Source organism: Meriones unguiculatus, chromosome 19 (assembly GCF_030254825.1).
Source record: "Meriones unguiculatus strain TT.TT164.6M chromosome 19, Bangor_MerUng_6.1, whole genome shotgun sequence".
NCBI classification, from domain to species: domain Eukaryota; kingdom Metazoa; phylum Chordata; class Mammalia; order Rodentia; family Muridae; genus Meriones; species Meriones unguiculatus.
The window spans coordinates 24901975-24974063 of NC_083366.1; the positions used below are offsets into that span (position 1 = coordinate 24901975).

Genomic DNA, 72089 nt, shown 5'->3' on the forward strand with positions numbered 1-72089 from the left:
CTGATGGAAGGAAGGATCCCTCTCAAATCCAAGTTCTGTAAACCAGGAAGGAGTTTTCCTGCCTGGCCAGAGGAGAAGAAAGTCACTTCCAGTGTCACCTTTTGCAAGAAAGACTAGTATTCAAGCAGGAAGAGGTATGAAAGTTCCAGAAGCTCCAGCCCCAAGGCCCACATGCAGAGATGATTTAAAATCAGATCTAAAGACAGACGTACCCTGGTGCCCCTAGGCACCCGCTCTCTTTTCTGCTTTTCACCCTACCTCCAGTCACAAATGGTATGCAAGAATTGAGCAATGTGAGCTAGATAGTCACTGGAAAAAGAAGCACAAACAAAGCCTGGTACTGGGACTCCTATTAACCAGGCAGCCACAGTTAAGAGTCTCTTGTGGAGTGAGTAGTTTAAATGTTTCATCTTCTTATTGTTTTTGCAAACAGGGCTACTAAAACAAATATTATATATATATATATATATATATATATATACATATACATATATTCACCTACAGACAAGTGGATACCAATACATACCCATGCAGATAGACATGCAGACAGATACACACACATAATCAAATGCACACAAATAGGCCTATATACACATATGCATATCTACATAAACACACACACTAGCCATAATCACATACATTCCACTGCTAGCATTCCAACTGCTGCAAGTACTGTACATAGCACATTCGTATTGAGACAAACTAAGCTGAACAGGTACTGAAAATCCCCAGTACGGGGATTTTCCTTCATTAGCTCTCTCAGTAATCAGCTCACTTATTTTGAAGAGTGAAAGTTTGCATTTCAACAAATGCACCATTTCTGAAATGTTACCTGACACATCACATAGTAAACGAACGTTTGTTTTCCATTTTCAATGGAAAATTCATTATTTATTTATTTATTTATTTATTTTTTGTGAGAGAAATGGGTGAAGAAAGGTCAACTCATGCTTTTGAATAGAAATATCTGCAAATGAGATAGTAAATGCACCTACCATGCAACAGCTTAAAAGTACTTTGTTAAAAAAAGAAAAAAGAAAAAAAGAAAGAAAAAACAATGATACTTTACAGCAACTCAAGGAAACAATCAAATGAAATGTTAATTAGTTCTCTGTGGGAAAGGTGATATATTGTTAAAGATGTCCCAAACAAACAAAACTGGCTTCTTGACCAATAGTGAGAATATTCATTGCCAATATAATTAGCAGGCAGCATTGCAATCACCTCTGACCAGATTTCTGAGACTCCTTTCAAATTTTCTAGAACAAGAAAATCAAAACCAAGTTACCATCTAAGCTCTGTCGAGTTGCAAACCTCACTTTAAACCATTGGTTTCACCACTAAATGCAACAAAGGGAACTTCATGGTGAGAAATGAAGCTTGACAGGAGGCAGAACAAAAGTGGAGGAGGGCCTGGAGGTGGTGGGTGGGTGAGAAAATAGCCCAGGAGGGCCATGGAGGAGGATACTCTTTCAGGAGTATGCCACTGACTTGTGGAAGAGATATGCAGATGAGGGTGGGTGAAAAGAGGATCGCCCGCAAGTAGTCTGCCCCTGAGTAGGATGGTACAATGGTGAGAAGCCCAGGGAGAGCCTGGATCTTCAGCTTGTGTCAGGAGAACGAACTTCCTGGAGTTACTCCAGAGTCCCAGGCCCAAACCGTCTTCTTATTTGCTGTGTGTTCTGCAGGGTCGATTTCACTTTACTTGCCTGTCTGCCATACATATTAAGAGCAAGCTTGGCCCTCAACTTAGTACTTGTGCAGGCCAGGGATTTTCATGCTTTTTTTAAATTTTTGACATGTAGCTCCACTTCCACAGCTCCACCGGGTGCTCCTAAGATGGGGATGCATGGAAGTAGACTGGGAGGACCTCCGCCCACACGGCCAGAACCTTCTCTCAAAAGCAGCAGAGCTGTTGAAAAGCAGGATCCCAGCTTAAACCTAGGTCCTGACACCAGGAATCTGTTTCCATGCCTGCCCAGAAGACCCTCACTTCCAACGACCATTATTCCTTTAGCACGGACAAGAAAGCTCAGCCATTCAGGGAGAAGGGACAGGAAGGCTTAGAATGCCCACAGCCCACACGCACGAAGTTGATCTAAGATCAGATCTGACACAACCCTCCTGCCCCTAGGAGTCTGCTTTCTTTTCTGCTTTCCACCCTGCCTCCTCCCACAATAGGTATGTAGGAAAAGGGAAACCCTCGCACAGAGAGATACACTGGAAAATGACCACAAAACCAGGAGCCCAGAACCTTCTGGTAGACAGTCATCCACAGCCAAGAATCCCTTGTACAATGGCTCAAGGATTGAACTCTGAGCCTTGCGATTGCTGGGTAAGCACCTTACCAACCGCTGCATCCTCAACTGCTTTTTTTTTTTTTTTTTTTTTTCCTTTCCTTAAGTTGTGTAAGATTTCTGAAACAGTCTCATCAAGTTTCTCAGAGTAACCTTGAATTCAGTCATTAGCCCAGGCTTGTGCTGGCAAACCTCTTGCCTCAGCTTCTCAAATAGCTGAGATTCTAGGGACATTTTCATCAGGCCAGATTAAACTTTTCTCCCTTAAGATACAGTGACCAACGTCAAATCTATAGCGCGGATATAAAGAGTTTAAAGTTCAAATGTTTCTTCCGTTCCATAGTTCCCCATCTGAAAGTCTCTGACCTTTGTGATCCTGTTAGTCTTTTAAAAAAAATCAAACATTGCCTGTATTACTCATATCTCATGAATAGTCTTTCTAATACGCAAAGCCAAGGATATTTTCCCTTTAACAGTTAATGCTCATGAGTGCAAGTGCCTTTCATTCAAAACACGTTTGGAGCCCTGCCCCTTTCCCCAGCTATGACATGGACTTTTGCCTGCTTTGTAAATTTGTGTGTACCTGGCTCCTCACAGGATGTGAATAATATGTGCTGAACGCCTAATGGGTGCAGCAGGAAGTCATAGAGTTTATTCTACTTATAATTCAGCCTATGAATGTACTCTTTTACACTAATTAATTTTTCTGAAAGTCACAGTTTTGATTGTATCTCTATTATGTCCAATTAAATTCACTCTTGTAAAAATAAACTATGCAAATCTTCTATTTAACTGGCAGCGCTTGTAAGAGACAGGGAAAAATTTGCATTCTATAGAAATGTAAGGGAATGTGTTAAAATGATGACTAATTCTCTATCCAACAAGGAAACTTTCAATATCTTCATTATGACACCCCTAAGGAATTACAGCTTCCTCCAGGCTTTATTAAGGCCTTTACTTACTCAGTCAGTGTCTTGTACTTTCACCTAATCCTTTACCATGTGTTCTATGTTGCTGGCTTTCAGTCATAGATTTGATCTAATTCTTGCTTCCTTTGTTAATTCCAAAGACACACGCTTGCTGCTAATTATAAAGTTCTTGCCCCTAAAAGGGCTTCTCTGCAAAGATAGTTCAACCTATGAATACGTGTGTCCTAAAGCCATTTCCATTCCCTGCAGGGAAGCGGAACCTAAGCCCATAACCCAGTAAGGGACAGCCCTGCCTTTCTGTCACTGGGGAAAACGCCATGAATGAAGGCCAGTGGTCATCTTCATAGATTCCATACTATAGACATTGTAAGGTAACTCTTCCCAAGGTTGCGCTCATAAATTTGCTTGCCTGAGAACCTGACTAGCTTATAGTTCTGGAACATGCATCTCTTCTAGACTTCTAAAATTAAATAAGAAAAGTCTTCTAATATTCTTTAAATATTGTTTTTGAAGTTGTTATAATTGGTTTTTTATTTTAAAAATTTAGTTGCTCGGTCTTCCCTTTTTTTTTTTACTGTACATAATGGTTTGCTTTAGGAGACAATTTATATGAAAAAAATCAATGTCAACTTCAACCTAATTTAAATTGTTTACACATCCAAGGGAAAGCCTGTTAACCTTGGCGAGGCATCTTGAAGACTGCCTTTTTTCTACAAGATAAACAGATTTCTACCCCATCAGCAGCAGAATCTGCATCTTAGTTGTGTATCATGTAAAGGGAATTTTTAAGCTGTAAATGTCCAGCTCTCCAAATAGGGGTGGCGGTGGTGCCAGGTCGTGTACGTGGTTTTGCTAAAACAGAATTGGGTTGTTTGCGATGCCCTCTTAAAAGCTGCGCTTGCAACTTGAACAGGGAAAATTCATTCCTGAGCATCTGAGTGTACCTGAATACAGGTCAGGTAGGGCGCTTTCGGGGTGCTCTGGCGTTTCTCCTTCTGCCTGAGTAGAAAGTTAGGGTGTCTTGGAGAAAGTGTGTGTCTCAGGCTCCTGTCATCCTCCGTTCCAGGGATCCAGACAGAATCTCCCGTACGGTGACTCTGGGACACCGAGTCCCCCCACTTTTAGGTCCTATGGTCCCATTGCCACACGGGGGTCGGCGGGACTGGCAGTGCCCACTCCTGCCCACTTCAGCCTCTCTGAATATGGAAGGGACTCAGGATAAAGAGTGAAATCAGGGGACCGAGGAGAATGGAGGGTCAGGGAAGGATCGGGGAAACGGGCACCTAGCAGAGGGAGCGAGGTGGTGGAAGGAGGGGACCGGGCAGATGTCTGCTTCTGTGATTTGCTGGGTCCCGGTCCGGGTGACGGGATCAGAAGGTGGAACCAGGCGGCCGGGCAGCGGGGACAGGTGCCGGGTTGCCCGGGCCAGGCTCCCCCAGCTCCGGCCGCGCTTCTGCAGCGTTCGGCCGTACACCTCCCAGAGCCGACTCCTTCGGCGCGCCGTAGCTCTCGCCTTATATACCCTGCTAAAAATAGCCTGCGAAACGTCTTTCCAATCAGCACAGGCCGAGTTCGAATTGCACCAATAGGGAGGCCTTTAATGGAGAGGCTCGGTCACGCCAGGCGGGGCCGCTCTGTGTCCGCGCCGGCGATTGGCGAGAGCTGACATCATCGTCGCGCAGCCCCCGGGACAGCGGCGGCGGGATTGGGTATCGTGGAGGGCGGAGCTCCTGGCTGGTCACGTGGGGGGAGGAGGAGTGGGGGGAGCCAAGCGGGGGAGGAGGGGGGAGGCTGGCAGCGGAGCTTTGAATAGGGAAGTTTTGCAGGGGTTACGCTTGCAGTCAGTCCGCTGTTTGCAAATATTGCGTGGGCTCGGCGCGCTGCGGGCTGCGGGAGGGTCCGGACCTGGCGTCCGATTGCAGCGCCATCCAGTTTGCATGAAACTTTCACCTGCGCTCCCGGGGACAGTTTCGGCTCCGACTCCTGATCGCTCACCTCCCTGTTTTCCCGACAGCGGGGACTGTCTTTTCCAACCCGACATGGATGTGCTCCCAATGTGTAGCATCTTCCAGGAACTACAGATTGTGCACGAAACGGGCTACTTCTCGGCTCTGCCGTCCCTGGAGGAATATTGGCAACAGGTAAATACGGATTTTTTTTTTTTCACGTGCCCGGTGCGCCGAGGAGGGAGTCGCGCGGAAGAGCAAGCAAGATGGTTGTTTGCTTGGAAGTGCATCTTTTTTTTTTTAATGATGATTAGCATTTGCCTAATTTTTAAAAATGATGATCTTAAGATGCCCTCCTGCTGCCTGGAATGATGAAGGCACTGTAGAGCGAGCCTTCGGCAGCGGGGAATAGAGTTGTCATTTGTGCGAAGGCGAGCTCTTGTTCCCAGTACGTTTTTCTGTATTTCTTTATTTTCCTAATTCCGAGCTTCCGAGCAGCATCCACCTGAGAGGGGAACCCCACATTCCTTTGGCCGATCCGGACCTGAACCGTTGGCACAAGTTTGGGGCTTGTACCAGCTCCAAACTCTACAGCTGGACTTTGTCATATGAACTGGCTTGCCTTGACTGCCAGAAGATTTGATTTAAGGATTTTGTTTTTGTTTTGATGTTTGTACAGCCATTTTTTTTAAGTCTCCTATTTTGCCTGCGGAACGCAGCAGCTTTTTTTTTTTTTTTTTTCCTCCAACTCAAGGCCATTTGCGGTTTCTTTTCCTTATGGATAATTTCTTAGCATTTGCCTATGTCTGCCTTGTTTTTCTTACCTGCTTTCCTTGTTGACTGCGCGGCGGTGTGTGTGTGGGGGGGCAGTGCTGTTTGCACACAAGTGACTTGTCAGTCATATGACAATGAGTCCATTCCTAGTTGCTTTGGGTCTTACTTCGGGGAAGAAAAATCTCGATTTCCGGCATTTTAGTGGAACTAGAATTTGGGGCAACGGAAGAAACATCCTCTTCCCCCCTTCCCCCCATTCTAAGTCTTAGGATTTTGTGAGTGGCAAGACAGTATCGAACACTTTTACCATTGTCTTTTTAAAACCACAGTTTGGTGGCTGTCTCTACCATTATGGGCTGGCTTTTTTATTTTTTCCTCCAAGTGAATTAGCAGATGATATATATTCTGTGGGTTTCACAACCTCCCAGGTTTTAAAACGCACGAAAAGAGAAGTGTTGGCTGAAACCTCCACAAGCCGGCTTAATTGTTCACAATCCTCTCTGCCTTCCTCTCCCCCTCCCCATTTTTCCTCCTCAAAGAAGCTGCTCCCTGGGACGTGATTGAAATTGATCTTAGTAGTTTCCTTTAGGCATTTGGGATTTGGGCAACAAGCCAGACTTGGCTCCTGGTCCCCTTCAGAGCCTTTTAAACTCCCAGAGAGCTGCGGTCAGGTCTCCACTGCTCATCAGCATAATGGAGATTTTAAATTAGCCAGTTGATTAAAGTTTAACAAGATCTTCATAAATGTGCTCGCCTTTTCTTAGGAATGTCAAGAATATGTGTGGCAGCCTCGAATCTGAATACCGTATGCACTGTAACAGACATTGAATTTGTGTGTGTGTATGTGGGGGGGGGAGACAAGCACACACACCCCCATCCTTGGCTTGTTCGTGCTTGCTGTGTGAAGCCTGTACAGGGAGGGGTTAGGATGTGTGTATACTGTGATAGAAGGCACATTGTTAAAGTCAGCATTAGCCCTTTTGCTGGTAGCCTGTGCTCAAGATGGTCTGTACCCTGATAACAATTTGTTGCAGTTTGGTGTCGAAATTTCTATCTGTAGAATAGAATTCATGGTGGCACAGACAGCCTTATATGGGCATGCAGGCAGACCTAGTGAAAAATCAGGGCCGACATAATTTAATCCTAAAATGTTTCCTACCGTTTTTCTTTTCCAGTGGCTAGAAAGTTTGAAATGGTGGGGAGAGGGGCTGCTGATCTCTGCAGTTGTGTAGCTCCTTGAAAGGTTGGTTGCGGGGCTGGGGAAGGGGCACCGTGTCCATGGCACACTGCATGTATATTTGAGCCGGGTCCTTATTTGGCTGCTGGTCAGAATTTCAAAAGGAAGTCTCCTTTGGCATTGTGTGAAAGAAATAGGAGTGATGACTCATACTGTTGTACTCTTGGCCAGGAGATAAAGTCCTTGTTCATTGTGGGACTCCCAGAAGGGCCAGGGAGTAATTTCCCCTTTCCATCCTTTACAATAGCAGATGGCCATTCTGGAAGAATTCACTTCTGTTGTTGAGGTTTCTTGTTTTTCTCTGGCCACTGTGAAGAAATCATTAAAGTTTGGTGGTATCCACAGTGCTGTACTTGGGAAATGACATTGAAAAATATACATATATACATACACACACACACACACACACACACACACACACACACACACACACATCCTAGTTGTCAGCTACACAGGAAATGGGAGGTTTCTCTTCAAATCTATTGATGTCCCTGAATACAGACAGATATCTGCTGTCTGTTCTCTGACTACAGCCAGCCCTCTATTGTAAGCTGTGTCCCCCAAGGGGGTCTTCAGACCACACCACACTGTGCTGTGCAATCTCTCCGTCCTGTTGCGTGAATAGTTGTGGATGGCTGGGGCTCTCTCATTGATGCGCATGGTTCTAGAGAATGTCAAAAGATCTGGTTAAACCTGTTAGGCTGGTGGGAGGGGGTGTGAAATGTGTAATGCTGATTTTCTTTGTGTGGTTTACCAAGATCCTCATTAGAAATGTCAACACTTGTAACTATAACAACAAAACAGGCCTAGTGATCATCACTCATTGTGGCCATTGGTCCAAGGCTGGAGAAACCAAGAGCGGTTTTGTCTCTGCTTTTCCTTCGTATTCCTAGAAACAGCTTTCCTCCAGCATTCATGAGGAAATAGACTCCCATTACAGAAGGTTTTGTGACCCGTATTACATGACACAGAAATAATTTATTTGTCCTTTGTTGCATGTTTTCTTTCTTTCTTTCTTTTATGTGCTTTCAGTTCCACTTTCAGTAGTCGTAACAATCACGTGCCTTCTTGTGGTTCCTTTTGCACAGACCTGCCTGGAGTTGGAACGCTATCTTCAGAGTGAGCCCTGCTACGTGTCAGCCTCTGAGATAAAATTTGACAGCCAAGAAGATCTGTGGACCAAAATCATTTTGGCTCGAGAGAAGAAGGAAGAATCAGAACTGAAGATTTCTTCTAGTCCCTCAGAAGACTCTCTGATCAGCCCAAGCTTTAATTATAACTTAGAGACCAACAGCCTGAACTCTGATGTCAGCAGCGAGTCTTCAGATAGCTCTGAGGAACTTTCGCCCACGACCAAATTTACCTCTGATCCCATCAGTGAAGTCTTAGTCAATTCAGGAAATATGAGCTCCTCTGTCATTTCCACACCTCCTTCTTCTCCAGAAGTGAACAGGGAATCTTCTCAGCTATGGGGCTGTGGGCCAGGAGACCTGCCCTCGCCACGGAAGGTTCACAGCGGGACTTCAGGGAAGTCTGGTGATAAGGGTAGCGGCGATGCCTCCCCAGATGGCAGAAGGAGGGTACATCGATGCCACTTTAACGGCTGCAGGAAAGTTTACACTAAAAGCTCCCACTTGAAAGCACATCAACGTACTCACACAGGTCAGTCCCCTCATGGGACCTGGGCAGTTGGTCAGCTGCTGGTGGGCGCCATTGAATTGTACCAGCCCTGGGAGGGAACCAGGGCTCCCCAGGCTGTGGTCACATGCAAGGAAATCCTCACTTCCTAAATTCTTGTCACTAAGGAATTGGGTCTTTTTGGAGTTCAGAGTAGAATCTAAAAAGACTGGACATTTGGATCAGATGACTGGTTCATGCTTTCAGATTACACAAGAGGCGAGATCACATTCTCCATCAACACCCAAAACGTTCACCCACTTGGTGTTCATTTCCCTATTGTACATGAATTGTGCTATGTTGGGTTGCTCCTCATGCTTTGTCATGTAAGTCCAGGATCAGGACAGAGTGTCCTTGGGCAGCATGGAGTTTGCTAGTGTTGACACTGGTATTTTGAGCCTGAGTGTGAGTAATAGTTTTGGCCAGTGCTCACTTACTGTGAATACTCTGTGTCACACAGCCATTTAAAACAAGGGCTTTCTTAATGCAATGCCACTACTTAGACTGGAAGTTCTGTTTGTTTGAAACCACCAGAACAGCATACAGGATAGGAGGGGAAGGGCCACAGGAAAGACACACGCTGTGAGTTCTTATCTTCCCAAGAAGATAGTCAGATTCTTGAAAGATGAAGTCAGGGCCCTGAAAAAGCACAAAGCTAGGAGAGGACGTGAGTGTTCCCCAAAACAAGACAGCTTTTGACTGGGGTTGATTTTAGCATCATATTTTTACTCACGTAGAATTTTATTCAATTCACACGTATAATTTAGCTAGGGAGTGATGTCAGTCTGCTTGTTTGATTGCCATTTAGAGACTGATCTGAAAGCCTCTGAATGAGGGTTCTCAGAAACTCATGATTTCAGTTTTGTAGAAATGTAGAAGGTCCCAGACGACTCATTCCACAGGGAAATGAGTAAGGAACCAGATAGTGCTGGAGGGGAATGTCTCCATGGAGAAAGCAATAAATCTCATCCCTCAGCAAGGCTGTGGGTTCTGCGGGCCGACACCTCACCCTGCAAGTATGTCAGCAGTCTGAGTAATTGTCATTGTTATGAGTTAACTTTGCTTTTGGTAGCATGGATCCATGGGACAGACAGACATCCTGCGTGATGTTAGTCACCTTTAGCTTGCCAAAGGTACTGTTTCTAAAGCATAGGGCTAGATCTTCAGGCTTCAGGGACCCCGCATTTGACTCTTCTCCTTTCCCTCATCACGTCAGTGAAATCACGGTGCCCTTGTCATGTGCTTTTCTTTCCTCAGGAGAAAAGCCTTACAGATGCTCATGGGAAGGTTGCGAGTGGCGTTTTGCAAGAAGTGATGAGTTAACCAGACACTTCCGAAAGCATACCGGTGCCAAGCCTTTTAAATGCTCTCACTGTGACAGGTACGTCAGTGAGAGCTTTGCAGGAAAAAAAAAAAAAAAAAAAGTATGGGATCATGGGAATGAGATAGGGCTAGAGCAGAGTAGGTGTGTGCAATAGACCTTGAAAAGAAGGCCAACAGTTTCCTGTTATTTGTTGGCATTTCTTTTAACTCTGGGGCTTCTTCAGAAATCTCTGACACATTGACTGTCAGTGTGCCAGATTTCTGCAATAAAAATGTCCAGGGGACTGTCTTTAAAATAGGCTCCCAACACAGTTTTCAAAATCAAAAACTCGAAGATGGGTTCAGTTTGGACTCTTCCATGGGACTTCTGAGATTTCCTGGCTGCTGTTTGATGACTTCTTAAACTTGTATTCCTCTGCCTTGGGGTTCCCTGTCCCTGAAGGAGCGTCAAAGAGTTGTACAGGGAAGAGTGGTAACTGTTCCACCTCACAATCCAGGAGGCAAAACCTAACAGTCTTTGTTTCTGATTTGCCTTTGTAGGTGTTTCTCCAGGTCCGACCACCTGGCCCTGCACATGAAGAGGCACCTCTGAGGGAGCAGAGGGAGCAGTCCTGTAGGCTAAAAGAGGCTTCCAGGCTGAGAGGCGGCCATGGAAGGAGGGATGCCTGTACCAGCCAAAGCATGCCATTTTGCTTCCTACCCAGTTACCTCCAGGGGCCTCTCTTTGGAAGGTCTTTTGAGGGCTACAAAAGTCATGTCAGAAGCGGCATAGCACCCACGGTGCATGGTGTTTGGGTGACCCCGGACTCACCACTGGTTCCTAACCTTCTGAGAGGCTCCTGAGCCTTTTGCCGTGAGCATGCGCACTGAGAATGTTAATGGGTGGGAGGACTGTATGTTGAGGATCTATTACTGACTGTATGGTGAGGCAGACTTTTTTTTTCCCCCTTGTGGTAGCAAATAACTGCAAGAGACAAAAAAAAGCAGTTTGAATGTTTTGTGTGTGAGGAGTATACGGAGGGATGAATTGACCACCAATCATTTCCTGAAGGGTGTCTGCACCTTAAAAAAAAAAAAAAAAAAAAATTAAAAAAAAAATTTAAAAAATTAAAAAAAAAAAAACAAAAAACAAAAAGATGAAAAAACTTGGAGGGTGGGAGTGGGAACTCAGGACCCCGTAGTGGTGAGTGTTACGGCCAGGGGGAACCCCTGTCCCCCTTTCCTGTATGAAAGGACTTTCTGGTGTCTGGTGCAGCTATAGAATGTGCAGTGTGTCAAGTAGCTTGTCTTACTGGCTACACGGAGCTCATTTGTAACCCATTGTATAAGCTGTATTTACAAATAACAGTGGTCATTTTCCCTTATAATACAAAAAAAAAAAAAAAAAAAAAAAGTCGTGCATGGTCTGGGGGAGCTATAAACTTTAACAATTTTTAAATAGGGTCTCCAATCTTGATTCCAATTAATAAGCAGCTATAAGACTGAATTTGTTTAGAATAATGATTCCTTAAGCCATTTAGGCCTGGCAAGACAAGACCCCCCGCCCCCCAGATCCTTCTATTTCGTAACACTCCCCGTGCAAAATGATATTGTGCAGTGTAGGCTTGTGTTTTCAATGACTCGGAATTTGAATTTGCTTTTTGGAGAATCTTAAGGTGCCCTTTTAAAGAAATTGGACACATGTCAAATGTCTAAGTGCTGGGGCCTGGAAATTACTGGTCTAATGTCACATTAGGCTAAGAACATAAACTTTTTTTCTCAGTCAGGTGGATCAAACCACTAAGCTTAGAAACCGTTTTTCTCATGCAGCTACGTCTCTCTTATTTATGCCTTGAGGACTATTTCTGGTTTTCTAGCTGTTAATGCACTGTTGACCTTCATAATGGTGCCTTATGCAACTGGCCCTTCTGTGGGGTCAAATACAGGGGTATGGGTGATGCATGCTTAATTAAGGCTCTTTTTTCACCTGGCATTGTACTGTATCAGTGTATAATACGGAAAACAAAACAAAACAAAAACAACAACAACAAAAACCACCTCTTTAAGATCCTCCACTATGACAAATAGGTGACAACTCCTTTGACATGTCAACATGTGTTCATTTCCAACAAACTTGACTGTCAGTGTTAAAATGGGGAAAAATAGACATGTTAATTGAAAACTAATTCTGTGACCATGAGACTCTTTTAAGAGACCTTGCACAATTGTACAGATCACACACACCGGCTGTATTTATTATGTAACATTTTCACACATATTAAAGATACAGAATTATTAAAAAAAATGTCAATATCTTGCTCAAAAGGCACAAGTTTTGGGTACCTGTCTAGCTATCTGTTGGTAATACTGAAAGTATACTGCTTTTTTTTTTAAAAGTGGATGAAATTTCTTGTGTATGTATATTTGTGTGTATAGTATGTGTATGTATGTGTGTATATATATATTATATATAGATAATATATAAATATTTTTTTAAGAAGAAACTAGAATGTTTAGCTAGAAAATTCTGCAGCCTGTGAAGAAGTATTTCAAAATGGCCATAAAGGAGGTTAAAAGAAATTTAAAACTATAACCTAACTTTTATAGAGGCTTTATCTTTAATTTAATAATTTGCTGAAGACATTTTCGGCGTTGAGTCTATTCCACCCTGCTGATTTTGCTAGTCATTATTGGCAAGTCTGGAATAGGGTACCTTTGGCCATTCAAAAGGGGCATGAACAAAATACTGGCCAACCAGCTGGACTCAGACACACAAAGGTTTTGATTTTACTTTCAGCCTTACTAGAAGATCTAACCTAAGAGTAAGCTGATCACAGGGATTGTTTTTTAGAATACTTTTTATGCAGATGAAACTATTTTTTCCAGCATGTAGATTCTCCCAGCTTTTTCAAGGAGTACTTTCCCGGAATTTGGCATACCACAGCATAGACAGCTGATATTTCTGATATTTCATCCAGCTGCTGGCTTTTTGGGTGTGGATCTTTACATATATATATATATATATATATATATATATATGAGAATGAGTCTTGCTGGGCTGGTATTTTGTTTGATCTTCCTGGAAATGAGCAATGATTAAAGCTCATGTAACTGTTATTTTTTGTTTTTGTTTTGTTTTTGTATCTGGGCTGATGAATACATTTCTCTACAGTACTGATTTCATTTTGCTTAAGGGGAAAATGCACTTTTGTTTGGCAATTCGAAATCCAAGCACTTGATTTGCTGGGTTTTGGAAAACTCCTTTTTTGGCCCTGCTGTGTGCTTATCCATAACAATTCCATTAAGTAAGAAGGTAAACAGAAGAGAAAAAACTTGTGCTGGCTCGTCTCACTTATGAAACACCGTAGCTGTTGTTTGACTGGGTGGGGCCGGCTGCCGTATGTGTCAATGCCTGTAATTTTCATAATACGCAAGTACATTCTGTTCAGGTGATAACTGAGCCTCAATCAAGCAGAAACTTTTGCTTGAAATTAAAAAAAAAAATTTCTATTAGTGAAATTTCTTTATTTCTTTTTTTTTGAAGCACCCTGTTATCTAAAGAATCTTTGTAAGATTTTTGTAAACTTTTGTTTTACAAGATTTTATTTGAAATTGTTTTTTGCGAGATTGTTATATTTCTGTATGAATGTATTTTTTATTCAAATAACATAAAAAGAATTCTTATCAGCATCTGGAGCCTGGTTGTTTTTCTGGGGTGCAGTTGGGGGAAGGGGGTTGTTAACAAATTCCTGCTGTGTTACTCAGCCTGGCTTCCTCTCCGGGAAATCACCATTGTGCAATTCTAAGGGCCATTTGCCTAGCTTGGTCTCAGCCTTCCTTGTCTTCCCACTTACCACAGCTGTCCCTGGAGCTAGAGGGAGGCTTTTGACATTGTTCCCCTCACCCCTCAAATGTACTGAATATGTTCCAAAGCCTGGCAATAACAGCCCCAGGCTTTTGGGGGCACAATAGGAAGAAACTTGTTTCATTTTTTTTTCTTCTTGTCGCTCAAGTCAGGGAGACTATTACAGTGCTGAGGCCTCTGCGAGTCCCTTTCACTTCGGAATCCAGCAATTCTTGTTCACTTAGCTCTTAGAGTTGGGCCAGTCTTTCTAGGTAGAGCCGGCCTCACACCTGGATGGCTTCTGTCTGGGAAGGCTAGAAGCGATCAGCTGATGACAAAGGGAAGTCAGGCCAAAAAGTCATCCCCACACACTCACTGAAGCCACTTTTTCCTGCACCCAGAGTTCCCAGGTTAGTTCAGTGAAGTAGGGCAGAAAGTCAAGATTGCCTTCTTATGTGATTTTATGACGTAGGAAAAAAAGGCATCTAAAATGCATTACCTATAGAGAGATTTAAGAAAAAAAAAAGAAAAGAAAAGAAATAGGCAGCTTATTGTATTCAAGCAATGCTTCAGTAGCTTGAGATGCTGGCTCCAGTTTTACTGTGTAGATCAGTGAGAGATGCATCTTGGAATCTTTTTGTATTCTGTAAGCCAATCAGTAGCCACAGGGCAAAATCAGTGCGTTCCTGTGGGGCCAGCTTCAATGCATTGTCCATTGTTCCACAGAAAGGGTGGTCTCCATTTTAGGTGCGGTATAATAATTTACTTCACAGTAGGTCATCATTTTGCTAAATGTGTATGGTTTATAATTATATATTTTGTAATTGGGGAGGAAAAATTTAAATGTGTACCCAGATTAGGAGTTGTTTTTTTTAATAACAGCAACTTGGAAGGGGTGTGTGATGGTGGGTCAGGGCATAAAGAGCTAGTGACATTTTTTGCCAGAATTCATGGGTGTGTGGCATTCCGAAGCACATGTCAGGCTGACTAACAGTTGGATTGCTTTGACCGTACAGTCTAAATAAAGTCTCGATAATATGTTCTCTCTCAGCTACTATTAAGACTAGACCGCGTTGTCATGCAAAGTCTGCTGAGCAGCTAAGTTATGTTCAAATAAGGCTGTTAGGAGAATCGCTGTGCGAGGCGTCAGCCACAGGGCTCAGCGTATTTGTGGAAGTATAAAGCATTTTCAGTATGCTTAACAAGTTTTTTGAAACCTAGCTAAAAGGAAGGGAGCATTTTTGCTCTAACGAGCTGTGTACTTTGGGGACAATTTGCTCAGCAACAATGGGCCTCCATTTGCTCCTTGCTAAAGCAGTTCAGGCTAGGTCACATGAATCTAGCATTTTCTATAGCACTACCATTCTGCGGTTCGTGAGTGCAGGGTGGACTTCAAATTACATGTTCACTATCCTCAGAGTTCTTGGCCCGGACCTAGGAAAGTTTCTCTCCTGTTACAGGAGAAAGTATTGTTGAAGAAAATTGCTCTGAAAATGGAAAACAGAATGTTCTCAAACTGCCCATTACTCCTTTAATTAAAGTTAAGTTGTTCATGCATTTGATGCTTGACAATATATAATTTTATTTAATTAAAATAAAAACTTTTTTGAAAAGTGCTATTGTACCCATTAAGGGACAATATTCTCCAGTTTCCCTCAATCCCTCAATTCTATTCCTTATCTAATAGGGCTTTTGTCCTGAGGGCAATGGAAGTGATTAAAGTCTCTTACTCTTATATTTTAATTGCCATAAAGAACACAGCTTCCATATGCAACTTTTTTATGTATGTATTATATCACCAGGAACTATTTCTTAATATTTGCTTATTTTAGGTGTTTATTTATATACTTATGTGTTTGTGTGATATATATATATATACTTATGCATATATACTTATGCGATATATATATACTTATGCATATATACTTATGTGATATATATATACTTATGCATATATACTTATGTGATATATATATACTTATGCATATATACTTATGTGATATATATATATACTTATGCATATATATATGCTTATGCATTTGTAGGTGTGAGTGTGTGTTTGCATGTACGCCTGTGTTCTTTAGAAAGGCTATCAGATGCCCTCTCCCATCAGAGTCCCCTTATTCCTCTGAAGAGGGTCTCTCCTGAAACTGAGGTTGTTGTCATCTTGGTTAGACTGGAAGTCATCTTATCCTGGGGTTCCTCCTGTCTCCACCCCTCTCAGAGCTGGGGATAGAGATATTTCCATGGGCACTGTGATCTGAACTTCTGTCTTCCTGTCTGCAGAACTACTGCTCTTAATGCCTGAGCTCTCTCTTCAGCTTTAAGGCTTGTAACAGAAGTCACAATTTTAAAATTCTATCCAGATCTGAGACAGATGGCAAGTGTTTTTGTTTGTTTGTTTGTTTGTTTTTAATACTTAAGAACACAGAGCACCATCAGAGATGTGACATCGTGCATTCATTGGCAGGAATCACCTAATGCACATAGTGGAGATACAATGAGAAGAAAGTGAGATGGGTGCATCCCACAAACGAGGCAATCCAGCAAAGTATTTAACTAGATTTATTTTATGGCAGGGTCTTTCCATTTCACTCTAATTTTAATTGGATTCGCCAAACTACTGTGAATGGAAAGAGACAAAGAATAGAACAAATCTGGGTCTCACGTGTCTATTCAGGAACCACTTTGGGCTGAACAGGCACGGAGGAATCCTCATTGAAAGACAGATTGAACTAAAATCCATAATGCCAATGGGAGACCTTTGCAGACTCTGGTTCAAACTCTACATCCCCTATGTAATCTATGCAAGGGAGCAAACTGTCATGTAAAGTCTAGAATTGTTCCTTAAATGGAGACCTCCTGAGTCAAACATTCCATGTACAATTAACCTGAAAAAAAACCTCTGATATCCACAAATAATAAATAGGAACCCATTACACTTTAAAGGATTGTTTCTCAAAAATGTGTCCTTTCTCACGACAATGTACCTTTGTAAGAGCGACCCATGGATCAACTAAGCTGAGCTCTGTTCCTTGGATTTCTTAAGTTTCACATTACCACACTTTTTTTCTGGTTGTGCAAGACTTGTTTCCAGTTGTGTAGGATAGTTAACACCACGTGTTGGCATGATCAATTACCTCCCTCAAACCAGGCACTTTACCCAAATGTCATTTTTCTGTTTGTGCTGGTGAGAAGAGAAAACAGGGTAGGTATGTCAAGAAAGAGATTCTGCGTGGCAAGTCTCTTGCAACAAGGAATTTGAAAACTCCAGTCCGCCCTACCTTTGCATGTATAGTGCCATCCACTGTCAAATAGCTTATGTATTTACAAGGCCAAAAACCCTAGCACACTGTCACGTGATGAGACATACAAGAGTTTGTAAACCTTTCCATTTAGCAAGTCAAATTCTTTACAGTAAGATTGCCACTGGACAAATTCTTTCCTTTAATAAAAATGGTGTGTTTTTTACTAATTCTTGGAGAATTAATGTTTTGAGCATAGGCCCTCTTCCCTTAACTCCCTTCAGATCCTCCCACTCAATTTTCTATTCTCTCGCGCTAGCTCTGTCTTTCATAACTAATTTACTTAATGTAAGTCAAGGAGAATAAATTATGGAGGATATTATTGATGGCTAATTGAAAACATTGTTCTATAATGGTTCTGATTTAAATATTTGTAACCATGCCTAGACATAAGGTGAAGAATAGAGAAGCTGTGAAGTGGCTTGTTAAATAACAGACTACTGGGAAGTCCTGCTTTCTAAAGTCACTCCTGATAATATCCCTTAGATATGAGAAGAGGTGAACTAACAGTTGAATGTAAACTTTCTCCATGAAGCTTTGAGGAGTACACATGTTCTCAAAGGACATGCCCCCACCTTCGGGGCTTCCCCAACATGTAAGGAGCTTCCTATTCCCACCAGGTTCAAGTGTGATAGAAATGAAGAACTATGGAACCAGAGAGTTACTTTCTTTACCTTTCAAGGAGATCAACAGAGCTTAAGGAGGTAGACCTGCCCATAGCTTCTCATGATTCACTATTAATTATCATGACCCGGACACTGAGCTTCCAGCAGTTAGGTAATGAGGGACATTGCTCTTCAGGACTTGAGTGTTTTCATTGTCAGAACCTGATAGTCAGACAAGTGTACTAGGAAGTATGAAAGGTGTTACCTAAGGCTTCTCACAGTCCTGCCTTTAGTTGTGAATTTTCTTGGAGACTTGTAACAGTAATACGATGCAGGAGCCACTGTCCTTGAAGGAATCTGTAGCTATGTATCTGCAAAGAGTAGGCACTTGTCTCTTGGCTGCTGTGAACAGTGGTGACTATTTTTGTATGGAACCTATAAGAAAACATTTCACTCACTTCTCAACTTGTGTTTTTCTTAACCCATTTTTAGATCTCTAAAACAGATACAGTGAAAGGCCACCAGAACTGTTGGAATATTAAAAATAAGTTGAATAGAGAACTGGATTCAGAATATAACCAATAGTTGATAATTGAACACCACTATTGTTATGGTATAGTAGGTAACTATTTCTTAATCAGAAGAACAAGTTTCATTCTTTCTGTTAAATTTAATTATATATGGATCTCTCCCCCTACCACCTGAAGATCAGCAATAGACGTCATTTACTCCCACTTACTTTGACAGCATAATTTCCTTGTACTTTCAGGGAATACACATAAACTATTATGCTATTTCTTAATGATCCACAAAGTAGTTTCCTCTGGAAATTCTTACTACACTGCTGAAATCTTTCAGGAAGGAAGTGCTGCAAGTTTTTGAGTAAAATGCTTTCAGGTCAAAAGCCAGGAACATACAGTCCAATTGCAGAAGGGAATTGGCCAATAGACCTTAAAAAGGGGCTAAATTCACTTTTTTTTTTTGAACAAAGGACAAAGCGCCCAGAAGTTCCAATTGTTACCACCATTTTCATAAGAACCTTTGAACTCTGAGATTGGAGCAATTCTAACTCTGGTGACTCAAGTCACCATTAAACAGATAGCGTGTCAAGGCCATTCAGCATCATTGCGTTCTTTATCACATTCTTTCCAGTGAAATGAGTGGTCAGTACCAGCTTCTCATATATTGCCTTGTATATTATGTGAGATGCCGACTTCATTTGGAGTGGTAAATTATAACTGGCATGCTTGCACTTCTATATTATTGGTTCATTTCCTTTATTCTACTCTATATTAATGAATTAGCTTTTGTTTACTTGCTTGTTGGTTATTTTTACTAGACTTCTTCTTATGTGCATCACTCCCAAGGTTGCACTACCTGAGCCTTGTGTCTTTATGATCCTTTATTAACATTAAAATATCACAAATTGGCTTTTGTACGATTGTATGATTCCTTTCTTATTTGTAGGATAGTCTCATCAACATTTCTGTTTCCAGCAATATGAAGAATAGTGGGCTGATGTTCACCTAGCTATTCATCTAGTGACTAGTGAGGGCTCCATTAGCATTTTACAGGGACAAGCTTGAGACAATGACCCCGTGTAGGTGAGTGTGAACAGTAACAGAGATATAGAGCAACCCATCACTTTGTACTATATCCCTACACTATTTTTAACTCTTTTTTTTTAAGTTTTCAAATTAGATACTGTAGAAGAGCCAGGAGTCCAAAAACAAAATCGGTTACAGACCTGTGTCTGTGTTCCGTTGTCTTCTGGTTGGGCTCTGCAGCGTCTTTTCACTACCTGCCAATGAACTTCATGCAAGCCAGCAATAGATAATCAAGAAACCAATATACTTACTCAGCAAGGAGTGATTATCTATTAAATTTTTATTTAAACTTGGTATGTATATGTACTGGGGGTCTCATGTTTTCCATGCCATGTGGCTAACAGAGCATCCATGAGTAAACTGTGGGTCACAATATATGACAAAGAAAATCATGTTACTGAATGTGAGGGTTTTAAAAGATTTGGCAATATTAAAATGTTTCTGGACATGCCATGACCAAAACCTAATTCAAAACCAAACATATAATGTCTCTGAGATGTTTCTGCAGCCTTCATCCATGTTGCAGCCTGAGAGTTTACTGGCGTCTTGATGCTGTGCTCACGCAGTGTGCACTGGTGTTCTGAGTGCCACCACACCACAGCGACATAATGCCAGTGACCACTGCCCGGAGTATCTCAGTTCAGAATCAAGACTACAGTGTGCTATGAATGGCAGAGACTTCACTGCATGCAGAGAGCTTTCTGCTGTAACAGAAACACAATGGTTTAATTACAAAGATCAGCAGCTTTTAATAACTTCATACGGTCATTCCTTAGCACGTAGAGATGAAATTAACATATCATTGGACTCCATTGTGTTAGAATGCTTAGTTTTGAATATTATTATTTGAATCACTGACCTGAGTTTCATGAAAAATTTCCATCTAATTTTGGCTTGAGATTAGGACTGAATTTCCAATAATTGCTGAAATGACCCTAAATATACTTCTCCTCTGTGAGACACACTTACGCAAAGCAACATTATCAACATTGATAGTTATAAAAATCAAAATATTGATCATCTTAGGAAAACATCAAAAGTACTCTGTGCACAATATTAAGTATTTAAGATTTAACTATGTTAAAAAATAGAAGATAATTAATGCATTAGTTTGCTTTCATCTTTGATAAATAATAAAATAACATATGTTGTTATATATGTATTTTATGTTGTTATATATGTTGTTTTTATGTTATTATATATTATGTATCCAAATAATTGTTTCTAATTATTTATTATCAATAATTGTTTGATTTGTATTCTAAATTTATAAGCCTGTATATCTAGTGTAGCATACAAATTTCTTAGGTAAAATGGGATCATGAGGGGGAAAAGTTCAAGAAGCCATGCACTACAGAAACAGAGCTTGTGGGCTGATTGGGATATTCTCTCTTTTCCTCAGATTTCATTTATATTTGGAGCTCTATTGTTAGGCTTTAGACCCTATCACTGTATGTCAGCCCTTTGCTTCTTATTTGCATCTTATTTGTTACTTAGCATGAGATAACCTGATTTCCTTTATCCTTTGCAATGCATGGGTACAAAGCTTGTCCTGTTCCACCTAAGGGAAGGAAGTGTGTGTGGCAAGAGCCCACATGCTACAGTGTTCGTGAGACTCAGTGTTCAGTAAATGTTCTCTGCTTTTGACGATGATGACAATAATGCTAGACGAAATACCGATGGCATCCTCACCATTATACCTACAGTTCCTTTTGACTGATATGACTTCATTGGATAACATCACTGAGACTATTCATTCTGGGACACAACACACTCTGTGGCTCAGAAGTTATGCCTGTAAGAATAAGTGACCTACGAATGCTCCTACTTTTAGACAAATGTTGAAATTTTTGCCAACTAATACTCAGTATAGAACCATAGAAGATATAAACAGAATTATTTTAATTTATTTTAGGTAGAGTTGAATCACAGTGATTTTTCTGACACATCGTTGCATAAATACCATAGTTTTCCAGGAATGGACACAAAACTCCGATCCATTATGGGATCCCTTCTTTGAGCTTCTCTCTAGGCTCTGGAGTCCTTCATTTTTCTTTCTTTTAACTTAGAACCTGCATATCTTTGATCAAAGAACTATGTGTATATAGCCTGACATCGCAGACTCCTCAACTTCTAGAAGTATTTTTCATTGCATGCATGCATGAATGAATCTGCTTCTGTCACTCCTTACTCTTGATACAACAGAATGAACATATCCAGCTTAAGAGAGACCTCCAGTGAGAACACAACTCATTTGATCCAAAGAATTAGATCCATATCTGGTAGGTATTTACCTAGAGGGTCTCTGCATTGGTTATTTGTCTTGCTGTTGTGACAAAAGGCCTGACAAAAGCAATTTAAGGAGAGAAGAGTTTTATTTGGCTTATAGTTCATAAAGTCAGGGAAGCTGTGTTAGCAGCAGTCAGAGGCAGCTGGTCATACTGCATGTGTAGTTAAAAAGCAGAGGCTGAGGAGTACTGAGGCTCAGCTCACTTTCTCCTTCTTATTCAGTCCAGAACCCCAGACCGTGGTATAGATTCACTCATATTTAAGGTGGGGACCCCAACCTTAGTCAACACAATATAAACAACCCTCCACAAAGCATACCCAGCATGCCTTTTCAGTGATTCTAGATCATGTTAAGTTGACAATCAGTATTTAATCATCACAAGCTCCAGGAGATCAAACCCTCTTCGAGGGTTTTTATATTCTTCTTTCTTCCATTTCAACTTTGATGGGAAGGCAATGGGGGGATAAAATAGCTAAAGGTCAGAGGAAAATGATGAAGGAGATCCACAAAGCTATCACATTGGCTCTGAGTAATACGGTATTAACAATAATAACAGCAACAATAATAATAACAATAATAGCAGTAATACAGTTGTCTCCATCAGGCAATGTTGCTCACATGAGCTCTCTCTGCTTCTCTCTGCTTCAGCTGTGTATTAATTAGAAAGACTTATCCTCCAGACCAGGAACTCACTCCGGGATGTGGGATGAGCACCATGCTTATGGAAGTAGCTACTCAGGGAATCACAGTCTAAACCTTATTAAAGCAGATTCTGCGCTTGTCATTAAAATTTAAACCACCAAGTGTTTTGATGGCATCTCTTCTCCACCTAGTGCAACCCCTTTTTAATCCCAGATACGATTCTTCTGCACATGAGGAATAAATTGGCTGTTCCCAGATGACTAGTCAAATGTCGACAAATCACAAACCTATCATTTCACAAACTGGTGCCTTTTCCTGCTTTTCATCTGTAAGTCACTTGATGTTAATGTTACTATGTTAAAACAAAAAAAAAGTTGCCTTTTTTCTTCCTTTCCTTCTACTTTTTTAAACCGAGGGTCACCTGGATGATTAAGCTGTCATTCCTTATCGTGTATTCTTTTAAATCAAAGCATTGTAAAGCTCATGTAGTCTTTTTCCAATAATGATCACATGACATAGTGTGTGGTTTAAGGTGGAAGAACAGAGCTCATTTTTGTTCTTAGACAAAAGGGTATCCCTGCTCAGGTTTGAAATCTCTGCATCTGCTTCTATGTGATGAAATCTGTACAGGGGTATTTTTGTGTATGGATTAAGTGGAAACACCTGTGTGCCAGCACCTGCTACAGCTCCCGATGTCCACGACACCCCGAGAACATGTCCACCCTCCAGCTTCACTTGAGCAGCTAATAAGAGCTATGTTCCTTCCGTAAGGACCTTCACATATGCTTCATTACCCTCGGTGACTCTTTTCGAACTCCGTCAACTTTTGTGACCACTCATAGGGAAATATCTATTGAAGGAGATCTCAGCTTATGTGCTAGAGCCTAGGGGCCGGAGCAGACACAGCATCATAATTTAACAGGCTTCAGATTATTGTAATTTCACTTTTTTGGTGAAACAGGAAACCTTTCAAAAATAACCTTTTAGACTTGGTACACAAATCCAGAGGAGCTCTGCTGGTTAAGTTACAAGCAATACCACTGGCATTCTCAGTATGACTGGAGCCCTTCACTCTTCTTAGACAGCAAATACTTTCCATTCTTGTACCAGCCTCCTCAGCCCAGCTAGCTACCCTGAAAATGGTGGAAAAAATTAGTGTTGCTGCAATTCGCTTTGAAAATATCTGCCTGTTTTCATTCTCCTAGGATATAGTTTCTTCTGTTCATAGAGAAGATTTTCTTAGTCACATGTGATCAGTCATAGTTTTATAATCAGCCTGCTAAGGAGGTTCTTTTCTTAAAGGGGAAGTAGGTATTTCTGGCAGAAGAGGACTCGGCTATGATACTTATGTCACTAAATACTAGCTGATTTTAGTGGCAAACTCTCTGTTTTGAATACGTACTTGTCCTTGTTCCTATAACCCAGGAGGACAATACGTGTTAATTGTTTTGTTTACTTTGCTATTGCTATGATAAAATGCCATGGCCAAAAAAAAAAAAAAAAAAAAAGATATAAATGAAAGAGTTTACTTTGGCTTATGTTTCCATGGGGATAAGAGGCCATCATGCAAGGGAAGCATGGCCATAAGCAGCAAGCACTGTAGCCAGAGCAGGAAGTTGAGAGCTCATGTCCCCAACTGCAATCATGAAGCAGAGTTAGTGAGCTGGAGGAAGGGTGAGGCTTTAAACTCCCAAAGCCTCCAGTGACATACTCCCTTAAGCATGGCTGTACCTCCTAAATGTTGCAAAGAGCATGTAACCAACTGGGCACCAAGTATTCAAATGCCTGAGCCTATGAAGTATATTTCTAATTTAAGCCATTGCCAGAACTATTATATCCCGAGAGGCCATTCTGAAGGAAAGACAGATCTGGGGTTGAGGGATGGAACAAAGTTCAGATGACAGTTGGTCTTCGGGACCTTTAACAAAGGAAAAGCCACCTGGAGGGCACCATCTCTTGCTACTGCCTAAATATAACACTGAAAGTGGCAGCCACAGAATAATTGCAGGAATGGCCCTTGCCAAGCTTAGTTCAGATCTGCACTTGCACACTAGCAGGATGGGTGTTGTCTTGGTGAAACACCCCCTTTGCCTCTAAACTTTTCTTTCTCTGTCCACTCCCAGCATGGGGTCGCAGCAGCACCTGCCTTCTCCTTACTGTTTTTATGACTTCAGCGACATTTATAGCAACAAAGACTCACATGCAGGGGCTTCAGGGGCGGTGAAGTGCGTGTCTTTTGCAGGTGTTGAGAGGAAAGATGAATGTGTCTCAGAAGCAAACAGTTCTGTATTCCAATGGCAGTTCCAAAAGCTATTAACCATAAGAACATAATTAGCTTTTTGTAAAATACATTTTCCATGTGGATGTGTGTGTATGTGTCTATGGGTGTATGTGGGAACATGTCTGACACAGCATGTGTGGAGTTCAGAACACAACTTTAAGGAATCAATTCTTACCCCCCGGCTTGTTAAGCCAGGGTCCCTTGTTTCTGAGTTTGCGTTGTGCTTTCCAGCCTGGTTGCCCCTCCATTCCCAAGCTTCTATGGCATTCTCCTGTCTCTGCTTACAGGCTCATCTTAGGAGTGCTGGGATTAAAGATGTCCTCCTTCATATCTGGTTTTTAACAGGGCTTGAGATCAAACAAACCGGTGTCACATAGCTTGCAAGTGCTTTTCTCTGCTGAATCATCTTCTCTGTCCCACCCCACCCCTCATTCCTATTTGTTTATTGAGACAAAGTCTCCATGTAGTTCAGGCTGGAGCTGAACCCAGGATTCTCTGCCTCAACCTTCCAAGTGCTGGGGATGCAGGCATGAACCTCCATACTCAGTTCTGTGAGTACTTTTGAAGTAACTTCTACTGAGGAAGCTTGAGCCTCCTTCTCCCTAAACTGGAGGTTATGATACCCACCTCTTAGGTTTATATGATGAGGTTATATGAGATGCCATACTGATGCTCAAAGCCATGAGGCCACTGCATTGGATTTTAAAGCTCAGCTTGGTATAAAAGAATACCCATTGTCAAGAGCCCAACACCCAGTGGACAAAGAATCCTACTTCATTTTCTATTTCAATCCTAAGTATTGGTAACACATAGACTCTTCAGCTATAATATGTAACTCCTATAGAACTGTGGCCCACGAAAAGAGTCAAGTGAATAGATGGCTTTCTGCTGCTGCACCTGTTTTAGTGCCAGTACTCGCATCTCTATTATTTCCCATGCACTTGAACTATGAATATTATCTCATCTTACGCAATAAGAGTCATGTTAGTGTCAGAGCTGAGATGGGAATGTCAGCCTTCTCGCTCATTTTCCTGTTTGCTTCCTATGGAATCCTCTCTGTCACAGCTTCTGTGGCCTTGGAAACATCAGGTGAGTCATACTTAGGAAACAAAGAATCAGTACTGATTGTATTGTACTATACAATCAATCAATATTGATTGATTGTGATGAATGATTGTACTACAAATTGACAGTATTAACTCTCACCCTACCTTGCAGTGTTTGCAAACTCCATGGTTACTTCCTGTTTTTTACATGTTTATTTCTACATATCCCTAGGAATCAAGGGCCATTACCTTGTATACTCCTTGTTTTTTTATACACACACTTCACACATATCCCTAGGAACCAATGACCCTTACCTTGTATTCTGTGTAATCCCAACGATCAGTTGCCACGGCCACTACATTACTGATGAGGTATGGGAGTGAGCACCATCTGTGAGCACCAAAGAATCCTTTGCTCCACTAACACACTTTTACCTTTATTGTCCAACACTAGTGATCATCAATAAAAGAATGGAAATGTTACAATTCACTTGACTCTTACAGCTAGATGGTAATTTCGAACAGGGATTTTTCTATACTAAAAAAAACTACCACTATAAAACATATTCTGTTGCTTGCTGAGCATCTTCAGTGCTGGAGCATCCATGAGAAGAATAAGGGAACATGTTGTTACTTTTCAGGTTGTGTCTTTTCTATTTTAGGGTGCTCTTGTGCATACGTATACACAGAGGCTAGAACTCAGGGCTTCACATATGCCAAGTGCTTGACTACTGCCCTTTATGTTAGGGCTTTGGAGTCTGCTGTAGAGCCTATTCAGGGCCTTTCTGTTATCAAAGTTGTCTTCTGAGCTATTGGTGGCTGTCAGAAACACTGATGAGGAGCCTGACCAAGCCCACACTGCTTGTGATAGCACTGGGAATAATCACTACATGCCTGTAATTCCAAAACTTAGTAGGTAAAGATCAGAAGGTCAGAAATTCAGGATCATCCTCATTTACCAAGGAAGTGCAAAGCCAGCCTGGGCAACACCAGACCCTGCCTCAAAACTACAGCAGCAGCAATAGCAAACAACAGCAACCAGGACCAGAAACAAAGAACAAGTAGATGGTATAGGAGCGGACTAATTATATATTCTTGTCTATCTAAAGTCTGTAAAACACAAGTGAAGACCCCTCGTGTCTGTTCAGCAAATGTGAAGAATTATCACTAATTTCCACATGTTTTTATAAACTTGGCTAATGTTTATTGAACTTGTGCCATTAGTTTCCATCAGAGATTACTAAAAGTCAGTACAGAAGATGCTAGCAAGATTTTGTATAGTTGGTGATAATAAATCCTTTTGCAACATTTCAACAATAAAAAGAGAAATCAAACTTAAATAATGTAAGATGATAATATACAAACTATTTTTTTTCCTATTCATCAAGCTGTGAGAACCCCCTCCCCCACAGAAGCTCGAGATCTTGGTCATTTTATCACAGTGACCTCATAGTCTGCCTACTGAATGCAGTCCTAATTTACTCTTTAACATCACCTCGAAGATAAGGATTATTGATCACATCTTAGGCTCAATTCCTTCACACTCAAATATCCCAATTCTCATGAATTAAATGTCAGACTATGATTCTGCCATTGAGATCTTTCCACAGCTGCTGTGTCCATGACCTTGCTGGACTGACTGTAGAATGCCATTGTCTTAATGTATCTCTGCAAGGGTAGATGCTATTCATAGACCGGCTTCTCAAGCCAAGGAGACCAGTCTGTGTAGGATGACTGAAGAAGAATGTGGTGATTCACCTCACCCCACACCCCACAATGGTCCATGAGTCAGAAGAAGGCTACCTGGGTGTGATCGTCTAGTGAGCATGTGTACTTTCAATGCTCATCATCCCTGTTCTGGGAAAATCTGTGAAGCTCTAGCAAAGACAGCCTGACAGGATTCCCAAGGCTTTAACTTCCTAGGTATGTGTACAAGAAGACACCACACCCTCCTTACTGGAAAAGGAAAAACTCTGCTGACAAGGGTAATAGAAATGCAAGGAGTGTCCTTCTGAATATATATTTCTGAGTAATGTCTTACCTCATAGGAGGCAGTTTGGATGGACAGAGAGATGTGGAGCTGGAGACCTGTGTTCTAGTTGGTGTGCAACCAGCTGCACTTGACCTATCTGTGTTCTTAGTATAGGAAAATTCTTTTATCCCCAAAATGCACATGTGCTCGGCAAATACCAATTCCCTTCCCTTTGATGTTTACAGAAGATAGTTGTTCTAGAGGCAAAGAAAGACTTACTCAGGGAAAATAATGCTATGGATGGCAATAACTAGACAGGGGGAAACATTACTAGAAAAGTGACACTCACTGTCTTTCTGTTACAGGTTCTGTTTAGTGTGTTAGATCTTGAGCCCAGTGAGTTACAATCACAGAAGTGACAACTCTTTTGCACTAGGTATGCAGATTAGCATCACAGAAATTAATTTTTTTCAGCAATAATTTGTTTGGGAGGTAGTTTCATTAATCGCTTTTACAAAGTTACTTTATGTTCTAGTCAGTTCAACTAAGGAGCCGTTAGTGTTTCATTTTCCAGAGAATTTGTGACTTGCTCAAACATTCTTGGGCCTCAATCCATTGGATTGTCCTGCCTGCTTCTGCTAAGACAAGTGTAAGTTTGCCTTCCAATGACCTCCAATCAAAACCAATCAAATCTGCAAAGTTAATTGTAGTATTGCCTAAGCACTCAGAGTCCCAATAAATAATGAATGCTTATTAAAACATATTGACATGATAAATATTTTACATGCCATGTTTATAGCCTGCAAGCTGGGGCTTGGAGCTTTCTCCTCATTTGCAGTGTCCCAACTTGCTGTGTTCTCAATGAAGAGAAAAATAAATGAACAAACAAAATATTAATACAAGGAAGAGCAGGTCGGTGGGAGGATCATATGCAAATTACAAGCTTAAACTCTGCTGGACAGGCTGGAGGGCGGTGCCAGGCTCCAAGGTTTCCACAATAACTCTTAGCTTTCCAGGCAGGGACGATAGAAAGCTAGGAGTGATCAGTCTCGTCTTTGGCAAAATGCAGTGTTTTGCAGAAAGGCTAAAAAGGCAAAGATGAATTTTCAGAGATTTGCAAAAAAGTGGCCTGCACATATCATTTCTGATGATGTCAACTTGACAGATTAAAGGTAAGAGTACCTCAAGTAGAAGACTCAATCACAAGAGATAGGGAATTCACATGGATGAGCCGGCTTGTCTTGAATTGTCGATAACTTCGGTGGTTCTTTAACTTTTATTTTGTGTGTGTGTGTGTGTGAGATGAATGGAATATGGGCACACATATGCCACAGTGCACATGTGAAGGTCAGAAGATTTCTTTGGGGAATGGATTCTCAGGAGCTTCAGGATGATTCTTCTTCTTCTTCTTCTTCTTCTTCTTCTTCTTCTTCTTCTTCTTCTGCTGCTGCTGCTGCTGCTGCTGCTGCTGCTGCTGCTGCTTCTTCTTCTTTGTCTGTCTTTCATCTCTCTGTATGAGTACTGAGACTGCAAATATATTCCTCTTCTCCTAGCTATTTTGTGGAGTCCAGAGATCTAAATGAAGTTGTTAGGCCACTTCCCCGGCCCTCAAATGTATTTATTTATTGTCTAAAATTCCTTCCAACAGACACTGTTAATATATGCCCACCTACTTCTGAGGAAAGTCCTAAGATATTTCATCTAACAGTGACACACAATGTTGGATTCAAAGTTCTCTTTTCTCAAAACACACATGAAGAAGCCATGTGTGGTGTTTTGCACCTGCAATCCCAGCACTAGGGAGCATGAGGTAAGAGAATTGTCATGAGTTCAACTTTAGCCTGAACTGCACATTGATTTGAGGCCAGTTTGGGCTATATAGCAAGGCTCTGTGTGAAACAGCCAACTGCCATGTATTCGTGTATAAGTGAGTGCCAGCAAAGAATCTTGAACAAAATAGAAACAGGTTATATAAGGTAAACAGTCTCCCAATTGAGACTTTTAGTGGATAAAAATCTTCACAGTTGGTGCATTCCATGCAAAGTAGGGGAACGTGGTGCAGTTACCATTTTATTGCTCTTGGAGTCAATTCTAAATCAAGAAGCAGAAACCAAGATGACTCAAGAGCTCTTGAAAAAAAAAAAAAACAGTCTCTTAGAGAACTGTGTGTTTCTTTAGCTTGAGTGGAGGGAAAGCTGTGATTAAGGATCTGTGAATTTTATTTGCAGACTTTCAGTTCTGCCCTAATTTGGTTGAAACCATGGGTTCCGTCTTTCATTTCCTGTTACAAAATTATTGCTGAGACCAGCTTCTGGGCATTTTTATGCAGCTCTAATGACTGACAACTGCATCATGACCAACAAGGTTCTCCGTGTGTCTTCCAGCAGGGGAATTCGGAGACAACCATGCCTTGATAGAGGTTTCCAGTTTATTGGGGGGGGGGCTCCAAAAGGGAGAAGAGAATGCTTTAAGGGGAGACTTTATGTTAATGGTATGTGCAATCTCTCCCACAACCTCATGCATAACCAGAGGTCTGAGACCAAATGCAGAAGTCATATATGGAAGAAGTTCTCACTTCAACTGCTCATGGAGCTGTGGTTGGAACACAAATTGACAAAGGAAGATTCGGGAAAGCTGAAAGTCCTCAGATATTTCTAAATCAGACAAAAAGTTGAAGGAAATGAAAATAAAAAGGAAAGAAAAAAAAAGAATGAAAGAAAGAACATATGGAAAGAAGAAGTAAGGAAAAGAGGAAGAGAAGAAGGAGGGATGAAGGAAAGAGGACAGAGGAAATGAGAAAGGAAGGAGGAAGTAACAAAAGGTAGAAGGAAAAGAGAAAAGGGAGTATACTTCTTTGCTCTTGAGAAAGAAGAGACTGGCCATCACTAGTCGTTGATGTTCTATTTAATACTTAGGGTCAAATAATTGGTTTGAAATAGTACTTGTTTGAGTCCCAAACTGTGTTTGGTGAAGTGAGATGCTCTCTCAGGATGGAAATGGTGAAAGATACCACACTTCTTTCTTCTCTGAAGCTTTTGTCACCAATCTCCCAGGATCTTTAACAGGACTAAGGAACATCTGATTTTATTCACCTGTACCCTCAAAATTCTCCAGATGATATTTAGAAATCAAAGAGTAGTGGCGAAGAACCTTGTACATATTGGCACAGGGGATAACTTCCTGAACAGAATACCAGCAGCTTAGAAACTAAGATCAACAATTAATAAATGATACCTCATGAAATTGAAAAGCTTCTGTAAGGCAAAGGACACCATCAAAAAGACCAAACAGCAGCCAACAGAATAGAAAAATATCTTTCCCCACCTTACATGCAACTGAGGGCTAATATCCAAAATATATAAGACCTCAAGAAACTAGACATCAACAAATCAAGTAACAAATTAAAAATGGGGTGCAAATCTAAACAGAGAATTTTCTACAGAGAAATCTCTAATGGCTGAGAAGCAGTTAAAGAAATGTTCAACATCCTTAGTCATCAAGAAAATGCAAATCAAAATGACTCTGAGATTCCATCTTACACCCATCAGAATGGCTAAGATCAAAAACTCAAGTGACAGCACAAACTGGCAAGGATGTGGAGAAAGAGGAAGACTCCTCCATTGCTGGTGGGACTACAAACTTGAACTACCATTCTGAAATCAATTTGGAAGTCTCTTAAAAAATTGGGAATATTTCTACCTCAAGACCGAGCTGCACCACTCATGGGCATATACCCAAAAGGTACTCCTTCATACCACGAGGATGCTCAACTATGTTAATAGCAGTTTTATTTGTAATTGCTAGAAACTGGAAACAACATTAAATGTTCCTCATCTGAAGAATGGATAAAGAAAATGTGGTACATTTATACAATGGAATACTACTCAACTATTAAAAATAATGAAACGAGAAATTTGCAGCAAATGAATGGAACTAGAAAGATTATCCTGAATGACATAACCCAGACCCAGAAAGACACACATATACTTATTTATAAGGGTATATTAGCTATAAAGTAAAAGATAACCATGCTGCAATCCATAAACCCAAAGAAGCTAAGTATCAAGGAAGGCTCAAAGGGAGTAGGCATGAATCTCACTGAGAAGGGGAAATAGAATAGACATTATGAGTAGACAAGGTGTCATGCTGGACATGGGTTAGGGTGGGGATGGAACAGGAGGGATCAGGTGGGGATAGGACAGAGGAAGTGAGTACTGGGAGAGACAACAGGAATGAGGAGTTATCTCTGGAATGAGCTAGACATCTAGGATAATAGCAACTCCCAGGAAACTACGAGGATGACTCTAGCTAAACTCCTAGCAATGGAGAATCTGTAACATGGAGCAGCCATCTCCAGTAACCAGAGAAGACTTCCAATAGAGGGACTGGGACACCAACCCAGCCACAAAACCTTAGACTCACAATTTGTCCTGCCTACAAGATGTACAGAGGTAAAGTTGGAGCAGAAATTGCGGAATGTCCAACCAATGACTGGTCCAGCTTGAGAGTCATTCAAAGAGAGAGATAGCGAGCTGACCCCTGACAATATCAATGACATTCTTCTATACTTGGAGACAGGAACCTAGCATAACCATTATCAGAGAAGCTTCACCCAACAACTTTTGGAAAAAGATACAGAGACCCACAGTAAAACATTAAGTGGAGCTTAATGTTCCACATCCTGTGGAAGAGGCAGAAAAAGAATTAAAAGAGCCAGAGGTGTCAAGACATCACAAGAAAACCTACAGAATCAACTAATCTAGGCCCATAGGTGCTCACAGACATGGAACTGTCAACCAGGGAGCATGCATGGGATAGACCAAAGCTCTCTGCACGTATGTAACAGTTGTATAATTTGGTCTTCATATAGGACTCCTAACAGCAGGAGCACAGGCTGTCTCTGACTCTGTTGCCTGCCTTTGGATCCCTTTTCCCTAGCTGGGATGCCTTGTCTAGCCTCAATAGGAGAACTTATTGCAATTTGATATACCAAGAGAGTTTGCTATCTATTGAAAGCTTCCTCTTTTTTCGAAGTGAAAGGAAAAAGTGAGAGGGAGAGACTGGAGGGAGAGAAGCGTGAGGAATCTTCTATAGAAATGCAAAAAGAAGGACATTGTAGCCAGTCCTGAAGAGACCTGGTAAGCTAGGATCAGATGGAAGGGGAGGAGGACCTCCCTTATCAGTGGACTTAGAGAAGGGCAGGGAGGAGATAAGGGAAGGAGGAAATGAGGGAGGGGGCTACAGCTGGTATACAAAGTAAATAAACTGTAAGTAATATAAAAAAATAAAATTTAATTAAAAAAGAAATACAAATTAAATAAATTAATAAAAATATCAAAACCTCTCATCTTTTAAAAATTGCTGTTATCTTAATTAAGTCAACCTTGAAAGCAACCAAGAATGCAATATCTCTGACCCTTAGCCATATCTTGCTTGAGGTCAGCACCCGAAGAATCTGGTCTGTGGCTCTGTCCTGAATTTTAGCTCTCTTCCCAAGGAAAGTAACTGAGTAACTGAGAGGAAAGGGAAGGGGCAGGAAGTTTCTGGGAGGATGTTGGCTCTGGCTCTCAGTGGGCTTTAGAGAAGTGTTACACACAACCTTGCATATTTTCAAATGAGTAGAATGTGATGTATACAAACTTCTCAGCTCCAGAAACACTGGAGAGCTTGGGACAACATGGGGGCAGGAAGAACATATACATACATGCATACATGCTAACATATATATGTATACATACATATGCACACACACACATATACACATACATACATATACACAAATATGTATACACACACACATACACACAATATGTATGTGTTCCCTTTTCCTCCTAAATCATACCTGTACCTAAAATTTCTGTCAAATAGGAGCCAGCTCAGGGACCATCACAATCACATATCATTTCATCTTCTGTTGTTTTCTTTTAACAGCAGACTTCACACCTTTAGGACTTTCTCTTTATTCTCTAGCATCTCTTAGTCCTACAATTTCCTGTTGAGATTCTCTCCTGCATTTTTTCCATATTCAGGCTTGAAAGTCAGCCTATGGATTCAGATACTCTTTAGGCGACTTGGCCACACTACTGAAAATATACTTCTAACTATGTCATCAGAGGGTTATGAGAGAAAGCTTTGGGGGTACGATTTACTCCTGTGCAATTGATACCCAAAAGTTGTTTTGTACTGGGCAGGTGTCTTAGCAGGTAGAGTGCTGATATAGCATACCACAGGCCCAGGAATTTAATCCCTAGTGCTTACTTGAAACCAAGGTCATGGTGCACAAGCCTGTAGACTCAGTACTCCAAGGATGAAAGCAAGAAGATAAGGAGTTCCAGGTCACCATAATCCTCAGCTTCATCCAGTTCTTGGGCAACCTGTGCTACATGAGACCTTGTCTCTAAACAACAAAACTGACTTTGCACTTTTCCACATTCCCTTTCTTCTTTTTGTTTTCTTTCCTACATCTCTCAGTCTTTTATGTCTTTCCAGCTCATCTTGTTTCCCTCTCTCTGGTCCTTCTCATTCCTTCCTTTCTTGTCTTCCCTCCAAATTAGGGTCTGAAGATTGCTGGAACTTGACACCCCATTTTGCACTGCCAATTGAGCAGGAATGAGGGAGGTCACCTGCAATGAGAGGTCTGCTGAGTCATTTTGTTCTCTGGGGTTCTGAGAAGCGTAAGCATGGTGAGAGGGTTGTTAGCTCAATGCTTCTCAGAATCACCCTTTTCTACTAATGATGACAAACGACAGTTTTGTGAATAATGCTGAAGTAGTCCCTTTTATTTCAAAAGCTAATTTGCTGTTGCCATGGCAAAAACAACCAACCAAACCAAACCAAACAAACAAAAACAAAACAAAACAAAATGATTTCTTGTTGGTGCTGCTTGGAAATACTGATCCATCACTAATAATACTTTGTGCGTCTGGGAGAGAGCTCATTTGGTAAAGTTCTTGTCTTATGAATGTGAGGAATAGGTTTGATTCCCAGAAATACATAAAAAGCCAGACATGTTAAATGCACCCTTGAATTCCAGTGTTAGAAAGGCAGAGAAAGATGCCCTGGAGCTTGCTGGTCAGCCACCTTAATGTATGTGGCAAAATCCAGGCCAGTACTAGGCTCTGTTACAAAACAAAACAATAACAAAAATGCATTTGAAAATTAAAACAGAGAATTGTTCTCTGACCTCTGTATGTGTGTCAAAAAAACATGCATGCACATCCTCATCCCAACCACACACTCTTTAAGATTGTATTTCTGCTGCCTTAAAGCTGAAGGTGGGGTTTTTGTTTGATCTGGTTGTCCCTGACATGAAAGACACACAGAGGCCCACTAGGACCCCTCCATTGTGCAGCAGCATCCTTTCCACTGTGAAGGGCAATCGTTCATGTAGAATACAGATGCAGATGCATGGGTAGCTCGCAGAAGGAACATCTAGGATACTGCTGTTTTGTTGCAAAGCTGCATGCAAATGGCCAAATGCAGCCACCACAGGGTGACATTTAATACCTGAAGAAATCACATGGCTGTGCAGAGACTCATGATGACCTTGTACTCTAAAACAAAGCCAACTGACCAACTACCTCTGCAAAACCAGTACAAGGAAGCAGGAGACGAGAAACACTCACAAATGCTGCTGTTCTTGGTTTCAGTTTTGGGTTTGTTTTGTTTTGGTTTGGTTTTTTTTTTTTTTTTTGGTTAAGAAAACACAGTGTTCTCCGTTTTTCATTTCCCTTCACATGTTTATTGGATTTTTCACATTATTCCATTTGCTTAAAGTTCCAGAGAATAAATATAATAACTCCATTGATTGAAATAATTAAAATAGATAGTTTCAATAACAGCAGAACCAAACAGTGATGAAGCGGCTGACTTTTTCTTTATCATTCTCTTGGGAGGTTGGCTTTTAAAAGCAAGTATGTTGGAAATGGTAATCCCGCAATACAGAAAGCTCTGTGGGCAGTCAGGACCTTCAGAGGTCCAAGCACCTGTGCAGGACTTCACGGAGGTCCTTCATTTGTGACAGGAAATCGAGAAGCTCATTCTGTGAGTTTAATTACGACCTAAAGGTGATGTGCACACCGTCATGCTACAAACAGTCTTGGTGTTTGCTTTTTGGTAAATGAATTAGCTTCAGACATTCATGCAAGATGAATAATAGAGAATTCTATTTTTCTTTTAGAAGAAATTACACTTATTGGGAAAAAAATCACTTGATCAACCAATTAAAGACATTAACATAATAATGGGAAAAATAAATAGAAAAATGTATCCTGCCTCCTCTGGAAAGGGCTTCTCTCTAGACAAAACGTTAAGACCCTGACCAGACTGGACCGCTGGATCCCTGACCAGACTATGAACTTCAAAGTCAGGTCCTCCTTAGGGAAATGGTGACCTCTGCAAATATGCAGCAATTCCAGAAAAGGCCATTCCTTTGTCCTTGGTTAATTTGAGTTTTCCTCTCATGTGTCTGAATGTGTCTCTGTATGTACCTCTGTATATGCAGTTGCATTTGTGTGTGTGTGTGTGTTTGTGTGTGTAAGCCAGATGACACTTGGACACCATTCTTCAGAGGCCATTCTTCAGACACCGTTGAGAAAAGTTTCTTACTGAGCTAGGACTTCCCAAGTAGGTTAGGCAGGCTGGCCAGAGAGCCCAAGGTAGAGCTCTCTGTCTGTACTTTTCCAGCTCTGGGATTACAAGTGTGCACTACCACACACACATTTGTTTGTTTTATATGGATTCTAGGGAGCAAACTCAAGGGCCTCACATTTGTAAGGCAAGCTCTTCACAGCCTGAGCCACCTGCCCAATTCCTGTGTTTTGTTTTGTTTTGTTTTGTTTTCTCTCCTGTAAGGATTTCTCTTCTACTATCACTGGGCCCCATTGTGTTGTATGAGTTAAAATTTTAATCCAGATGCTCTTTCATCCACTAAATAGTTAGAGGTTTCTAACTATCACTGACCCTGTGGAATCCACTTTTGAGCCAGTAAGAAACCTTTTTCTCTTTCATACCTTTTCCCCTCAAAGATAGTCCTGGTGGGTTAGGATTCCAGCAGCTTAAGAATCGTGACAATGGGAAGGAATGTGGTTGTTTAGGAGCCCAGATGCTCTGCCAGACCCAGAGAGAGAGTTGCTGATAACAGCCTTAAGTGAAGGCTCAAACCGGAGCCAAATCAGCTAATCTCATCTCTGGCTGTCTTAAGATCAGGAACCCCCGGATAAGCCAGGCAAACAACCTGAAGGACTTTGGTAGCTAGACTGCAAATGCTCCTCAGCACTTCTTTGAAGTTCGGGACCTGATAAGCCAGCCAAGTCACCAGGTTTGTTGCTTAATGTGTCTTTCAGCTTAGCCTGGAGACAGGTTATTTCTACCCCAAATTAATAATAACCTGAGCACGTAGGGTAAGGACGCCGCTGAAGACATGAAACATGAGAGTATCTACTGGGTTATGGAGATAAGTGAAGAAAAGTGTGTATGGTATGGGTGAAGCCCCCCTCCCCCATGGTTTATAAACTGTCTTCTATTTGAACAGCCTGACAACGCTGCCAGCTGCACCTCTGAGTCGTCTCCTGGTGGCTGGGTATCTCTATGCATTCAGCAGCGCTCAGCCGCATGAGTCACGGTGGTCGCAGCTCAGACAGACAGCGATTAGCAGACCTATGACTCAAGGAGCAGCATGCATTCCTTTTTGTCTACACAGGCTTGTACTACCTGATACCATGAATAATAGCTCAACCTACAGAGGCAATCAGTTTGACTTTTGTAGAGTTCTTTGTGTGAATCACAGCAGAGAATGGCAAGCAATCTTTTTTATTTTGATTTTTTTTTTTTTTTTTAGTATTCAATGCTGCTAGAACTGCTGAGCAAAGAATTCATGTCTATGTAAAGTTGTCTATGACTCTCCTTGAGGGCATTCTAGAAGTGATGAAGTTTGAAGGATGATGTCGTAATAGAAGAGCTCCTGCAGTAGATAGTAAATAGGAATGTGGCAGTGACTCAGCAGGAACCAGACAATTTGTCCCCCCAGAGAGTTCAAAGTCTCCTTTTCTACCAAGTGAGCCCTTCTCCTGGTGATAACTTGTGCTCTACACTCCCAGTCTCTTCAGGTCAGGGTTCTCTCACCGAATGCCAGCTTGGCCCATTTTACCATCTGATAAGGAGGCACAGAAAGAACTCAAAAATTTTCGCTTAACTTTTATTCAACCCCAAAGCCTTCATGTTAATACATGATTTTTGTCGGAAGGAGTTTGGGCTTTCATTCACCGCCAATCATTTTTTGGGTATGAAGCTCAAATATTCAGAAACCTTTGCAAAGACCCAATCAAGCTTGATTACAAGTAAGACAACGACTTGTGTTCAAGTTATTTTATGCTCTTGGTGGGACTGACACAGATGTGATTAATGCTCTCTTAGATGTGGAAACTGAGGCTGAGGCAGTGTCTGAGATTACAGAGGGTCACACATTATTAGATTCTACTTGCAAACCAACAGGCTAATGTTTATCATTGGGTGCACTGTTTTCTACTCTCAAAGAAAACAGATCCAACAGCAAGGTAACAATGCTGACTTCAGAGCATTGACTAGAAACATTTAAAGGCCCAAGATAATAAACATAGAAACATTTCCTACATACATGATTTACTTTTTGTATAGTTATGTTAATCATATTCCTTCTTTGCCTCGTTCCCTTCTCCTTTCCTCTGTCTCTCTTTCTCTCTTTCTTCTCTTAGCCCGCCATTCCTTCTTCCCCTTTTTCCTTCCTCCTCTTTATTCCTTCCTTACTTCTTTCTTTCTGAAAAGATCTCATGTGTCCCAGCCAGCTTTTGCAATTTGCTATTTATCCTATTCTTAAACTCCATGTCCTTCTTTTACCTCTTCAATGTTGAGATTATAGGTAATGAGTCTCAGCATCTGCCTCTGCCAATATTCCCAGTTTCTTTGTGCTCTGGATAGCATAAGACTGTATACAGTAGAACTGTGCTCTTACACAAGATCTGATATGATCACATGACATTTTGGACCACACCAAAAGACCCCTTTCTAGTTAAATTTGTTTTCCCTCTCTAAGGTTTAAAAAAAAAATCTGGACATTACTCTTTATCTAGGGTCACTCCCAGGTTGAATTCATGCTTCTTCTTTTGAAATATCTAGAAAAATATTCTCATAGGACATTGTCTTCAATAGAGTGTGTTTTTCTCTAGTTCTCAAAATGGCTTTATTAAAAGAAACACATGGTGATGAGATCTATTGAATTCATAATGTAGTCAGTACAATATAAAAAGCACATGTTGGAACATTTAACCATGGAGCTTGTGATTCATTGCAAAGTGCCTTGAGCATGGTGACTGACCTGACAATGTGGGCATAGCATGATGCACCACCCCCCTTGCCACCATCTTTCCAAAGGCCTTGGAAGTTGGATAAGAGTACCTTCAAGCATCTGCTTTCCTTGTACTACAGTATGCCTTTCACCTCCTGCTGTCATCTTTATACAATGCAGATCCACTTTGCAGGAACTTCTCCAAGGATTCTGTCTTTCAGTGTATGATTTCCTGGGATGATTTCTTACTCTTTTCATTTGGAAGTTCATCTGGGTCATGAGGATCAATCTTTGAGACACTTGACATGAATGGAACAATCACGCATTGGATATCTGAACTTAGTCTACATTAAGTTTTTGTGTTGAAGTTGAATTTTTGTTAGAATTAGTTTACTCTATGTAGGCTTATAAGATGAGTTTGACTTAAGTAGAATTCTAGCCATTATTCTGAAATCTTTTAAAAGGAAGACTAATCTGAAGTGAGATGTTCTGTGTTGTTTTCAGTCAAGGAAAGAAAATGTTACTATTGGGTAATATAATGTCTTACGATGAAGAACATTTCTTTCTGTGAAAAAGACTATGAGTAAATTTAATAGAAATATAGTTTAAAATAAAATACATTCCTAGCATTCTGTATCAAAACTATTATTGATAAAAACAATGGAATAACACCAATGAGAATATACAGCAAAGGAAAAAGCAACATTAAGTAAAACCTTTGCATACAATGAAAATAAGCTACTATAATATTTTTCAAGCTATAACACTCAAAATACTTTAAACATCATATAAATCTGCTTATGTTTTTTAGCCAATTATGTTATTTTTTTTTGCATTGGTAAAATAGGATGTAAGTCATAGTCTTTGTAATTGACTTAGACTCAATGTTAAACTCTTGTAGAGCAGCCTTATAAAATCAAACAACTTGGTAGCATTTTCTTAGCTCTGATACACTTTGATAGCACAAGCTTGATTTGCTTTCTCATATTTCTACATTTGAATGAAAGTAAACGGAAATATTTGGAACAGCACCAGAACTCATAAATTTCCCATCTGAAATCTCTTACAGCAATACTCGTACAACCTGTCCCAGAGAGAACCCTAGTTGCAGGAATTAGACTTCACTGGACCCAGGAAAACATAAAGCACAAGCCAATGTCTTCAATCATCCTTGAAAGGATGCTATACAGAAGGGAGCCAGGCAGTCTGGGGTCCCAGTAGGGTTCAGGAACCTTTATTTCTGAACTATGAATGAACAGATAGACAGACAGACACACAAAGACAAAGAGAATATATTTTCTTACTCATAAATCATTTTTAATGTTTAAATGTGCTCCATATTTATCTACAGTCTCCATGCAGGGAAATGATATAAGCACAGAAAGCATTGTCACTTATGCTTATTACTGAAGGCATGCACTTTTGTCAATTGTATCAACCATGCTCACTCTCTCACCCCACCACCTTCTCTCTACCTCTTAGTGTATTTCTAAAAGCATCAAATATTTGCTATACAGTGTACCTAGACTAAATACTCACTTTTATATGACATAAACTACTATTTTAGAAACATAAATGGGGATATGAAGTAAGCAATATAATAGAAAATTTGGTACTTCACCCTATCACAAGATAAATGCAAAATAGATAAACAGATGACTGAAAGGTAGATGATGAATAAATAAACAAATAGGTAGATGGTAAATTGAGTTTCATATAGATATGTGAAAAATGTTAAGTATATAAATATACAATAAATAGACAAGTAGCTAGATGACATATGCATAGATGATAGATAACAGATAACATAAAGACATGATAGCCAGCTGATAAATAGATGATATTTGATTTAATATATGACAGATAAGTAACTGATAGACCCAAATTAGTGATAAATATGTAGATAGATAAATAATAGATTATATAAAAAAAACAGATAGAATAGCATAATATTGTAGGTGGAAATGCTCAGAGGGAAGCCATACAAAGAAGCAGCAAAGTAAAAAAAAAAAAAAAAAAAAAAAAAAGGTGAATTTTCCTAGTTCAATGAGCTTTTTGGTATTTAAGAAATCCTAGGATGGGAATTTCATACATATATTAATCCAATGTTCCTTAAGAAGTCAACTTTCAGCACACAAGACATTTCAATGCTTTTGATAAATAAAGATCAGCTATCAAAAAATTCCTTGAACACAGAACTGTTTCCATTCCTAGAAGAGGGCTAAATGATGGATGACTTGCTCTGGGGAGGGAGAAAGGAGGCCTCTTTGTCTCCTTTAGAGTTAACTTGATTTGTGAAAAGTGCTTAGTGTCAGAGCCTTGAGAGAAGCCTTATGTGAAGACTGCTTATGGCTAAGCTTCTCCTTTCCCTGGTGGCCAGGGGCCTTGACCCCACCTAGGTGCCCACCAGCTGAGCAGAGGGTCAGCTGTCAGGCCTGAGTGAGCCATTTGTTTGGATGTTTCCCTGATGCTGTGACATAGGCTCTGAAGAAGCCTGGATCACAATTTTAGACTCGGCCTTAAACCCTAAGGATTATGCCAGGTTCCCTATCACTTTATTTCTTTCTTTAAAACATCTCTATGAACTTAATTAATAGGGAATCAGCTGTCAAATTTGTCTTATCAGAATCAAATCTTGAGTAGCCAGATTCAATTTTATGCTAAATTTCTTGATGTTACTGATGTTATTAGATGAAGCTTCCCACTGTCCCAGTCCTGTTCCCTAACCACCATCCGAAAGCTCAGAACAGCTATTTTTAGATCCAGGCAAGCCCCAGAACGTCAGTCAGTAAATTATTAGCTGGGATTTTAAAAATAGTCCTGGAGACACATTGGGAACATCTGATTTCTCTGTAGCATATGGACTTAAATTTATATCCCACCTTTACCATGCAGATCTCCAAAAATAGAATGCCATGCAGCTCGGAATGCTGTCCACACCTGATGCTTCTGGGTTGAGCAGAAGCCCGGAATGTTCCTGTTGGATAACACTAGTGCTCCACAGTGCCTGGGTAGAGAAATAGTCACATTCAAGAAACATTAACATGCTTCTCTCTCCCAGATGGCAAAGGTAGATTCATATCCAGGAAGGAGGGAGGAAGAGAGGGAGAGAGATAGAGAGAGACAAAGAGCAGAGGGAGTCAGAGATATAGATAGAGAGGGACACACACACACACACACACACACACACACAGAGAGAGAGAAAGAGAGAGAGAGAGAAAGAAACTCATTTACCAGATCAGAAGCATTCTTGTTCTGTTTGGAGCTCTCTCGCTCTCTGTGTATGTGTATGTGTGTATGAGCACATGTACACATGTGTGGCTGACCATGCTTGTGTGGTTGTGCACTCCTGTGCATATGACATATCCAGATAGGTGTGTAAAGGCCAGAGATCAAATTTTTGAGCCAGGGTCTCTCACGGAGCCCAAAGCTCACTGGGTACACTGGCTGATGATCTCAAGGTATACCCCTGTCAATATACTCACTGAACACTTGCTGTTCAAATGGGCACCATGGCATCTAACATTTGACTTCAGTGCTGGGTATAAGACTTAGTTCCTCAGCTTGTATGACAAGTGCTTTCCTGATAAAGCCACTTTTCCACCTCTGCTTTATGTTTTTCCATATTGGAGACAAAATAATGATGTTACATGGTGACATTTAGCCTGTTAATCTCAGACATTACCTGGTTATTGTACATGATCAAGGTATACAAAAGCAAACTCCCCCAAAATGGTTGCTACATACCGATGCTTCATAACCTAGAGGATGTCAGGCATGAGCCATTATAAACTCCCCTAATATACAATAAAGAAGCTGAGGCTCTGAGGATGTAAAGACCCTCAGCAAGCTGATGTCAAAACTATGAAAATGTCTTTGGTTTCTAGTCTCTCCAAGTAATTCTGTTGGGAGACAATGTGTCATTGTGCTAACCTGTAGCAGAGAGCCATTAAATATCATTTAGAATAACTCAAAAATGAGTGGAGAAAATAAAAGAGATGGTGAAGAAAATGTTGGAAATTCCAACATTTGTGAGTTTGTTTCTTTGTATGTATGTGTATACAGTGCATATACCCCTAAATGCATGGATGGGGCCAAAGGTTGACATTGAGTGTCTTCATCTATTGTTTTCCATCTTATGTTTCGAGGCAAGGTCTCCCATTGAACATGGGGTTCCCTAGTTTGGATAGATTTATTAGCTAGCAAGCCCCAGGGATCTATCTGTCCCCACCACCTCAATGCCAGACTTACAGGGTATGTGCTGCCCTGATCAGTTTTGTATGTGAATGTTTAGGATCCAGAGTCAGGCCTTCATATGACAAACACTTCCCTGACTGAGTTGGCTCCCGGCTCCTAAATGTCAGGTCTTTCGTGATGGCCCTTGCATAGTTGCGTCCAGCATGAGCCTCAGTCTCCAGCTTTGCCAGAGGAGGCAAACCCTGTTCTGGTCTTGCAGACAGGAGCTAGCTCTCAACTGGCCTTAAGAGTTTGTTATGAAGGAAAGGAACAATAGAAACCATCAGCGGCTTTAGGTTTGGCACAACTGGGACTAAGTTAGAGGAAACAGTCATCCATGCCAGATTTAAAAAGGAAGGTGTTTCGGAAGGGACAGATGCAAATGCCACCACCATTGTTTGTTCAGCTTCAGGCAAGTGAGAGGTCAGCCTGCAGTTGTTGACAGGGAGAGGTTTAGTGAACAAAATACCTCTATCACTCAGTATTATCTTATAAAAATATTTACTGGGGTGTAAGTGTAGAACATTGTGCTACTAACAAGGCAAATTCATTTTGAAACTCTAGTCCTGTTCCAGAAAACAATACTCAGGAAAAGAACTTACTGTTATCACACCACAGTGAGCATGTTTTGTTTTGTTTTTCTAAGTGTTTGCTGATTGGCTCTCTACCCTGTTTTGAACTTCTGATTCTACGAATTACTGAAGTATTGGGTCAAACATTTTATTATTCGGTTAACTTCTCAGATTTAAGTGTAAATGATAACATAAAATAAATACCACTTCTGAAAATCCAGCTTCACTAAAATCCTATCTTTCACTTAGGAGCAAGGACTTCCCTCTGTCTCCTCTGTTCTGCCACATTATTTATTATGTAAGTTTCAGGGAGAAATAGGAGGCTCAGTCATCCAAGAGGGTTTGTTAGGAAGCAATTCTAATTTTCATTTTTTGAAAGTGTGATTATCCAGAGTTTCTCCCAGTAAGAAGCTCCCACTTAAAGAGATGTGTGGAGTTCACGGGAAAAAGAAGCCATGCTTTGTGTCCTGTAAGTTATAGACCCTTGCTATTTGAGAGTCCTACATCTCATGCCTTCTGTTGGGTCACCCAGCATTAAGCTTAGAAGCTAGGGCACACAAATGTACATGGTCTGATTCTGAAGACCATGCTAGACCCGCAGAGGGCTAGCCATATAACTTAGGTAGCAATGCCCTCCCTGATTTACTCGAGTCCAGAAGCAAAAATAGAAGTGGAAATGAAATCCGTTTCCACCTAGCCTAGCACATGGTTCCTCCTGTTATTATGGACTCATTCATACCGGATTACTGCACCAGCCTCTTGGCTGAATTCTCAGCCAATACTCTCTGCATTTGGATCCCATCCTGTACACCAAAGCCAGGCAGAGCTTCCCCAGATGCCATTTGTATCCTGCCATCCTTCAGATTGACTACCAAAGACATCTCTCTGGCCGGCTTCATTATACCGTAATCCATCTACTTTTAAGGCACAGGCGTGGATTGCTGGTCTGCACAGGTGCAGGCTGGTCTCCCAGGCCACTCTGCTCCCACCCCACTGAATCTGGTGTCCTTGTCTTTGTGTATCTCAGTGGTTTTGTCTATATATTTCAAAGCCTCGGTAAAGAGTTCCTTTTGGATTTTGAACAGAGTGTCTTCATCTTTCTGCCTATATAGATGTGCTGTGTATCAACACTTCTGCTCTACATGCTTTCACAGACAAGCAAAGAGAAAACTAGCTCATTTCTTTTTTCCTGAAAATACTGTCACTATTGTTGATAAACACCAGAAGTTCTTTACCAGGTTTCTCAAACCATCTTGCCTATCCACATACAAATTAACAGGCATTTGAATTGAGGTTCATTGAAGACTAGGGGTCTCCATACCAACAGCATCTTAAAGTTAGTGATTGAGTCTCTGGGCTGTAGGGTGTGTATCTTGTGTGAAATTTTGCCCATGAAAGGTGAGATATGAAGCTCATGGGTTGATTGACAGATACTGTCACTGCAGCTCTGCTACTTAAAGAGCAGGTTACAGTATTGACAGTAAACTCAGTGTATATGGTATAATTGTAATAGGGCTTTAAAAACCCACTAATATATAAGAACACTTACAGTACTGATGTGTGATAATGCCATAATGAAGACTATTCGTTTGTATGCTAACCTAAAAATTCAATTTTAACTATTTCTTCAATCAGTTTTATAGTTCCAGATCTGAGGAAATATGCAATTGGTGAAGTGCTCTCCTTGCATGCATGCATGAGAACTTAATTTCCATCCCAAGAATCCACATAAAAATGCCTGGCATGCTAGTACACAGTTGTAATCCCAGAATTGGGGTGGGGTGAAAACAAGTGGATTCCTGGGGTTTCCTAGTCACTAAGCCAACTTGGCAAGTACCAGGCCAGTGTGAGTCACCATTCAAAAATAAAAAAGACAAAAACAAAAACAAAACAAAAGTGAACTACATCTGAGCAAAGATATCTGAGGCTGTTCTCTGGCCAATCATGTAAGCACATATGTACACACATGCAATTCTTCTCATACCTGTATAGTCTCCTCAGTTTTTTAAATTAATTTTTTTATTAATTACACTTTATTCAGTTTGTATACCAGCTGTAGCCCCTCCTTCACTTCCTCCCAATCCCACCCTCCCTCCCTTAACTTCCCCCTTCCCCTCTCCAAGTCCACTCCCCTTCTATCTGACCCTTTCTTATCAGGTCTCATCAGGACTGGCTGCATTGTCCTCCTCTGTGGCCTGGCAAGGCTGTACCACCCTCAGGGAGAGATGATCAAAGAGCCAGCCACTGAATTCATGTCAGAATCTCCTCATTTTTAAGGTGGGAGAAACTGACCCAGATGGTGAAAGGAATTTTTTCAAGTTTCCTCTTTATAGGACTGTAATTTATAGATCATCCACACAGGGTTTGTCCTGCCAAACTGATGATTGCAATATCCAATAGAAGCAATATATTATAAAAAATACTTTAATCTAATTATGAGATGTACATTATCTATAACTACTAGAATCGCAGAATAAAGGAAAAACCAAAAGACAATTCAATGTCATCATTAACTCAATTGTTAATCCTGCTGAGTTCTATTCCTTTCCTGTTTTGCTTAAGGTTTATGATAGGACCTTCTGTCTACTACTTTGAGCCCTGCTCTTCCTTCTAAATTTAATGACTATTCTCTCAAATAGATCAATACTGCTCTACATGACCACTTTTCAGGTTGACATGATATTTGACTGATGGATATAATCTAATTTACTTGATCCTTCCCATGTTGATGGCATTAGGCTGGTTCCCAATGCCATTAGGCTTTTAGGGAGGCCATTTCTCACATCAATTTTAGATTTGTATTTCCTTCACATGAGAATGATTTCCGGAGACTTTTTATTGTGTTCCTGCTGAGAGTTGTCTTGGTATTGTAGTATGTGTGATGCTTGCTTCTGGTTCCAACGCTCTTCTGAGAAAAATGCTGCTTCCTAAGGGGTACAGTAATCTGTGAGTTTGATGTTAAAGTCTTGCTCTGTGGTGGTTTCTGCTCGTTGAGTGTTAATCTTTAGTTCGCATTTCTGTAGTGTATTGTAGAAATTGGAAAAAGATACTGTGATCTTAAAAAGTGGCTTTTTTACTCTCTCTTTCATACTCATCACCTGTTCCAGTATGAAATTAGATGCAAAATATAGGCAGTAAAATAGACAAATTTGCTAGGAGAAAATAAGGTTATTCTTTGGTGAAAAAGTTTATAGATCCTGAACTCATAATTGAGAACATTGACTTAATTTTACTTGTGTGTGTTTATACACATGTGTACATGATTTCACAGGCATGCACGCACACATGTGTATGTGCTTATAGAGGCCAGATGCTGAAAGCAGGCGCCTTCCTCGATCACAACCCAGCTTGTTTTCTGAGACACTATCTCTCACTGAACCTGGAGGTTGCTAATTTGATTGGTCTGGGTGGTCAGCAAACCCCAGCAATCCTCATGCCTATACCTCTCCTGCACAAGGATTATAAGTTCAATTTGCCCCCTGCCATGGATGCTGAGATCTTCATGCTTGTGCACAAAGCACTTTAAAAACTGCATGATCTCCAGATCCCATGAATAGTGATTTCAGTGAGTGGATACCTATTGGGAAATGATAAAATACAAGTATGCCATTTTGAATGAAGGTGGAAGAAGACAGAACACAAATTCCTATCTGGATTGGTAATATTCAGGTGAATAAGGATGTGAATGGTACTATATTTAGAATCAAGTCCTGATATGTTTATTTCATGGTTAATAAGGAGCCTCATTCAATGCCTATGGTGTCTTGAAAATGGCAAAGAATGCTGGGGTAAGATAAATGCTAAGTTTCTAAGTTTTGAGGTCAGGGACAAAGACTTGTTCATCCATCAACAGTACGCAGCAGAGAGCTGATGAGGTCCCAGTAAAGGCTGCCTGATGCACTCTGAATGGCATAGCAATCTTTTCTTTATTCATGGAATCTGTAGCTCTACTTACTACTTACTTAATTCAATCAGCATTATTGACAAAGATATTATGCATGGCATTGTCTTTATTCTAACCTTGTTTCTTCTCCCATACATTATACTTTTGATATTGATAGTCAGACTTCAAAATGTCAGACACTCACATGTATTTATCTGGAAGTTAATTAAGAAAAATAAAAAGACAGAAAATAATAGGGGAAAGCAAAATATGTAGATAACCATTCCAGAAAGGCCTAAAAGGAAAACAACAACAACACACCCACAACCATACTCACAAAAATTCAAACTAAACCAAAACAAAGAAAAAAAAAACATGGAAAACAGGATCTAAGTAAACAGAAGCTGAGAAAACAGACAGTTATATAAAAATACAAATATAATTCTCAAAGCCAAAAGAACATAAGCTCTTCAAAACAGTAAGAAGACTCAAAATTTAAAAGGTCTATATCTATGTATTTGCTTGTATGTTTCACCTAAGCAAGGATTAAAAAAGAGGTAATAAATTGTTTGTCTGAAAAAAATATTTGTAAAGAATATTTCATTAGCAACATTTAATGGAAAAATAAAGTGTTCTTCAAATGCGTATTAGAAAATTGTATCTTTCTGTTTGCTGGACTTTATTAATCTATTGGTTTACATTATGGAGGACATTATTTTATATATTTTGCATTTGATGACTTAGATATGTTTTATTAGATGAGAAGGGAGGTAGCGTAGCAGTTTGGGCTGCAAGTACATTTATCACTTTTCTTTGTGATGTGGGAACAGCTTCTGACACCGAAACCATTTAAATCAGGACAGTGAGTGACCTTCATGCTGCCTATTTCCAGACTTTTCTCCTCAAGGGAGGTGAAGAAGCTTTTCCATATCCATTATTTGTTTAATTTTCCTGACCTCATCTTATTAGACAAAATCTCTTTAAAGGTATGCTGAGATGGGGGATGGCACTTCAACCCCCATTCTGCCATCCCCATGTTAGAGAACATCCCGGTACATCTGTTTAAATATGTCTTATTAGTTCTTTGACAATTTCAGACATGTATTTGATCATATTCACCCCTCTTTGTGACTCTTCCCTGATCTGTCAGTTTGGCATCTTTTCTTTTTTTTTTTCTTTTTCTTCGTTTTAAAATTGTTTGTGCCTCCATATATTCCTGGGTATGGGGTATGGCACCATCCATTAAAGCATGGTTGACCTAACAGGGGCTCAGATCCTTGCAGAAACTACCTCTCTCTCCAGGAAGCCATAGACGGTCCTCAGTTAGGAGTGGAAGATTGTCAACCCCTACTTACTAGAACTTTGACTGGTTTGGTATTATGCAAGTTTTGCCTAGGCAATCACAGCTGAGTGTCTGTGAGTAATGAGTTCATGGCATATCCAGAAATGTCTATTTAGTTCTGGTTGTTCCTGACACCTGCCCTTGAAATCTTTCTGCTGTCTCTTCTAGGTGTAGGGTATCTCCTCTTGAATTATTGTCAGAGATATCCCAGAGACTCCTAAAATAATAGATGCTATTGTTATTGTTCTTGGTTGCCCAATTCAATGGTAAGACTCTTGCTGAAGGCATCATATACATTAGTCATAGGACATGGAAAAATCAAATTGGTACTGACATGTAGTTTTCCTCTCTGTTGGTTAGTTTTCATAATACAAGGAGGTACTAGGTAGGCTGTCTGGGGAAAAACATCAGCAGCAGTATTACCCAACCGTGAACCTTGTAAATTATATCAGTGACTAGAAAAGCAAGAAATGGCAATGGATGCAATGCTAGCACAACCATTATAAAGGTGAAAAAATCCTTTTTGATTAGATTTAAGGAGGAAACACATGTCTTCTATCTTAAATCTGTGAAAGAACCCATGATAGGGAAGCACACAGGGATAAGGGATACAACAACTATTATTCTGGACATTGTTACAAACTGCTCTCTGAATTTATATACCTGTATCCATAGATTAGTGAAGCTCTCAGATCTCATTAGAGAGGTTTCTTGGTGCAATGGGTGAGTTTAACTCAAAAATGCACCAATGACCATAGTGCAGAGAGTGACAGTGGAGTGCCCAGATGTGTATGGGACATCTATATCAACATTCCTCCAGCCAAGGCTTAGTGGCCATCATGGAAGAAGTAATGGAATGCTGTAATAGTCTAAGTCCTCCACACAACCTATCTTCCTTCCATGGTTTATTGCCAAACTGGTCTTTATGCCACCCTCCTTTCTCTCTCTCCTTTCATCCTCTCCCCTCCCCTCCCTCTTTCTTCCCCTCCTGATATTTAAATTCAGTGCAGAGGTCCCAACCCACTTTACTGAACTCATATTCTAATGGTTGATTAATTTTATGGACTTTTCAATCTTGCTGTTCCAGTCTGTTTGGTTTGTCAAGTGTTTCTGGAGTTCTTTTCCATCCTGCTGAAGTTACATAAAAGAAGAGTTAGAACATTTCACCATGAGGGAAGGAGATACTTTCTGAGACAAGTACTTTCTGTATGTTATTTCCCTCTATGGTATTCCTGAGCATAATTGGGGAAGATACATCCTTTTGTGCTCATTGAAGAGTCATCTTACTCATGCTCAGTAGTAAGGTAGAGTCTCAAGAAAAGACAACCTTTGGGCAGAGTGCAGGGAATCTTAGGAAAGAAGTGGGAAACAGTAAGATCTGAAGAGGACAGGAACTCCACAAGGAGAGCAACAGAACCAAAAAAATCTGAGCACAGGGGTCTTTCCTGAGACTGATACTCCAACCAAGGACCATGCATGGAGATTACCTAAGATCCTGCACAGATGTAGCCCATGGCAGCTCAGTGTCCAAGTGGGTTCCATTGTAGTAGGAACAAGGGACTGTCTCTGACATGAACTTATTGGCCTGCTCTTTAATTACCTCCCCCTGAGGGGGAAGCAGCATTACCAGGCCACAGAAGAAGACAATGTAGCCACTCCTGTTGAGACCTAATTGACTAGAATCAGAAGGAAGGAAAAGACCTCTCATATCAGTGGACTTGGAGAGGGGCATGCAGAGGGTGGAGGAAGGGAAGGGTTGGGAGGGGAGGAGGGAGGGAACCATGGGGGGGATACAAAGTGAATAAAGTGCAATTAATAAAGAATTAAAAAAAGAAAAGAAAAGACAAGACAAGCTGTTTCCACAGACTGCCAGTGGTTGGTTGCATGGCTACATTCCTAAATTGTACATTTGACATAACACAGGAAGCAGCCTACTCAGCTAACCATGTGTATCTTGTTTTAGATTTGAAAGGCCAGGCCAGGGTCTCCTATTTCTGTTGGATATCATTGGACATTGTTCCTATGCCCAGACATGAACATCTTTTCCTGTTGGGGATATGTGGTCATAAGTTACCTGCTATTACTCCCTCATACATTTCTAAGCAGCCTGCCTTCTCTTTTTACATTTCATGCAGATTATGTATATTTTACCTTCAGGAGTTATAGTTGCATTTGATAGGCAAGAAGTGTATCTAAACTTCCTTTTCTGAACTAGAAGTGAGATTTATCAATATTTTTTTTCCTCCAACAATGGCTGAAATGATAATTTGAAGTCATATTTATGATTTTGTCTTAGTTAAAGGAAAACCAAGTAATTTTGCATGTGTGCTGGCTTTGTACACATCTGGGATAGAAGTTTCAGATACTACCCCCTTTCTCTTTTATTTCAAGGAAAAAGAAAATAGAAATTTGAAGAGCTGTAGGGAAATGTTCCTATCTCATTAGGAGAGTTTTCACTTTATCCTTCATGTACCACTCTGTTCTCTGTGTTCCTTTTTGCTATTTTCCACATTAATTTGCAAGCTTCTGCATGCCTAGGTATCTGTTGAATAGATTCAGGGTAAAAACCTATGGTTGACTTAACATACTTGGTCTTGGCCTAAGACAGGATATAAAGAAAGTTTGTGTCATGCAAGTATTGCAGTTCTGTTTACAGACATGCCAGTTAATTCAAAGGCACATTGGACTGTGGCCTGTATTATCCACTCAATAATTAATTAATGATGTGAATGTTGACAGCAAAGACACAGAATCCAGGATACTACAACCAAGAAACTCTAGGGAGTGATACAATCCACTTGCTTTTGTTTGTTAGCCACTCATATATTATTATTACATTGTTACAGGTTGTATGCAGCATTGTTGGGCAAAAAGACTAGAGGAATGCCTTAGGGAGAGCTTGAAGTGTCAGAGCTTAAACTGATGATGTTTAAGCAAGATGAGAACCTAAGGATGGTGACCTTACTGCACTTGAAGGAATGTTAAAGCATCACTTTCTCCATATAATCTGTCTATATAAATTTATATCTATATATGCAAATAAAGCCATATATATAAGCCATATATTATACACATATGTTTAAATTTTATACATATATATATGTATAAATTATAGATCCTATATGTATAAATTATACATCCTATCTTCAAAACACCTTCAAAGACACATAAAAAAGTGTTACTTTACCAACTGAGCATCTCTCAAACCAGTCAGCACATGAAATTAACCTTTTCATAAAAATTTAATTAGAAAGTGTTGTGTTATCAATCAAGTAAAATAACACTGCATCACAAAGCATCCTACTGCGAAGTATGGTATAGCATGCCTATAATTCCAATGCTTGGAAGGTTATGGTAAAAACCTTAACAGTTTAATGACAATCTTGACTATATAATGATACTCTGTTGTAGTGAATAAATATTAAAAATATGCTAGTATGGATATTTTTCTGAAAAGCTTTAGATGGTTCAATGAATTTTTAATCTGTTTCTATTTATTTTTATTCATATTTTTCCTTTTTTAAATTAAATTTTAATTTTCTTATATTAATTACAGTTTATTCACTTTGTATCCCAGCTGTAGCCCACTCCCTGATACCTTTCCAATCCCACCTTTCAGGTCCCCTTTCTTCTGACCCTAGCCTATCAGATCTCATCAGGACTGGATGCATTGTCTTCCTCTGTGGCCTGGCAAGGCAGCTCCCCGCTCAGAGGGAGGTGATCAGTGAACATATTTGTGATGTATATAAAGAGTATATATGTGTGAGTTATGTATGTTTGTATGTATGTGTATGTGTGGTGTGTGAGTCTATAAGAGAGACAGAGAGGCAGTAAGAGAGAGAGAGAGAGAATTGGGAGGAGGGAAGCCTAAGCCCATATATGTGTGCAGAGGCCAGAGAAGGACATCAGAAATACTTTCTTATTGCTTTCCTTCTTTTTCCTTTGAGACCAAGTCTCCAACTATATTTGGAATAAGACTGACTTCAGGAAAACTCCAGAGATGCTTCTGTCTCTGCCCCTTATGTTATGCGGGTTACGGGCCAGCCAGCAGTTGACCACAAGTGACATTTACTGTGGGTTCTGATGATGTGAATTTGGAGCCTCATGGTGGCACAGTAAGAACTCTTACGTACTGAACACTTGCCGCAGCCAGTTGTCTAAACTTTTAGTAACTATGATGGGTTTTTCTATGCATTAGTAATATAACAAGAATTATCTAATAAGGATAACTAAAGTTCAAGCTTATGAAAGGCAGGAGTTTACCTACTCTTTACAGCTGCATCTGAAGCACCAGTGAAACAACCTTGCTTTAGTCTACATAGTGGCTGGTTGTCCATAAGTGGGGAGGTTGAGTGCTTGGTTAAGCTATGGCTATTCCACAAAATCTTCATAACTTCCCTCTGAAATAAAAAGACTTCCTGTGTTTAGGTTGATGGGGATGAAGAAGCATCAAGGGGCCACGTAGTTAGTCTGAGGTTGTCTAGTTAGTGAGTGATAAAGACAGGATGTGAACCTTACTCTAATGTCTCACTTTATGAGCAACCTTGACACAGCTGCAGCCACTCACACCTACTGAGCATGAGTATATTGGTTCCTTGTACAAGTCTCATTTCCTGTGGGTTCTTAATATTGGTATGATTCAGCTTTTATGAACTCTTTTCCATTTGGCCTCTTTTGAAGTGTTTCGCAATAGAGCCTTCTCTTTTACAAAGGTGTGTAATGTCAGTATCATTTCAAATATTTCAAAAGGAAATACCTGGATGATTTGATGAGCATGATTATATATATATATATATATGTATATATATATATATATATATATATATATATATATATATATATATATACTTTTGAGAAACATCATGATTTAGCTTCCAGTTCATCATTTGGGGTCCCTCTCTTACCAATTGTGTTGTTATGGGTGGAACAAAAATTTTGTTTTAATACCCCACCTTTGTAGATGGCAAATAAACCCTGATCTTTATTTTATTTCAGATATGACTGTTCATATTTATACAGGGAGTAACCCTTAGAAATGTTTGTCAAATATGTCACTGGGACAATATATGTTGACATTCATGATCCAAGTTCAGTATCAATTTCTACAGAATTTTCAGGGTACAATAATTTACTGATTATTCTAGTACCACAGAGCCTCTTAGGGAGCATATCAGTCATAAACATAACCTGTTATGTTTACTGATTATGAAATAACATAGGTTCATTGTAAAATAGCTGAGAATTACAGAAAGGTACAACATAAAAACAATAACAACAAAACACCTATGACAACTTCCCATCTATCAATAGTTTTGACAAATTCTTTCCCTGTGTCAATTGCTGTTGGAAACATTTTAGGGGGTGAGTGCAATTTTATTCTATCATTTTTAGAAATCTATTTACTGTAGTTGCAAAATGTTAAGAATTATGTATGAATCATTCTCAGTTCAGACATTGTTACTTGATCCAGTAATATTCTTTATTTTGTGCTTGAGTTCCTTTATGTGATCATCATCATTATCATCACCACCACTACCACAATTATCATCCTCATCAGCACAACTACAGCAATAACTCATAGGTTTGTTAAGAAGGTCAGATGAACTCTTGCATGTTAAAACATATGACAAATGGATGGCTTAAACTAACTACTTAAGTGTAGCTTTCTAAAACACCTAAAATAATTTTAATGATTACATATAGCCTACCATATAGAGAATACCTTTGTATAGCCATTTTTTTTTAAACCTTCTTCAACATTTTCCCTCTAATCCATCGTCTCTAGAAGAATAGGAACAGCCTGGATTAAGCTGGTTATATTCTTAGGATAGTTCAACAGCAAAGGAAACACTGTGGAAAATAGAGACATCATATAGAGATATTCTTTTGAAAGTTACTTTCCAGAAACACTCTAGCCAATTATAGTTGCCTCAGGATGTCGCCTGGTTCACTGCAACCACAAGGTGCCAATTAAAATATGTTTTCATAGAATGCAATCAGCATCCTTATCAGGAAATTAGATAGCGAAGATAAGACCCAGAAGAAAATAAGTATCTCCCATGATCCATAATTGCACAGGAGGAATATTATGTCTTGTTTTTGTGTGACTTAATTCTTTACATGCACATATGAGCATTTTCTCTTTAACGGAATCATTTCATTAAAAGTCAACATATCATGAATACCTTTCTATGCTAAATGCTTATATTGCATAGTATGCTCAAAGAATTCTCTTAAAGTACTCATTTTAATAATTTACATGTATTTAGTGAGTGAGTGAGTGTGTGTGTGTGTGTGTGTGTGTGTGTGTGTGTGTGTGTGTATTGGAGTTCATGCATGCCACAGTGTTTGTGGAGATCAGAGGATACTATGGGAGAGCTGGTTCTTTCCTTGCACTATGTGACTTCTGGGGCTCCAGCTCAAGTGATCAGGCTTGGTGGCAAGGGTCTTTATCAACTGAGGCATCTTTCTGCCTCGTTATGTTTTTTTTAAATAACAAAGGAATAATTACTACATTTTGCACTCAATAAAATTTCTAATAGCAGCACCATGCAACAATTAATGAAAATACAATTTAGGTTACATGAAGGGAAAAATTCAAGTAATGGAACGCTTTACCACACAGAAGTAACCTCTTTGCTGTCTGTACCATCAGAAATTATTTTCAGTCTATTATTATAGCCATAAAAATTCTTTTCTTATAAAATGGTATTAAATATGAACTATTGTGTCACATAATTATGCAAATATTGTGTCTGATATTAACAATGTTCAAGGGCATTTTGGGTCGTCACTGGTACTGTCAACCTGGTGTAGATCATAGTATCATAAACAGCCCATGTTAACCATGAACTGTCTGTGCAGAGTTATCCTCTTTTGGTCATCAACTCTAAGTCACAAAGGAAAATGTGACATCTTGTCCAGACTGGAGCACTATGTCGTCATTGTTTAGCTCCTGTGTGCATCCCAGCTGGTTGGGTGCTTCTACTTATTTGTCTTGCGTGTGAATTAGCATCCATGGTGGCTCCTTCATACTCCTTGGTACTAGCAGGTGCACATAAACTGGAGGTGAAAATTGAGCTCCAAAATGGTTTGGGAAAGGTGACTGGTAAACTAAGATCCTCTCAGGATAGGGACCAAATCCAACAGAGATGCTATTAAAACGGGAAGTAGTAACTCCCATTTCTTAAAGCCCTCACCTTGCCATAAACTGAGGGTCTAGTTTCCCATGCTTCCTGTTCAAGCAGCTCAAGAATTCAAGAGCAATAGGAAGAGAGAGAGAGAGACTTGCCTTATGATAGAATAAGTGGCAATGAATTTCTTTTTAAGATGTTGTGTTAGTTAGGGTTACTGTTTCTGTGATGAAACACCATTACCACAAGCAAGTTGGTGAAGAACGTGTTTATTTGGCTTATACTTTCACATCTTAGCCCATCACTGAGGGAACTCAGGACTGGAACTCAAACAGGTAAGGAAGCTGGAGGGATGCTGCTTACTGGCTTTCTCCTCATGTCTTGCTCAGCCTGCTTTTCATAGAACCCAAGACCATCAACCCAGGGATAGTACCACCCACAATGGGCTGGGACATCACCCATTAATCACTAATAATGAAAATGCCCTATAGGTTAGCCTACAGCCTGATTTTACAGAGGCATTTTCTCAACTGAAGCTCCCTTCTCTCTGGTAACTTTAGCTTGTGTCAAGTTGACATAAAACTATCCAGCACAGCTATGAACTATAGATCAGCGTTGTAGCAGAGTCCCACTGACTAGTGCAGCCACTGACTTTGCAACCATAGCTAATAACCTGCTCTGCTTAGCAGCTAACCCCAAGAAGCCATGCTTGCTTCGTCTGAAAACTGCCAACAACACCAGCTATGAATGCTTATGAAAACTGGGTGAGATTATCCAACAAATGTTCTTAGTATGGTGGAGGCACATGAGAGATAGTCAATAAACCTTAGATATTCTGATTTTCATATCAAAACAAGTAATTTGGTAGCTTATTTAATTAATATTTAAAATAAGGATGAGGTACTTTTGTTAATTCTTCATTCTTGCTCACTGGTCCTCATGCAAGCTCCGTGAGTAGGGACTAGGGGAGGAACGCTGAAGTTTGCAATTACTCTGCCTCAGAGAGAGGTAACAAGTTTTGTGATGTGTTTGCCATTTTGACAAATTCCCACTAGAGTACAATGAGTTAGCACTGGAATCCATACCCTCCAACTCTGACATCTTAACTGCTTCATAAAATCCTAATATTGTAGGCTGGGATGATTTGTCTAGGAGGCTGAACAATGATAGGTAATTTTTCACTTCAGAGAATTTAAAATTGCTGTGTGTCTTACAGATTCTCTTTATTTGAACTTAGTGGCATACTTTAGGAAAACAAAAGGCATTTTAATGGAAAATGAAGATTTTTTTTTTTCTTTAAGGAAATCTTAGTCAGCAAAGTCCTTTGCCTTTTAAACATGAGGGTTTAAGTTTGATTTCTAGAATCTACAGATTTGTTTTTTGTTTGTTTGTTTTTTTTTTTTTTTTAGGTCTGTAGGCAGTGTGGTCATTCACACTTTTAATACCAGCCCTCAGAAGCAGAGAGAAGCAAATCTGTGAGTTCAAGGCCAGCCTGGACTACATAGAAAGATTCAGACCAGCTGGGCTACATAGTTATCTTAAAACAAAAACAAATACAAAATGTCACCAAAGGCTTAATGTCATGACACCACTGGGGAAGCGAAGAAAGGCCAATTCATGGGGCTGACTGTCCGGTCTACTGTACTTGGTGAGTTCTGCTTTCAAAATAACATGGTAGATGGCTTCTGAAGAATGACAGCCAAAGTTGTCTCCTGGTCGCCACACACATGTGCACATTCACACACATACACTGAGAGATAGATAGAGGCAGAGACTGAGACAGAGAGACAGAGAGATATCTAAATGACAAAGTAAAGTAAACCTCTAGGTACTTACTCTTCTTGATTGTCTAATTGAGTGGGCTCTGATTCTAATAGATAGAATGAGGACTTAGATGGTAGAACTTCCTGTTTTCTATATGTTTCTGCATATTTTTAGAGGAAATATCTAGTTAACTTCTAGATGCTCAGTTTCCTGAAAGACTCATTCCCTCATTCAGGTGCAACAGGAAAATATCCAATGGTCTTTAATTTTCGAAAATTAAGATAAATTAAAGCTATACTGATTTTGAGAGGATGTTCTCTCTGTTCTTTCATTTTCTGTTAAGAAGATTCTCTACAGTCAATTTTCTGTAGTTATTCTCTCTGAAGGAATATAAGACAGAAAATGTCCCTAGGAAATTCTTGTTCATTTTACTATTGAATTTTAGTTTCAAATAAAAAGTTTACTAGGCAGTTATCTTATCTCATCTAGTAGTTATCATGTTTTGTTTATTGATTGTGTTATGATAATATCTGATCTGTGAAATTTATGAGACCTTCTGCTATAACGTCTGCTGGATAATGGGATAATCCTGCATGCATGGAATATTCTTCTGGTAATGATTCCAGCATTTGGAAAAATAATCTATAAGGAACAATCATATTGCCTCATAATGTGGAAGTGGTACAGAATACAAAATGCCTGTTCTGCACTCCAAGTATGTAGTACTTCTATGATTATTTATAATTTAACAAATGCAAGTGAACTACATGGAAGAAATGCAGATCCAGAGGGGAACTTCCAGAAAGTGAGATGGCAAAGACACAATTTTCTTTTGTATTAGTTGCAAGTATGATACAATTACTCAAAATTGAAGAGAATTTCTCCTGAAATTTTCATAAACACATTTTAAAATATGCATTAAAAAGAAATGGGTGACTTTAGCTAAAGAAATCTGTAAAATTTGGAAAAGAAGATTCCCGAAGGGGAATGTAAACCTTTGGAGTGTGCGCATGTACATGTGACTTGCACACACATGGTGCAATGGGTAGGGCACACACATGGGTGAATGCATTCTTACAAGACTATTTAAGCAAAAGGATAAAATGAATCCATACAATCATTGTAGCCTATATTAACAAGGCACATAGATTTCAATTAGGCATGTCCTATTTTTCAGAAGTAGGCCTCATATTGATCAAGTCTATGCTATACTAACTCCTGAAAATCGAATTGTACAGGAGAATTTGGTGTAAGAGCTCATGGTTTTCATTTGTTTGAGTAATTAGCGTTGTCTAAAAGTCATCTTGAGGACCTGAGCTTAGCAATGCGCTTTAAAAATCACCACTAACCTTCCCCTTATTAAAATGAATCAGTGAACAAAAATGTTCTTTCTACTACGTTAGATAAATAAGGTTACTAATTTTGTAAGAGATAGCAAGGCATCTTTGTAATCTTCTTGACCTTTAAACTCTGGTTTCCTTAGAATTCTTCGAGTGTATACAAACATAGCAATCATAATATGCAGATATAATAACATTATTACTCACATGTATGTACTTATTTTGATGTATGAAGTTGTTTACTACAATTTTCTTGACCTAAATCTCTAAAGCATAAACCTTGAGAAGGTTGAATCTGTATTGAACTGTATTTTAATGTCACATTAGGCCCTTTCAGGCCCAAGAAGATATTAAAAGGTGCAGAGTCTAAGGCAGAAATCCACTAATTGTCTACCCTAATGATCAGAGAGCACACCCTAAAGTGCTTAATGCACTCTGGGGGGGGGGAGGGAGATTTGAAAACAGGAAATATCTGCTTCATTATGTGTGGCAGCTAGCTCAAACCATCTGAGTAATCTTTATTTTATTATTTAACGGGGCTAATGCTTTCTAAATATTACATCAAGAACACTGTAGATAAGACTGCTAAATACAGAACAGTTTTACAGCTAATAGATACATGCAGCATTGGACATGCAGAGAGTAACCTGTCTCTCTATCATCTATCTCCACATGCACGTGTTTCAGGGATATAGAGGGAAAGAAAACTTGCTTTCTCATGGTGATCATTGCCTAGAAATGAATTAAGCAATAACAAAATGGACAACCCAGCTAAAGTGGCTGAGAGTAACTAAGAGTGGTGTGAAGCAGGATTTGAGGAGGGAACTTCCCGAGAAACGTGATGATATGGAAGCCAGAAAAATTTTGGGAAACAAATTGTTCCTTTGAAGTGGGTGGGGAGCTCACAGTAGGGTCCTAAAGCCAGAATACCTGGTCTGAGAGCTGTGCGTGTTCTGCTCTTTTTCACCTATTATTTATTCCCTTAACTCCAGTCAGGCCCACCTTAGCCATCTCCTCATCTCTCCTCCTTAGAGTCCTTTCGTTGGAGTAGCATTTTCCTGATAAAAGTAATCAAAGTAGACAGAGAGGAGCAATAATATATTATTTCTTTCTTTAGAAATCGACTATCCCGACTAAAATGTGGTGAAAAGATGTTTTAGTTGCCATCATAAAAATAAATTAAATACCTGCTAGCCCAGAATTGAACATTCTTTAAAAATTAAGTATAAAGAATATATATATGAAATATATATATATGAAATTGGTTGTGAAAATTTACTGTGAAAAATGCTGAATAAAGTTGTTCAAAAGAAAGAAGAGTATAACCAGAAACAATCTTGGATCTGCAGGAATAAACACCAGAGGTGGAGGATTTAGGGGAAGTGAAAAAAGATTTGTTAAATTATTTGAATATTTAAAGTAAATATATTCTTGACTTTAGCCAAAAGGTGGAAGAGACTGTGTGTGTGTGTGTGTGTGTGTGTGTGTGTGTGTGTGTGTACTGAAGGGGTGGTATATACATTTTCCTCAGGGGGTGCTATGTGGGAGTCTATGTCAGGTGTTTCAGTTGCTCAGTTACCTTGATTGATTGACATGGGCTAGGTAGGCAATGGTCACCTTGAACTCTGGATCCTCTTCCTCCATCTCTCAAGTGCAGCAATTACAGGCTTGTACTATGATTCCCAGCTCACAACATAGAAATAATAAAAGGTTAGACTGAACCCAAACATATCAACAGTTACATTAAATGCCATTGAAATCAACTTCCCATGAGAAAGTACAGATACCAGGATGGTAACAAATAGGAAGTCCAACTGTTTAGTATTCATAATTGGCAATATACTTTAAGTATATTCAATAGTTTGAGAGTAAAAGGATGGGGAAAATATTATCTAAACTGTCAACATAAAATGACTGTAGTTCCTATGTTAATAGCAAAAATAGGCAAAGTTGTTATCACGGAACCTACACTGAATAATCAATTTAACAGAAAGCTATGATAAACATACAGTTTTAGGCAGCTAGAAGCAAAGCCTTAAGGTCAACTGGAAGAAGGGGATGGTATTCCAAAAAGAATGTAGGTCTGGACCTAAAGCTCAGTGGTTAAGAGTACTGTTGCTCTTTTATTGGACCTGGGTTTAGCTCCCAGCCCCTATATCAAGTGGCTCACAACTGCTTTATAAACCAACCGTAGCTGAGGGTTCTACATGAATACCCCCAATACACATAATAATAGAACCATAAAACTTTTAAAAGACAAATACACAGTTCTGCAAACAAGAGTGGGAGACTTAAACATCTTTTTCTTTTTTTTGGCAACTTATAGAAAAAAAAAAACAGAAAAATATATTGGGTAGAGTATGCAAATTATCTCTCTTGATCTAAAGTTATCTAGGAAAAGGAACCTCAACCGAGAAAATACCTCCTTCACATTGTCTGTGCGGAAGGTTCATTATTTGGGGAGGTGATTCAGGTTTTCAGAGCAAGCCATAAAGAACTAGCAAGCAGTGGCCTCTGCTTTACTTTCTTCATCTAGGTTTCTGCTTTAGTTTCTGTTTTGAGTTGCCTCAGTGATGGAGTCTGGCCTGCAAGTTCGAATTTGAAATAAACCCTTTCACCTCTAAGTTGTTTTTGCTCATTGTGCTTCATCACAGCAATAGAAACCTAGTCAAGACATGAGTGATAGAATAGTATGATCCCGAAATACAAAATGTATATTTCTTGTTGAATTCCCATGGTGCGTTTATCAAAACAATTTATGTATTTGCAACGTAAAGGATTACACAATATATTTAAAAAAAAAGAAACCAAGATTTCCAATCATAACAAGATTGAAGTAGAATTAAAAGCAATAAATTATCTTCAAATCTCTCAAATATTTGGAAAAATAACACACTTCCAAATGACCCTTAATTTAAAGTGGAAACCACAAAGGAAATGGGAAATTATTTTGACTGAGTGATAAGAAAAATAAAACACACCAGCATCTGTGAGATGTACTGAAGCAGCATTAAAGAACTTTATGGCTTGAAATGTTTCTACTAGAATATATGAAAACCCTGAAATTATTGGCCTATGTTCTACCACATGGTGACAAGAAAACAGGTCAGGTGTGCTCAGTGCTCATGTGCATAGCATATCCCTTGCTTAGTTCCCAGCAGTACACACACACACACACACACACAGAGAGAGAGAGAGAGAGAGAGAGAGAGAGAGAGAGAGAGAGAGAGAGAGAAAGAGAGAGAGAGAGAAAACATAATTGTGCAAAAGAATGTCACTGCTCTTGAGGGAATTTGAAACATGATGTGACACTACACTAACCTATCAGCCAAATAAACCCTTCCGGGACCTGTCAGAGTCTGGAAAAATGTGCAAAACCACATTATTCATAATAAAAGAAGGGAAAACGGAAAGGACCTAACCTACAGGCTTAAATAATCTCCGGCTTGTTTGATTGCTAACTATATAAGTAGTTGTATTTAATGACTTAAATACAAATGTATCAACATGGAAGGGTCTCAGAAGCATAATATCAAATGAAAAGTACAAGTTGAAAAGTCTAGAATTCAGTTTTTACAATTCTCAGTTTACTCTCAAGTAAAACAATATATTGTTTAGGGATACACATAATGTGAACTATAACAGTGTATAACCAAGCACTGAAATGAGAAACACAGGTTTAATTGTGTATGGGATGTAAAGATGTGAGTCAAAACTGCATGGCATTTCTGGGTGTGGTGGCCACACACTTTTAGTCCCATCACTCAAGAGGCAGAGGCAGGTGGATCTCTGCAAGTTTAAGGCCTGCCTGTGTTACAGTGAGCTTCAAGGCAGCAAATACTACATAGAGAAACATTGTTAAGAAGAAAGAAAGAAAGAAAGAAAGAAAGAAAGAAAGAAAGAAAGAAAGAAAGAAGGAAAGAAAAAAGAAAGAAAGAAAAAAGAAAGAAAGAAAGAAAGAAAGAAAGATGGAAAAAGGCACTATTTTCTTGGTGGTGCAGGCCTGCAAACCCTTTTATACTTCATATTTAAATAAAGCATATATGAGGTATCATGGGGAATGCTTTTGTTTTAGGTCATGGAAAAACATAGACATGTGTTGTCATATACCATAGACTAATTGAAATCAAACTGACCAATTTTAAGACAGTTGTAGTATATTCAACAATAACAAAGTATGATAAATATGCTACTTGGAAATAACTGGAGAGAAATAAAGCTTATTTTAATGTAATTATGTATTTAGGATACTTCAGAGAAGCAGAATCCATGAGAGACTTTTGAATTTGCAATTATATATGGCTGTGTAGCTAGTAAAAATTATCATTACGATACATCCATTTAGGTTAAATTAAATAAAAATTGGCTTACAAATTTGATGGGATACAAAGGTTAAGCAATATGGTATTTATTGTTAGTATACTAGGAGTATTTAAATGTTAACAATTATACTAAGAGATACAAGCAAGCACATAACACAACATAGAAAAGTACCAACTTTAGAGGGGTTGGAATTAAATTCAAAGCAATCGTAAGAGACAAAGAAAAACCAATATTCCAGAAGAATGAATTGGAAGATATAATGACTATGAATAACTGTAGCCTAAAATCTGAAAAACTACAGTTTATAAAATATTAGGAAAAAATTATATGTTTACATTTATTCATGTATTTGCTGTGTGTGTGTATGCACGTGCATTAGCAAGTATATAGAGATCAGAGCCTACTTTCCTCTTATACTATGTGGATTCCTGGTACTAAACTCAGATCATCAGACTTGGCAACAAGAACTTTACTTTTTGAGCCATAAAATAAATTTTATTGAGAAATTAAGTTATTTACTGGGAACATTTCTAATAAATACCATACAAATACAACAGGCAACGAAAACACCCTGTAAAGCAATTTCATGTACATAACTGTACACACACACACACACACAGAGAGGTATTTATGTATTTATAACAGATTGAAAAAAATAGAAATTCACTCATTTCTAGCTCATCTGCAATATTCTCAAACAGGACCCCAGGACCCTGCTGTAATCTGTTTTACTCTCTTTTCCCTGCTAAAGAAAACACCATATACTACATAGTTTATAAAAAACATGGATTTATTTCTCATACTCTGGGAGCTGATAAAGTCCAAGATCAAGACACCAGCACATCTGTTGTCTGCTAACTGCTCAACTGGTTTATATATAAACATCTCCTCATTTGTACTCCCATGGCAAAAGAATCAGAGAGATTCCTCCAGCATCTTTTACGGGGTGTTAAGACCAATGATAAGGATGCCTGATGCCCTCCCAAAGAGAAGCCTAGGACTCAGTGCCTCCACTGTGGGAGCTTGGATTTTGGCAGATGAATTTGGGAGAAACATAAACATTCAGATCTCTGTCTTCATATAATTAACAGAAAAGTTACTGAAGAATACAAGTTTACTAAAATACAATTAAATTAGAACTCACTAATAATCTTTTCAAAAATATTTTTTATTTTAATTTTTATTAATTATACTTTATTCACTTTGTACCCTCCATAGCTTCCTCCCTTCTCCCCTCCCAATCCCACCTTCCCTCTCCGTTCTCCACCCATGCCCCTCCCCAAGATAGGGGAGGTCTTCCTCTCCTTTCTTCTAATCCTAGTCTGTCAGCTCTCATCAGAAGTAGCTTTATTGTCTTCCTCTGTGACCTGGTAAGGCTGCTCCCACCTGAGGGGGAGGTGATCAAAGAGCAGGCCAATGAGTTCCTGTCAGAGACAGTCCATGTTCCCATTACTATGGAACCCACTTGGACACTGAACTGCCATGGGCTACATCTCTGCAGGGGTTCTAGGTTGTCTCCATGAATAGTCCTTGGTTGGAGTATCAGTCTCAGAAAAGACCCCTATGCCCAGATTTTTGGTTCTGTTGCTCTCCTTGTGGAGCTCCTGTCCTCTCCAGTTCCTACTATTTCCCACTTCTTTCATAAGGTTCCCTACACTCTGCCCAATGGCTGGCCATAATTCTCAGCATCTGCTTTGATAGCCTGCAGGGTAGAGCCTTTCAGAGGCACTCTGTGGCAGGCTTCTGTCCTATTCCCTGTTTTCTCCTTCTTCTGATGTCCATTCTCTTTGCTTTCTGAATGGGGATTGAGCATTTTAGCCAGAGTATTCCTTCTTGATTAGTTTTTTTAGTGTACAGATTATGGAAGGTTTATCCTATATTATATGTCTAATATCCACTTATGAGTGAGTATATACCCTGTGTGTTTTTGTCTGCAAAGTAGAGTCAGTCACACTACCCTAACAACCTTAGCATTAAAAGGGAAATCATACTGAAAGAAAGTATTTCATAGGAAAATCGTCTGGCAGAACTAAAGCAAAATGAAGATGGAAAGTTAGAAACTTTCCTAAATCTGTCTCTCTCTTTTTACTTGTCTGATCTACTTTACAATGTCTCTATTATCCTGAAATTATTTATCTCTATTCATTATTTATTTCATTATCTCTATTCATCTATCTATAAATCTATCATCTACCTGTCTGTCTGTCTATCTATCTATCTATCTATCTATCTATCTATCTATCTATCTGTCTATCTAATTATCTGTATGCATGTACCTATCACCTTTCTACCTAATTCATTTGTCATTTATATGTTATCTATCTATCCATCTCTAACAGCTATTATCTATCTCTATCAACTCTCATCAATATGTATGGATATCTTTCCATATCTCTTCAATTTAGTACTTGAAGCCCTAGCTAGAGCAATAAGACAACAAAAGGAGATCAAGGGGATACAAATCAGAACAGAAGAGGCCAAAGTTTCATTATCCACAAGTGATATGATAGTATACATTAGCGACCCCAAAAATTCAACCAGAGAACTCCTTCTGCTGATAAACATCTTCAGCAAAGTGGCTGGATACAAAATTAACTCAAAAAAAAAAAAAATCAGAAGCCCTTCTGTATACCAAAGACAAAAGGGCTGAGAAAGAAATCAGGGAAACAACACCCTTCACAATAACCACTAAAAACATAAAGTACTTTGGTGTGATTCTAACCAAGCAAGTGAAAGACATCTTTGAGAAAAACTTCAAGTCTGAAGAAAGAAATTGAAGAAGATATCAGAAGATGGAAAGATCTCCCGTGCTCATGGATCGGTAGGATTAACATAGTGAAAATGGCTATTCTGCCGAAAGCAATCTATGGATTCAATGCAATTCCCATCAAAATACCAACACAATTCTTTATAGACCTTGATAGAAAAATTATCAACTTCATATGGAGAAACAAAAAACCCAGAATCTCCAAAATGATCCTGTACAACAACAGATCATCTGGAGGCATCTCCATCCCTGATCTCAAGCTGTACTACAGAACAACAGTAATAAAAACTGAATGGTATTGGCATAGAAACAGAAAAGAGGATCAATGGACCTGAATAGAAGACCCAGAAATAAACCCACACACTAATGTATACTTGATTTTTTACAAAGAAGCCAAAACCATTCAATGGAAAAAAGACAGCATCTTCAACAAATGGTGCTGGTCCAACTGGATGTCCACATACTGAAAAATGAAAATAGGTCCATATTTATCACCCTGTACAAAACTAAAGTCCAAATGAATCAAAGACCTCAACATAAAACCAGACACACTAAATCTGTCAGAAGAAAAATGGGGAAGAGCCTAGAACTCATTGGCACAGGAGACAACTTCCTGAATAGAACACCAACAACACATGCTCTAAGATCAACAATCAATAAATGGGACCTCATGAAACTGAAAAGCTTGTGTAAAGCAAAAGATACTGTTGTCAGAACAAAACAACAGCTTACAGACTTGGAAAGGATCTTCACCAACCTTATATCTGACAGAAGGCTGATATTCAGCATATATAAATAAGTAAAGAAGTTAAAAAGCAACAAATTGAGCAATCCAATTAAAAAATGGGGTACAGAGCTAAACAAAATTATCTGTACAGGAATACAGAATGGCAGAGAAACACTTAAAGAAATGCTCAATGTCCTTAACCATTAGAGAGATGCAAATCAAAATGACCCTGAGATTTCACCTTACACCCATAAAAATGGCTAAAATAAAAAAAACCCAAGTTACAACACAATCTGGAGAAGATGTGGAGAAGGGAACCCTCCTCCATTGCTGGTGGGAATGTAAACTTGTACAACCACTTTGGAAATCAATCTGGCACTTTCTCAGACAATTAGGAACAGTACTTTCTCAAGATCCAGCTATACCACTCCTAGGCATATATCCAAAAGATGATCAAGTACACAACAAGGACATTTGTTCAACCATGTTTGTAGCAGCTTTATTCGTTTTAGTTAGAACCTGGAAACAACCCAGATGTCCCTCAGTTGAGGAATGGATGCAGAAATTGTGGTACTTTTACAGAATGGAATACAACGCAGCAATTAAAACCAAGGAAATCATGAACTTTGCAGGCAAATGGTGGGACCTAGAAAAGATCATCCTGAGTGAGGTATCCCAGAAGCAGAAAGACACACATGGTATATACTTACTTATAAGTGAGTTCTAGACCTATAAGATAGAATAAATGCAGTAAAATCTGTACACCTGAAGAAGATAAAAAAGAAAGAGTATCTGGGGTCAATCCTCAGTTAGAAAGACAAATGGGATGAGCATTGGAAATAGGAGAAAACAAGTAATAGGACAGGAGCCTACCACAGAGGGCCCCTGAAAGACTCTTCCTAACAGTGTATCAAAACAGATGCTGCGACTCATAACCAAACCTTTGGCAGAGTGCAGAGAATCATATGAAAGAAGGTGAAGTTAGTATGACCTGGAGAAGACAGGAGCTTCACAAGGACTAAATATATCTGGGCACAGGGGTCTTTTCTGACAGTGATTCTCCAACCAATAACCTAGAACCCCTGCCCAGATATAGCCCAACCTAGCTCAGTATCCAAGTGTGTTTCCTAGTTAGGGAAAGAAGGACTGTCTCAGACATGAACTCAGTGGCTGGCTCTTTGACACCCCCCACCCCTGTCCAGGGCAGAAGAGGACATTGTAGCCAGTCCTTAAGATACCTGATAAGCTAGGGTCAGATGGAAGGGGAGGAGGACCTCCCCCATCAGTGGACTTAGAGAGAGGCAGGAAGGAGATGAGGGAGGGGGGGTGAGATTGGGAGGGAATGAGGGAGGGGGTTACAGCTGGGATACAAAGTAAATAAACTGTAATTAATATAAAAATAATAATTAGTATGGATATATATATATATATATCTGTGCAACTTTGTATATACCTCTATCATCTATCTTACTCATATATCCATTGCTTACTTCTTTGCCAATTGATTTGAGGGGGAATCTCTCTAATTGCAGATATATCCATAATATATCAGGAAGACAGGTTGTAAGGAAACTCAGCCATTTCCTGCTTGGGATGCCTGCATATGAATCATATTTGCTCTGGCTACATCATCCTAGGACTTACTCCCTACAGGAAGCCCTAGGACTCCAGAACACCACCCTACTTTGGCAACCTTTTTCTTCAGGATAATCCACCTGAAGAATTCTTGCATGTGTTTATTCCAGCAGGAACTTCCTTTCTCCCTGACAGCCTTACACTCTACCCTGTCAGATCACCCTCCTTAGCTAGTGTTCCAGACATTAAGGTTTCCGCAGGCAAATGGAAGGAGCCAGGTCTCTGGTTTCAGGATTTGGAGGGAATCCAATTCCACTATTTATTTTAAACAAATACTTAAGCATTTTAAGATTCAAGTTCTGTGTATGTAGAGTATTACATTACATTATAGAGTGAGAATTAGAGCATTAAACTCAATGCTCCATGTACAGGTACTCAATACATTCCTCCTGTAGATAGGGATACTGGTATCCTGATAATCATTATTCTAAGAGTTCACAATGTTTATAGAAGAGTTAAAAATAAGACACATTCCTAGGAGGAAATATCAACAATAATTTCATTAATGCAGATTTCTGTATACTTTTCTATCATTTCAGCTAAAGCAAGTGTCTACAAATTTAAAAATTCTTAAGGGAGCTCTATGCTGTATGGGGATTCTTGATCATCAGGTTAATTGAGACTGCCAAATATTCTCTTAATTGTTTTGAAACTAAATTACCAAGAGTTCTAAGGCAATGAATACTGTACTTAGTCACAATTACATAGGTCATTGGTGTAGTTCCATACTGGTCCCCTGGCTCATGTCTCTTATTAGAGGAAATTATATATGCACACTCCTACTTTATGCTTCAGGGCTAATTAGTGTGTGATTAAAAATGTGAGATTTTAAAAGAAATCTACATTTAACCAAATATTTGACTAAAGTGGTTTTATCGTTTCCCAAAATGTAATACTTACATTAGAAACACACTTTCTTTATTAACCTTTATTAACTAATCACCAGTTTACATTTAGTGTTATGTAATTGCTTTTTAATCAGCTTACAAAGAGTAAGATTTAGGTATTTTTTACAAGACACAATAATAAATGTAGGCTAAACAACATCAACAAAAACAAAATAAAAAACAAACAAGAAACTCTTCTGGCAAGTGAGGGATGGCTCAGTGGTTGAGTGCTTGCTGCTCCTCCAGAGGTCCTGAGTCCTGTTCCTAAGTTTCCATGGCTAATGGCTCTCAATTATTTGTGATTCCAGCCCTGAGGATCTTACAGCCTCTTCTGGCCTTTGTGGGTAGGTACACACAGGCAACATGTCTAACACGCACATAAAGACAAAATTAAAAAGGAATCACTTTTTAAGAACCAAAATAAAAACTATGCTTTCTAGTTCCCTTATATTATTTCCCGTCTTCCCATTGAGAAGTAAAATTTTGCAATATAATTTTCAAGTAAATGTCAATTTTTACCAACATAATAGAAAAATCTTATGTTGTCGTTTGTGCCACAATAAGGATCCCCTGTGTTTGCTTGTTAAAAACATTAAAATTTTATGTGCATGTTTTTGGTTCTGTGTGTGTGTGCTTGCAAGTATATCTGTGCATCACATTGCTTGTGGGGCCAGAAAAAGAGTGTTAGTTCCTTTGAAACTAGAGCTACGGATAGTTGTGAAAGGCTGTGTGGGAGCTTGGAATCAAACCCAGGTTCCCTGAAAGAGAAGCCAGGATTCCTAAACTATGAGCTGTCTCTTCAGTCCTCTTGAGTTTACCAATCCATGCAGCGTATTCTAGAGTCACCTGGGAAGAGTTTCAGTGAGGGATTGTCTACATCATGTTGGTCTAGGGGAGTGTGGGATGAGGGGACCGTTTTGATTGTGTTAACTGAGGGGATAGGACCCATCCAGTGTGAAATATATACATTTCTTGAAATGTATACAACAAGAAAAAAATGAGCTCCGTAGTGGCATATATGCATCTATTCTTTCTCTGACCTTGACTGTGAATGTGAGCAGTTTTCCCAAGCATACTCTACCCTTGGCATTTTTTTCCACTTCCCAGCTCTGTGATTAAAAACATATGTATCATACCCATTTTTTTAAATTCGAATCTGGGGATTTGAACTCAGGTCCTTATGCTTTCACCATAGGAATTTTATACATACAACCATCTCCTCAACCTATTACTTTTGAACAAACCACAGCATCTTTCTTTGGGGCACAAACATATGCACATTCAGATACCACAGAACTGTTTTACTTCCCTACCCAGTGATAGGATCCCATGTGAGTTCTTTACAGTATGCTCTTGACTCAGTCATGGAGTGCTCCAAGAGCTAGTCACATGGTGAAAGAGCACCCCTCCTCTCTCCCAGCTCAGTCCCAACCCCAAACTTAGCCACTACCCTTAGTTGTCTTCCTTGGAGAATTCTAAGAGCTATTATCTCATGGGACATACAAGATTATTTGTACTCATCATCACATTTGGGCCAGCCTCTCTAAATCCGTAAGGACATCCATATGTCTTTGCGGCTTTCATATGAACTATTTAGAAATCCCTGTGTATGTAAGCCAGAAAGGCCAACTATATATTTGGATTGCTCACACTGTCAAGTGTCTGTCTTGTGAAACTTTCCCAGCTTCCTATAATAGAACTCAGTGTCTCTCCCAGAACTTATTATGCAGAATGACTTACATAAGTAATGGACATCTGTAGAGTTGGGCCCTAGCATTTTGTAACTTGCCTATGGTTACCATGTATTAATATGATTCAAATATTTTGCAAGCCAGTAACTTCTGGTGATAAGTCATATTAATAATGCCTATCAGTGTTCTTCTTGACTGAATGAACTGAATGAAATTAACTTCTTGGGTAAGAAACAACCCTGAGAAAGCTGACTACAACAGCACATTATTGTGAAATAAATAAGCAGCTGCAATTTCTAAGGAGATTCAGGTAGGATGGGAATCTGCCACATCTAACAACAGTGCTTAGAAAGTAATCTAAACCCAATAGCTCTCTTTCAAGGAGTTCATTTTCTAGTTGTGTTCACTCTCCTGAACCAAATACAAACTATTACAGTGTTTTTAGTTTTTTTTTTTTTATTTTAAAAATAGTAAAATGTTTGGGGTGGGAATGAAAGGTAACTTTAATCAACATTGTGCTTTTAAGTTTAATCTCAGTACATTAGTGTCCAGCATCTTGATTTCAAAACTATAGACTCTAATTTTCTCTAAATACAAATGCTGGTCTACTCTTTACATGTTTTGACTTGGAGACTAACCTGGATTTAGTCTATGCCCATTTGGGGCCAAGTGTCTCTTTATTGATTTACCTATGAGTTTGAAACCCAGAAACTCA

At 39.5% G+C, this 72089-nt stretch overlaps 1 protein-coding gene and 1 long non-coding RNA gene across 2 annotated transcripts; both read left to right on the top strand.

The window, feature by feature from the left end:
- Positions 1-5017: 5017 nt before the first annotated feature.
- Positions 5018-13852, top strand: Klf6 (KLF transcription factor 6). Its single transcript, XM_021653237.2, has 4 exons — positions 5018-5367; positions 8272-8845; positions 10118-10241; positions 10724-13852. Exons 1-4 carry the CDS (start codon positions 5164-5166, stop codon positions 10773-10775), a joined length of 954 nt encoding a protein of 317 aa, XP_021508912.1. The 5' UTR covers positions 5018-5163; the 3' UTR covers positions 10776-13852.
- Positions 13853-21539: 7687 nt separating this feature from the next.
- Positions 21540-32967, top strand: LOC110558385 (uncharacterized). Its single transcript, XR_002477007.2, has 3 exons — positions 21540-21805; positions 29403-29564; positions 30284-32967. It is a non-coding gene; the product is annotated as an uncharacterized LOC110558385 (long non-coding RNA).
- The last annotated feature ends 39122 nt before the right edge of the window (positions 32968-72089 follow it).

Excerpts from the sequence above, each read along its gene's own strand:
- Klf6 (XM_021653237.2), top strand. The coding sequence starts at position 5,164 with ATGAAACTTTCACCTGCGCTCCCGGGGACAGTTTCGGCTCCGACTCCT. Across the intron at positions 5,368-8,271 it reads TGGAGGAATATTGGCAACAG|ACCTGCCTGGAGTTGGAACG; the intron begins GTAAATACGGAT and ends CCTTTTGCACAG. Across the intron at positions 8,846-10,117 it reads ACATCAACGTACTCACACAG|GAGAAAAGCCTTACAGATGC; the intron begins GTCAGTCCCCTC and ends TTCTTTCCTCAG.